The sequence below is a fragment of the Monodelphis domestica genome, chromosome 1 (genome assembly GCF_027887165.1).
Source record: "Monodelphis domestica isolate mMonDom1 chromosome 1, mMonDom1.pri, whole genome shotgun sequence".
NCBI lineage: Eukaryota > Metazoa > Chordata > Mammalia > Didelphimorphia > Didelphidae > Monodelphis > Monodelphis domestica.
Genome location: NC_077227.1, coordinates 581,532,040 through 581,604,128, shown reverse-complemented (window position 1 = coordinate 581,604,128; position 72,089 = coordinate 581,532,040). Strand labels below are relative to the sequence as shown.

The 72,089-nt window shown below is 40.5% G+C and overlaps 2 protein-coding genes across 5 annotated transcripts in view; both read right to left on the bottom strand.

The window, feature by feature from the left end:
- PLPBP (pyridoxal phosphate binding protein) overlaps window positions 1–10,460 on the bottom strand; it is a 13,687-nt gene extending 3,227 nt beyond the window's left edge. The window contains exons 1-5 of the mRNA XM_001381808.4: window positions 10,278–10,460; window positions 4,810–4,917; window positions 4,660–4,695; window positions 4,007–4,082; window positions 708–842 (exon numbers count right to left, since the gene is read on the bottom strand). Coding sequence (XP_001381845.2) covers window positions 708–842; window positions 4,007–4,082; window positions 4,660–4,695; window positions 4,810–4,917; window positions 10,278–10,376 — 454 coding nt within the window. The 5' untranslated portion in view covers window positions 10,377–10,460. The remainder of the gene's footprint in view (window positions 1–707; window positions 843–4,006; window positions 4,083–4,659; window positions 4,696–4,809; window positions 4,918–10,277) is intronic.
- Window positions 10,461–28,632: 18,172 nt separating this feature from the next.
- Window positions 28,633–64,435, bottom strand: ERLIN2 (ER lipid raft associated 2). Of its 4 annotated transcripts, none has more exons than XM_007476337.2 (12): window positions 64,354–64,435; window positions 55,164–55,285; window positions 52,853–52,934; window positions 51,547–51,593; window positions 48,771–48,832; window positions 48,474–48,599; window positions 40,208–40,281; window positions 40,036–40,094; window positions 39,377–39,468; window positions 36,831–36,920; window positions 33,746–33,825; window positions 28,633–32,584 (listed from the first exon to the last, which is right to left on the bottom strand). In XM_007476337.2, exons 1-12 carry the CDS (start codon window positions 64,414–64,416, stop codon window positions 32,387–32,389), a joined length of 1,095 nt encoding a protein of 364 aa, XP_007476399.2. In that variant the 5' UTR covers window positions 64,417–64,435; the 3' UTR covers window positions 28,633–32,386. The 4 variants fall into 4 exon arrangements, with proteins under 4 accessions (XP_007476399.2, XP_001381844.1, XP_056669486.1 ...); XM_001381807.3 differs by lacking the exon at window positions 64,354–64,435 and adding an exon at window positions 58,797–58,937; XM_056813508.1 differs by lacking the exons at window positions 55,164–55,285; window positions 64,354–64,435 and adding an exon at window positions 58,797–58,903.
- Between the last annotated feature and the right edge of the window lie 7,654 nt (window positions 64,436–72,089).

Sequence of the window (72,089 nt, the reverse complement as noted above, 5' to 3'; positions counted from 1 at the left end):
CCACAAGGAGGATACAGCAGAATTGTGGTTTGTGGATATGACTAAAGTAGGGAAAGAAATATCCCAACTGCACCACTCCTGTAAATTAAGGAAACATAATTATTGATGAGCACTGGCTTTAGGAAGGCTGTGAACAAAGAGCTACTTTATAAGGCTGACATGTAAAATAATAATAATCATGTATACTTTCAACCCCAGCATGCCAAAGAAACTTACTGACAAAAACCTACACTGATTTTTTTAGTGTTCCAGATACTAAGCAGTACTGAAGATGAGAATTTATTTAAAAAGAAAAAAAAATCTAAGAAATATTATCCAGATTCTAAATTTCCATTCCCTTTCTGGGCAGCTGGCTGCCTAGTTTGGCATTTTCAAAAAACCAAAATCATGCCCCTGCTCCAGCTACTCTTTACTTTGAAGGTAGGAATATGGGAGCCTCCTGTGGGTGTGAAGCTGTTCCACATGCACTGCTGGGCACTCTGGGTCAGCAGTGGCTTTTATAGAGTTTGGGAAGATGAGATGTGAACTGGCCACTTGCTCTCCAAGAAGATGCTTGTGTACAATAAGAACTCATTTACAAAGCATCTTCCTCATGGCGGCCCTGTGAGGTAGGTAGCGTAAGTACATATTTCCACCCACTTTATAGGCTGAGGGTCTCCCCATCCCACGGGAGGTAAAAGCCATTAAGTTAGGTCTTAGTCACTTACTTTCTTCCCCACTGGTGTTAATCTGCACCATGACTTTTAATCTCTCTGAAGAGCCTCTCTTCTGCCAAGAATTGTTTACTTTGTCTGCCAACTTCACAGAGTCCACAGTTTCCAGCATGTACAGGTTGGGGACAGCTATAAGGAAGAAGAAGCAATGGAGCTGACTTGGCTTTCTACTCAACCTAGTCTTATAGGTTGCATGCCTGCCCTTCTTGAATTCTTAACCATAATAATAATAATAATACTTTAAAATTAAAATTTATATTTATACAAATATATATTTAGGAAATAAATATATTTTATTAAATTTATTAATAGTAATAATAAAATGCTTTATGGTTTGCAAAGTACTTTACAAATGTTATCCCTTTGGCCCTTACAACAACCTTATGAGGTAAGTGCTATTATATTCACTTTATAGATGAGGAAATGAGGCTGAGAGATTAAGTTACTTACTGGCCTAGAGTCAATTATTTGATAAGAACTTATTGATCAGTCACTATATGCCAGGCATTGTGCTAGTCATTGAGGATGCAAAGAAAGACAGTCTCTGCCCTCAAGGAGCTCTCAATCTAGCTTGCATAGCTAGTAAGTGCCTGAGACACAACTTGAACTTGGGTCTTTCCGATTCCTCACACAGCATTCTATCCGCTGTTCAGCCAGAAACCCAAGAGATATTATGACTAAGTATGAGCTAGAATGGAAGTTGGCACTGTTCTAGTGCAAGAATCAATAAGGAAAGGGAAATACTTAATGTACCAAATTAGATATCAATATGCATCAGTGTATTAAATTTTCTTTAGTTCAATTTAAAACTAATTTATTCCACACTTTTATGTACTAGATCTTTGTTTCAGGGAGAATCTTGGAGTCATTAAAAGTCCTCAAGATTTTTCCAAAAAGAATCTGGCTCATTCTCTTCTACCCAGTTCTAGGTTACCCACAATGCATATCTAAGATACATGTCCATGTATGTTAGATCACCTTTAAAGGTTGTCCATTTAGCAGCACTTCATAATCAAGGAAACAGGTATTCTTGATCTACTTGGTTTTTTCCTAAATGATCTTTTAGAATATCAATATTCCCTTTCTATGAGAACTGGAACGACCTCCAGGAATTGATGTAGAGTGAAAGGAGCAGAACCAGGAGAACATTGTACACAGAGACTGATATACTGTGGTACAATTGAATGTAATGGACTTCTCTACTCGCAGCAGTGCAATGATCCAGGACAATTCTGAGGGACTTCTGAGAAAGAACATATTCACATTCAGAGGAAAAACTGTGGATGTAGAAATGCAGAAGAAAAACATATGATCGATCATGTGGTTCCATGGGGATATGACTGGGGTTTTGGAATTAAGATTTTTTTTTTTTTGGAATTTAAGATGTATTACCCAATAGAATTGCTTCGTGGCTCTGGGAGGGGGGAAAGAAGAGGGGAGGAAAAGAACATGAATCATGTAACCATGGAAAAATATTCTAAATAAATAAATTAGTTAAAAAAATAAATATTGATATCCTTGATGTTAAAATAAGACTCCTTCATGGCTTGAAGACCTAGAATACCGCATTAAAGCTGCAACTAGAAATGGAGAAGTACATTTTAGGAATGAGTAAGCTCCAATATCTTTTTTTTAATTTAAGTTAATTTTTTACAAGTATGTATTATTTCTCCTTCCAACTATTCTCCACTCTCTCCCTCTCAATGAACAATTAAAAAATAAAACCCTTCATATCAACATGTATAGCACAGTAAAAAAGATGACTATATTAGCTCTGTCCAAAAACCTATGTCTCATTCTATATTATAACATAGACACCTCTAGCAGGATATGGGTGGCACATTTCCTCTTCAAGTGTCTGGATTTGTGTTTAATTATTGCATTGATTAGAATTCTAAAGTCTTTCAAGTCTAAAGTCTTGCTTTTCTTTATGATTGTATAGATTATTCTCCTAGATATGCTCACTTCACTTTGCATCAGTTTATATAGTTGAACAAAGTTTGGTTCTATATTCATTATTTTCTCCTGAAACTGTCCGTTTTGCATTTCTTATGGCATGATAATATTATAATACATTCATATGCCATAATATGTCTAGTTATGCCATATGCCAACAGGTGGGCATTCCTTTAGTTTCCAGCTTCTGGCAACTACAAAAAGGGCTCCTATAAATACTTTTGTACAAATAGGCTCTTTCCTCTTTCTTTGATTTTTTTTTGGGGGGGTGGGGAAAGGCCTAGGGCTGATGGGTCAACTAGTATGCATAATTTAGTTACCTTTTAGGCATGGCTTCAAATTGCTTTAGACTGCAACATCTAACCAACAAATAACTGCAGGAGTAGTGGCATAAAAGTTACCAGAAAAAAAGAATGACCAGAGGATAGTCTATGTTTTTGCTGGAAGCCATGCAATGACAAGAGAACGAGAAGAAACACAGAATATTGGGTAAACTCCCTGTGGAGGATCTGTGGGAGGACACCCACAGGAGTGGTGTGGATGGCCAAGAATTTGCACCACTGGAGAGTAGCCACACTGATGAGATAATAAATCCAGTAAGTACTTGATTATGTGCCAGGCACTCTCCTAGGGACTAGTGACACGATAAAAAGTCAAACAGTTCTTACTCTCAAGGAATGTATTTGCATTCTACTAAAGGAAATATGACACGTACACAAATTCACATAAGGTGGCCCATTATGTGGGCAAAGCAGTGGTCTGGACAAAGCATTCTTGAAAAATAATGAGGAGGGCACCACCATTTTCAGATGGCAGATCAGAGCTAGGATGATGTGTCACATTTCGTGAAGAGCTAATAGTCCAGATGGCTGGAATGTGCTATGCATGAAGGGAGGCAATATGAAATAAGGCTGGATCCAGGAGTTTGTATTTTATCCTAGAGGCAATAGAGAATTCCTGAAGAGTAGGAAGTTCAGAGGAGGGGAAGAGCCTTGGGTTGGTAGATGGAGCATCTTATTTGAAGAATAACAAGGAGGTCAGTGTAGTCGGACGGTCACAGAGGTATAAGGAGCCTGGAAAGGTAGGAAGTGGCCAGCTTGTGAGGGTGATGGATCATTAATGTGCAGCTGGTAAAAATGAATAAGTACATGGACTAAAATGTTTAAAATTCATTTCCACAGGCATCAACTACTCTGTTTTACCCTGTTAATATTAACAACTTGAATTTCTTACCTGAAAGAAACCTATCATCACCAATGGGTAAATTAGGGGAGTCTTTACTTCAGACTATTTTCCCCTCTTACCTTTAACAGAAAAGCTTTAGCTTATTTCCTTACCGATCAATTTGTTGACATTTTGTTTCTGCAGGTGGCCAATGAAATGCCATTTGATCTCAGGACATGAAGATAGAATCTGGAGAAAAAGCAGGGGGAGGGAGAGATGTATTTTGGCTCCGACTTTAAGGGTACAGATCAGGACCACTAGCAGACACTTCTTGGCCAAGGATCCCTACAATTCTTGGGTCAGTCCCCTACACCTCCAACATAAGAGCTCCAGGTGGACTTGGTAAATCACTACTCCTACCCTTTCTTAGCTCCCTAACAGCTTTCCCAACAAGAGAGAGATTCAGGTACGATGGTTCTAGGGCTCCTGCCCTGCCTTTTCTCCATCCCAAGGTGAGTGGCTCTATGTCCATATTTATCACGGCTTATAAGTTTCAAATAGATACCAAGATTGCAGCAGGCTACAACCAACCGTTTTTAGGGATCTAAAAGGGAGAAAAATCCATCTAAGATCTAGTTACATTGTACCATTGGATTTAGGGGTGGAAGGGACTTCATATGAGACTTTCCATTTAGCTAGAAAAAACCTATGAACAAGCCAGAACGGACACTTTTTTGAACTCTTCTACTTTCTCCAATTAAAAACAGCCCAGGGAGGAAGATCAAGATTTAGAATGAATATAAAGAATCTATAAAAACACACTTACTTTAGTATTTGATGCTTTTTCTAACAGCTCCTGAACCTGAGAAGATTAAAATGAAAATTACATGAGTCCAAAGTCCAGCAAATGGGCCTTTTCTAAAGTCTAGTCATATCCTCTCATTGCAGACAAGGGGAACTCAGACAGGACACTTACATAGTTCTCTCCAAAGCTGCGCTGCCCATGAGCATATGCCTCAATCACCATATCAGCAGGTTTGGTTTTGCTCACAGCTACTAGCCGGGGTTGGATGGCTGGAAGATCCTGCCAAGAGGGAAAGATTCCATACTTGAGTGAAAAGTAGAAATATTCACTTTGGGTTTTTTGGTTTTTAAACCCTTAACTTCTACCTTGAAATCAATACAAAGTACACAGAAGAGGAGTAAGGCCTAGGCAATTGGGCTTAACTGACTTGCCTAGGGTTACACAGATAGGAAGTATCTGACATCACATTTGAACCCAGGTCCTCTTAACTTCAGGCATGGTGCTTTATCCTCTGTGCTACCTAGCTGCCCTGAGATATTCACTTTGAAATAACTGGCAGCAAGGAAGAATTATCCTAGTAAATCTAATGGAAAAGAATTAGAATAAGAGCCTTGACAACCCCATTTTTATCTCTTTAGTCCTATAGGAAGCAGTATTCTTTACCTTTAAATGTATGATACTTCAAGTTTAACAATCTACTACCTAAAAAAGGACTGTTCTTACTCAGCAGAAGTAAGAAATAGTAAAGTCACAATCCTTCAAACAGAAGGAAACCTATTTACTGGGGCCTGATGCCTCAGAGATTACAAGGGATATTCTACATTGAACTAATTTTTTGTTCTTTTTGTGTTCCTTGTAAGCCTGAGTAACTCAGTTTCAGAAGAGGGAAAAAGGATGGGAAGGGAATTATCTGGAATTTGTGACTCTGAACTGTTCAGGAGAAGAACAAATTCAAGTTCAGTCAAGAGAGATTTATTCTTTCTTAGAGGGGGGTCATGGACTGTTCTAAGGCAAAATTCCTGAAATTAAAAACAAATAAATTTAACATCTGTATGCAACCTGTTTCTACCTCAAAGACAGCAGGTGAGAAAAGGCCTAGATTTTGGAAATTTATAGGCCACAGCAGTGATGAGAAACAGCCCTATTTTTACTAAAGAAAAGCCATCTGTTTTTTTGCAGTAAAGCCTTGACTGGTCTCTTGCAGATTCCTTAATACAAAGTACCCAGCATGAATCAATGGACCATTTATCACTGTGGGGCCCAATAAAAGAAGCAGGTACAGCCCAGATCTTGAGTTTTTTGGCAGTTCAGTTGTGAGATATATTAATTTCTCTTGAAGTACTCTCTTCCTCAATATATGCAGTTTTGGGTGGCTGAGAAAGGACACGAGAGATTAGCTAGTAATAGAAGAAAAATCTAGTGCTTCAGACATTCCAGCTGATGGGTTCTTTTGAAGGTTCTGCTCAATGATGTCATAGGCTAAGACATGAAATAGGCTAAGATAGACCCCAAATTTTAGAGATAGAAGAAATCTCAGAGATCAATTAGCATAATCCCTTCATTTTAAAGATGAGGAAACCTTAGAACTTAAGGGAACAAGTAACTTAAGTGAATTGCCCATCATATGAAGGGTGCTAATGTAAGAGATGGCACTTGACTTCTACTATAGTATCTTTCCACTAGATTTTTGTTGTTGTTTTTGGATCATTTCAGTCCTGTCCAACTCTTCAGGTCCCTATTTGGGGTTTTCTTGGCAAAGACACTGTAGCAGTTTGCCATTTCTTTCTCCATTTATTTTACAGATGAGGAACTGAGGCAAACGGAGTTAAGTGACTTGTTTAGGGTCACACATTCCAAGTCCAATGCTCTATCTCCTGTGCCATCTAGCTGCCTACAAGATTAATCCACTAAATTAACCCAAGGACCCTCCTATCTCCAGTTCTGCAAACTCTAACACAAGTTCACGATACTTTCCCACCCCGTTCCCAACTTTAGTTTTCTCATTCACAATAGCAAAGTTCCAAGGAAAGGAGAGATTAACTAGTAACAGAATGTCAGATGGGACCCAAGAGTCCTGATTCATTGCTTAATGTACAGTCTAACTCTTTTCCATAATCACTATTTAAAGAGCAGAATCTCCTTCTTTTCAATAATGACATCCATTGACCTGGGTAGCTATGAATAGCTATCATTAATAATGCCATTCACCATCAGGTATTTTAAAGTATCAGAGAATTTTTGAGCTGGGAGAAACCCTTGAAATTTCTTGAGGGAATCAATAAGTAAGCTTTGGGAGAGGTAAGACAATTAGAAAATATATATCTCCTTCTTTACTGACTATAACTACCCTACCCAGCCCCAAAATTTGCTCTACTAGCCTCTCCTATTGTTCTCAATTTACCTTATCCTTAAAACAAAGTCCTATAGAGAGGTATGACTGATACTAGAGCTGCTCTAGGAGGCTCAGTGAAGACCACTGGTTCTAGATTCGGAAGACTCGAGTTCAAATTTAGCCTCAGATGCCTGCTAACTATGAGACACAGGGCATCACTTAACCTGTTTGCCTCAGTTTCCTCATTTTAAAATGGGAATAATAGCACCTACTTCCTAAGGTTCTTGTGAGCATCAAATAAGATAATTGTAAAGCCAGTGCCTGGCATGTAGTAAATGCTATATGTTAGTTATAATTATTATCATCATCATCATCATCATCATCATCGGCACTGGGAATTGCTGCCAGGAAATATTTCACTCAGCGGGTGTATGATTTCTATGGGGAGGATCATTTAGAATGACAGAATGCTAGAGCTAAGGATCTTAAGTCCAATCCCACTCTTTTCCCCTCTATTTTACAGACTGCAATACAGTCAAGGGTCAGACTTGGGGCTCTGGTCTTCTGAATCCCAGCCCAGAATTTCCTGTTTTCTAAGTTTGTCAATATAATAAAGGGGGCACCTTTAAAGCGCTCCCTATCTATTTTCCTTTAGATGACTACCTACTACCAAAAGGGGCTGTAACCTCTGGTCTGGGGTCATTTCAAGAGGAGGAAAACCAACTGCAAAAGAACCCTTACACAGCACTTTGTTGATACTTCTCTTATGCATATGTATGAAAGACACCAAAACTCTTCTTCCAAAACCTCATTGAGGTATGAAGGTGGTCCTAGCTTCTCAAAAGCAATGCTAGCAGGGTACAAGGTCTGATAGATCTTATAAAGTAGAAAGGATTTTGGCATGGGCAAACTTTTTCCCAGTCACCACAAAAGACCAAGCTATCTAGTTCTGACCAAACTGATTGCAGGGTAATAAATTCTCCCAGCCAGAGCAATTCTTGAAGTTGCTGTCGTTGTTGAGTTATTTTTTGTTATGTCTGACTCTTCTTGGCAAAAATATTGCAGTGGTTTGCCATTTTATTCTCCAGATCATTTTACAGATGAGGAAATGGAGGGCAAACACAATTAATAAGTGACTTGCCCAGGGTTACACAGATAGTAAATGTCTGAGGCCAGATTTGAACTCAGAAAGATGAGTCTTTCTAACTCCAGGCCTGGCACTCTATCCCTGGTGCCACTTAGCTGCCCAATTCTTTAAATATGTGTAATGAGTCATAGAAGATTAACAATTTGTATTAGTTAAGCAATCTTAAGAAGAAATATTAGCATTTGAACACATGACAAAGTGGATGGAGAGCCAAATCTGAAGTAATCTGAGTTCAAGTCTAACACATGCTGGCTTTTTGACCCTGGAAAAGTCACTGTACTTCTAAGTATTTTAGGAAATTCTTAAGGATATAAATTGAAAAGCAGGTGCTGATATGCACTGAAAAGGGAGTTTTCTATACCAATTAAATCAGAAGTCTAGTCTATACCACAGCCTGATGAATCTCCTAAGTACCCCAGGAAAGTAACATATCATTCTCTCCCGTGGTAGGTTCTATTCACATAAGCTTCTGCCCTTAGTACAGTCCTTGACTTTCAAATAATTCAGAACTGCAGTTCTAGGGGTTTTAGAAATCTTTTGATCTGATGTTCTCATTATAAAATCTAAGACCTGAAGCATTCAATTCTTCTTTTGGGTGCCCACCCTGGCCTGTTTTATCCCCATGACACAAGGTAACTAAGAGTGTCTTTTCTACAATCTCCTCTTGGAGAGAGCTAAATGGTAAATTCCTATTATGCCAAGGGGTTGTTAGACATTTCCCGAAAAAACCTCATGAATTGGAAGAGCCCTTGAGTGCATATAGAATCTCTTCTTTTAAGAGTAATGGTGATTGGGGGGGGGGGGGGCGGGGTGGAACAGCTGAGTAGCTCAGTGGATTGAGAGCCAGGCATAGCAATGGGAGGTCCTAGGTTCAAATCTGGCTTCAGACACTTCCCAGCTGTGTGACCCTAGGCAAGTTACTTAACACCCCTTCCTCCCCCCCCCCCCCCCCAATTGCCTAGCCCTTACGTCTCTTCTGCCTTGGAATCAATACACAGTACACAGTATTGATTCCAAGACAGAAGGTAAGGGTAACAGTGATGGAAGAACTCCAGTACGGAAGAATCTACTATCTTCTAAGCAGCACATTCCACTTTTAGGAGTGAAATAGTTTAGGGTTCACTTACAGGATAGTTCTAACAAGTAGGATGTTTTTCCTTATCTGTATCTAAATCTGCCTCTTCTCAGATAAAATAAGTTGGATAATATTAGTAACATTTAAACAGCACTTACTCCGAGAGAGCTACTATGCTAAGTGCTTTACAATTATCTCATTTGCACCATAACCTTGGGAATTAGGTGCTATTTTTACCTCGAATTTTCAGATAAGGAAACCGAGACAAATAGAAACTGTCTGACACCAGATTTGAACAAGTGTTCCCGACTCCCAAATCAGTGCTCTATGTACAAAGCCAGCTCTGCCAATACCTGAAGACTGCTGCTGTGAGGCCTCTCTCCCCTGACACTCTAAGTTTTCTTTTCTCCAGTCTAAAAGTCCATGTTCCTCCAACCTGATTTTCCAAAATGACAACATCTTGGCTGCCCTCTTCTGGACACTCTACAACTCATTTATCAAGGTCCTTCCCAAATTGTCCCTCCGAAGTGACTATAACCCTCCAGGTGCGGTCCGACTCGTCGGAGGGGGGAGGAGGGGCTGTCACCTCCCTAGTCACAGCTTTGAAAGGCCCTCCTCATTTTACAGGACGGGAAACAGCGACCCAGGGAAGTTGGATGACTTGCCCAAGGTCACACACGGGATACAGCAGGCCAGCTAAGGGTCAAAATCAGGCACTCTAGCCCTAGTTTCCCTCAGTATGGCCTGGGATGTTTATTTGCTTTTTTGGAGGGGGATTGGGGGGAGGGTTTGCTGTCACGTCACACGATTCTCTCAAATAGAGCTTGCAGGCCGCTAGATCCCGCTGCTGTAGCAGCAGCGCGTCCTTCCCTCCTGAGGGTCACCCCACAATCCCATGGTGTGAGACATCTCCAGATAAAAGGTTTGGGACAGGGAGGCCCTGAGGGACCTCTTCAGGGATCGGACCCTGCATCTTACAGACACCGGGCCTTAGCCCTCAGCCATGCCACCCCCGCGTCCATCCCCCACCTCTACCGGTCACCGGGACGCCCCCGAGTCGCAGGACCCCCAATCCTCGCCCTCACCCGGGATCGCCGCGCTGCAGACTGCTGCACCCGCTCCTTCACGGCCAGTAGCGCTAGCCCAACACCCAGCTCTGCAGACATGCCGGCAGCTTTCCTCATAACACTAAGGCGCTCCAACGCGGTACCCTGTTCCCACCCTCGGCGGCGGCACCCGCGCGCCGACACGGACCTTTTTCCGGTTCCGCCCACTCCCCTGACAGTTAGACCAATCACTGACAGCCGCTGAACTCTCTCGGCCAATGGATACGCGGCCTCGACGATAAGGACGTCCTCACCTCTCAAGAGAAGCCATATTTAGGAGGTCGGGAATACGCCTATGGCACCATCAAATAGCAAGGTGAGGCGTAGGGGTGGGAGACAGAAAGAGGGGCTGTTCTGAGTAGGAGACCTGAGACGGAAGAGCGTCGAAGCTGCCAGCTCCCATGATCTGTGCAATCCCATGAGACTCCTCCCTGTCCCACAGTGATTAGGAGGCCGAGCGACGCCCTACAGGATCCCTTCAGTTCCCTTACTTCTCCTCCCTACCCTCGCTCAGTAATGTGGATCAGTCCCCCTCTGCCTTCCAAACTCGGGTGCTTCTCATCTCTATCTAGACCCTTGGTTGTAGTCCATTCCATTCTCTGAATGCTCAGACCCTTTTATATACTTTAACTTACTAATTTACTAATAATATAATTCACTATATAGTAGCAAATCACTTTTTATCACAGCAACCTCGGTAGCGCAACTGTCATTACCTTCATTTTACAGGTGAGGAAACAGGCTCATATAAGTAAAATGTGTGGCTTACAAGAATTCAACCAAGAGGGGTTGAGAGCATGTCTTCTGATTCCCGGGGCTAGCCCTTCGTTACCACTATACCGCAGTGTTCCACTAGTTAGCACATACCGTTTCATTTTATAATCTTTCGTTTTTACAGCACAGTCATTTTCAGAGAATCTATCCCTCTTTACTTCCCTACACGAATTTATGTATGTTATTACGCCCTCCTCCTCTCCCCACCCCCAACTAGTGCAGTTTCGCTTCTCATTCAGAGCAGTTCTTAAAGAGAAACAATGAAATTTCAGTTTTAGCGGCTACCCAGTGCCCCAATACAAACGTTTAAAACCAAGTCCCTCTACTAGAGAAAAGGTAACACCAGAGGGTTTTCGAAATAAAAACTAAAACTAAACTGTCAAACAAACAAAATTCAGCCCCCTTTTTCTGTAGTCCTGTGCTGGGTGAGTGGTACCCTTTATCTCTGTACTGGACATTTAAGTCAACAATCATTTATGAAGGAAGGGCCTTCTCTATAGTAGAGGAAAGGGACTGATGCGAACCATTTGTTCCAAGGGCCATGAAGGTGAGGTTGGCAGGCACTGGAGAGCCCCTGAATCTTGGTTAGACAACTAAGAAGCCAAGGACCTCCACTGTGTCCCTGAGCCCTCTCCAGTCATCGTGACTTCTATCTTGCCACAGGGTGAGAGGAGGGGTAGTTGCAGCACAGTGCATAGAGTGCCAGGTCTGAAGTCAGGAAGGCCTGGATTAAAATAGGATCTTAGACCCTTCTTAGTGATGTGGCCCTGAGTAAGTTGCTTAGCCCCTGCCATCTTTGTGTCTTAGAATTGATAATAGTTGCTATTATGATAGAAGGTAAGAGTTTAAAAGGGGAGAGACCACTGACTTTGTGCAACTATCTCACTTAAATACAATTTATTTTCAAGTCAAAAGACTCACTGTGGAATACTATTGTGCTATCAGGAATGGTGAACTGCTTGATTTCTATGTGAACTGGAAAGACCTCCATGAACTGACCTGGAATGAAATGAACAGAACTAGGAGAACATTGTACACAGAAACTGTAACACCGTGGGAGGATCAACTGTAATCAACTTTGCTACTAGCAGTAATGCAATGATCCAGGACAAATCTGAGGGCTTTATAAGATAGAATGCTATCCACATTGAGAGAAAGAACTGTGGAAATAGTAATGGAGAAAATAAATGATTTCTCACTTATATGGACATAGGATGTGAGGTTTTGGTTTTACAAGATTATTACAAAAATGAATAATATGGAGATAGATTTTAAGTGATTGTACTTGTATAACCCAGTGGAATTGCTTGTCAACTCCAGGATGGGGGAGGGAAGAGGGGAGGGAGACAACAAGAATCATGTAATCATGGGGGAAAAAAAAGATCACTGGTGATGCCATTTTGGTCCTCTTCTAGTACAAAGGACAACCAACTATGGCAGGCACTGTACTAAGTTGGGTGATACAAAGAAAGTTGAAAACAGTCTGCCCTCAATATGTTCATAAGCTAATGGAAGAGACAATATAAAAAAATACACATAGGGGATAAAGTATAGATAATATCAGAGAGAACATACCAGCATTGAGAATTGTAGAAACTCTTTGCAGAAAGTGGGCTTTTTAGGGGAGACTTAAGGAAATTAGGAAAGCTAAGAGCCAGAAAGGAAGAGGTGGAGAACTATAGACATGAGAGGACAGCCAGTGAAAACGCTCAGAGTTGGGGGGTGAAACTGAAGGATGATCTTGAGAAAAGGTATTTGTTTCAGGTCATTATTCTCAAGAAGTTAACATTCAACTTTTCAGATTGTAGGGTGAGAAGGAAAAGAGGAAAATTGAATATAAAAGGATAAGAAGATTAGGGAGAAATCAATGTTGCTCAAGGGGATCAATGTTGGCTAGAGTTGCCATGGAATGACATCAACTATTTTTAATTGAAACATTTTCTTTAAAAATAATAGAGGTGACAATCTCATTGTACTCCAATTTAATCAGATCATTATCAGTCCTGTTCAGTTGTGGGCCCTTACTTTATTTTTTTTAATTCCCATATTATTCATTCTTATAATATTTAAAGGAATTGTAGGGATTGAAGATAATACAGGGGATAAGGAAGGTTTTGTAACAGGGAATGGAGGAGTTGAAGGGAGAGAGGGAATATGACTGCTGGTGAGGTAAAAGGAAGAAGATACCCCTTGCTGAGAGGCTCTTTGAAAAATGGGATTTCCCGGGGGCAGCTGGGTGGCTCAGTGGATGGAGAGCCAGTCCTAGAGACGGGAGGTCCTAGGTTCAAATCTGGCCTCAGACACTTCCCAGCTGTGTGACCCTGGGCAAGTCACTTGACCCCCATTGCTTAGCCCTTACCACTCTTCTGCCTTGGAGCCAATACACAGTATTTATTCCAAGACAGAAGGTAAGGGTTTAAAAAAAAAGGGATTTCCCAAGAAATGGGCCCACTAAGATAGCCTGAGGGGATGTCTTCTCTATTGATTGATATGGAACATACCCCAGAGCAGGTAAGCACGGACCCCCCTGAGGGACAAGCCTCCCCCAGACCAAGGTTGCCCAGCAGGGGTCTAATAAGGACCTTTTATGGTTGAATGGCTGTCCTTGGGTTCTGCTCCCTCTAAGTTCCCCTGAAATGATAGTCCTCTTATCTGACAGCAGTTATTTAAATAAAGATGAATTTTAATAACAAGTTTGGATTGGGGAGGTATCAGGGAAGAGGGAATTGGGTTTGAGTCTCTCTCAGCTTTTGAGCTGAGGCCAGACTTCAGGCTGGTGGAGGATTTCTTTTATTCCTGTCTATGCTATATCTATGCTAGCTTTCTTTAGTTCAACGTCCTAGTAGTCGACAGCAAGAGGAAGAAAAGGTTCTGATCTTCAGAGCTGGTTGGGCCCGTCTCTTCAGGCTGATGTCTCTAAAGACTGATCTTACAGTTCAAACTGCTCCCCTTCAATCCTTTTGTTTGATGACACATTCACATTAATCCAGGTAGAACACACAGTTGGGAAAGATCCAGGAATAGAGGTACTTCTATCCTGAGACAGGGAGAGAGGCTCCTTCCAGTCCCAGGGCCAGGAAAGAGAGTGAGTCTGTCATGAGACCAACTGTCACTCCAAGTTCCCCTCCCCCCACCAACTATCATTCTTGTCAATATCTTCTTGCTAACATTCCAACTGCTATTTGTTCCACCTGAGTGGCAGAAAGTCCAAAACTTGCTTCAGTTTTCCTTTCCACAATTGTCCCCCCCCCCTTTTTTTGTTGTGACCTTCCCAAGGTCACTTATTTTTATTATACTTACCAATCTACTAAATCTACTTTCTGACTATTCCCCCCAAAACAACAAACTTCCCTCAATTACTCTATCACTAGTCTATGCTAACTTTATCTACTCTAAGGAATTCTATGCAGGAAAGTTTGGGTAAGGATAGTTTTAGGGTTTTACAATAAATTCAGTACAATAAATGTTTGAACAAAACCATTACAAAGAAATTTGAATCTTAGTGCTAATACTACTTACTTTTGCTAAGTTAAACTAATACAAACATTTTTCCTATTTTATATATCTATAATTATTTGCAAACTATTTTATCTATATATATTTCCATTAAACACAATTTCAGCATCAGCTTTACAATAAACAATTAAAAGTTTACTATCTGCAAATGCAGCTAAAGTTTATTTCTAAGTATAATTAACTGTCTATGCTATGCTTAACCTAACTTACTCCTAATCTATTCCCTACTTATTGCAACTATTCTCTAAATCCCAAGTCTAATCTATAACCTAATTTTATGTACAATATATATACATGCTATGCTAAATATTTACAGACTCTATCACTGTTACTAACTTAATTATAGTATATACATTATTTATAGAGATTATTTACATATTATACAATAATATATATTGTTCCGCATCCTGATGTCAGTCAAATAGAAAAATCTATTGATCTTTCTATTTGCCTAAGACCTTATGGAACTAACTATATACATATTTACATTTTGCATAAATATAATTTCAGACACTTGTTTATTTAAACAAGGTCTCCCAATATATGTCAGTTTGTGATTTTGTGTTTTGTGTCTGACAGTGTTGTGTTGAATTAATACGTATCAAGTTTCTTTAGATTTCCACTTCTCATGTTGACTGATGGATCTCTTCTTTCTTCCAAGTTATGTAGTGTTGTATGCTATTTCCCTAATATGTGAAATTAATTTTGTTTTATGATTTTGCCGTACTTAGTCTTACATGTGAGTCCTATTTTCCGTCTGTCCTCTTCTTATATAAACAAATTTACAAATTTCAGAGTCTTAGCTGTCCATGTCAGCTTTTTTCTCTTTGTTTCTTCTTTCTAGTAGCTATTAAACAAATTTTAAAAGTTCAAAGTCTTAGCTGTCCATTTCAGCGTTTTCTCTTTGTTTCTTCTCTCTAGCAGCTTCTCTTGATGCTTTTCCTCTGGGCTGGTTTAAAATCTTTTCTTTTGGGCTAGAAAGTTGTCTTCTTGCTGTAGCATGCTTGACTCTGGGATCTTGTTGTCTCAAACATTATGTGTCACTATTGTTTCTTTGTGGTATATTTTTTTATGTTAATCAGTTTTTGTTTTCATTTCTCAGTACTATCTTTTGTCTAATTATCTTCTATGTCTGTTACAGTGATGTTGACTTTTTCTGGTTTTATGTGGGAACAGAGGAACCATGAGTCTTTCCCTGCAATTTTTATAGCTGTCGGGGTAGTAAGCAATACTTCATGTGGTCCAGTCCATTTTATGTCTGTAGCCAATTTTCTATTGAATTTTTAAAGTGTACTTTGTCTCCTGGTTTGATGTTGTGCAAATTGTAATCCAGGGGTACTGTTTGTTGTATCAAGCCCATTTCATGCAATTCTGCTATTCTTCTTTGCAAAGCTTGTATATATTTTGTTAATTGACCATCTCCACCTATCATTGCAATGTAAGCTGGTTTACAAGTCCTTCCTTGCCAAATGCGTGTCCATATAGATGTAGGTCTTGTTCTAAGATGGAATAGAACTAATGGTAGAATGTCTATCCATTTTTGGTGTGTTTCTGCACAAAATTTTCCTATCAATGTTTTGATGTCTTTATTTAATCTCTCCACTTGCCCTAAACTTTGGGGATGATATGGTGTGTGGTATGTTGCTTTATTCCTAGATTTTTATAAATTTCATTTAATATTGATTGAGTAAAATGACTCCCATGGTCTGAGTTCAATTTTGTGGGAATCCCAAATCTAGGTATGATTTCTTTTAATAGGATTTTAGCCACAAACTCTGAATTATTCTTTTTGGTAGGAAAAACGTCTGGCCATCTAGTCAGTCTGTCTATGATGACAAGGCAATACTTAAGCCCTTTGTCTTTCAGCATATTGATAAAATCTATCTGAATGCATTCAAATGGAGTATATGCTGTAAAATGGAGATTTGAACCCTAGACTTCAATCCCCAGAAGTGGTATTTCCCAGAATTCCCTATAATCTCACCTGAGTCTCCACCTGGGCAAGATCACAATTAGTAATTAACTGGCTCTCTGCCACCCACTCGATCTGCTTGGCCATTTGCAAGATGTAGTAAGTAAGCTTTGAATGGGTGTAAACCTTAAAATTTCACAGACTTATGAATGTTAAAAATTTTACTCCACATTGAGGAATCCTTCAATTCCCTACTTGAAATAATTCCTTACCAGAGAACTCTACTTGAATGTGAAAACTCCTTGCTATGGGAGTATCCCTACTCCACCCCTACTTAAGACTGCTTTAGGGGAGAAAACTACTTGCTATGGGAGGACCTCTATTCCACCCGTACTTAAGAATGCTTTAGGGCAGAAAACTCCTTGCTAAACAATGAAAGTACTTGAAAACCATACTTATAAAGGAAAGGAGTTCTTTGAGCCATGCCTATTTTTGGAATTGATACAATGGGATGCTAAGTGCCTATAAAGGTGGGGCAACTTGTAAACTACTTAGACCTAAAAGGTGAAAACTCACTCAGAGGTTTTCTCTTAATGAAATTAGTCGCCACAGCAGCATTTTTTTCTGACTTACTAAAGAGATTAATCTACTCAGCTGTGAATTCAAAATGGGCTGTCTTTTGGAAAACATCTACAGTGATTGGTAGATGGAAGAACTTAGGGGAGGTGACATAGGAGATTTTGCCCTTAAAAATAACAGCTCAGAGAAGAGCTGGAGGTCATTCTGAAACATTCAGATTGAGGAGGACTCATTCTGAAACATTCAGATTGAGGAAGGACTGATTCTGAAACATTCAGATGGAGGAGGGAGCTGGTGAAAGCAGCTGAGATGATGCTGGCCTGGTGTCACTAGAATCTTTGCTTAGGCAAACCTTGTGGTGAGTGTTAAAAGACTGACTGACTGATCTCTCTCTTAAGACTCAGGTCTAGGCCATGTTGGTTTAAGGCCCTTCATACTTATTTCCTTTTTCTCTCTTTCTCTCTTTTCTTTAATTCCACATTTGTATTAATTAAAATCTCTATAAAACCCAGTTGACTTGGGTATTTGAATAATTGGGAATATTTCCCTGGCGACCACCTTATATTTGATTTAAAAACCAAGACACTGTAGTGAAACATATTTTCTGCGGTCAAATTTACTCACCCTCTCTTATATCTATCACAAATTATATCTTCCACCATTTTAACTCACTACAGTTTAAGACATCAACCATTTTAATTATAACATGGGCTAATTAGCCCTAGGCACGTGGTTTTCTTATTTTGTGTTTTCTTTATTCCTTGATTTCTAATGATCCTTAATATACCTCATAAAATATACTTTTATTACTTGAAACTAATTTAATTTTTACAATGCTAAGGGATGACCTTGTAACCCTTTGGTCTTATAAACTCCCTGATTGAATTGCATACAGATTTTATATTTTTGACAGACTCTTATGGCAAACGAGGATATTCCTGGTGCAGTCCAAAATTGTCTCACTGAATCGATCACGGCTTGGGTTCCATAGTGTCCTTGTGCATGTATTGCATTGCACAAGTGATAGAATAACGTTCTAGGCAGGTTGGACTGGCCTAGTTGTGAAAACTGCTGTTTATTCCACGTGAGAGGCAAAAAGTCCAAAACTTGTTTCAGTTTCCCTTTCCACATAAGTGAACAATCCCATAAAACCAAAACCCCCATACATTTACTCAAATAAACAAGTAATAAATCATATGTTTTCATCTGCATTCCTACTCCAACAGTTCTTTCTTTGGAAGTGGATAGCATTCTTTTTCATAAATTCCTTAGAATTATCCTGGATTGCTGTTAGTTGCAGAGCCTATTATATTTCATCATCCACAATATTACAGTTAATGTGTATAATGTTCTCCTGTTTCTGCTTATTTCACTCTGCATCAATTCACATAGCTTTTTCTGAAATTATCCTATTCATCATTCCGTATAGCACCCATTGTATTCCATCACCATCATATACCACAATTTGTTCAGCCATTTTCCAATTGAGGGACATCCCTTTAGTTTCCAATTCTTTAACTCCACAAAAAAGAGCAGCTGTAAATGTTTCTGTAGAAGTACATGCTTTTCTACCTTTTCCACTTAAAAAAAATCTCTTTGGGATGCATTTAGTAGTGGTATTACTTTTTCTTTTTTAGCCCTTTGAGGCCCACACTTCAGGCTGGATATTGATAACCTGGAGGCCATCCAAAAGTGAATGATTGGGATGGTGAAGGTCATTTGGATACCATGATAGTACTTCAAAGAGCTTCTCACCTACAGTATTTCCATTTTATTTTATGCATGTCCTCATCCCATGTGATGAGCAGATCATAACTTCTTTTGTCTTCAGGAAATTACCTAAGTTGGACTGTAAGTTGGACTTGCTTGGGAGGAGGGATATCCCACACTTGGATTTTCCACAACTTGACATGAAGGTTGTGTTTCCTTTTAAAAGCCTGTACCATGCCTCTTCTTTTTGAATCTTAGGCCATCTGGTTTGGCAAACAAAATTCTAGATATACTTGAAATAAGGATGCCATTTTCCCAAGGAAAAGTTGAGGGCTCATTGCACTGTTCATTCATGTATTACTCTAAAAGTGAAATCTAATTTTTTTTTTTTAGATTTAGGAAAGGGTTGGTGACTAAGGCTTTGGCCAACAAAAGGTAACTTTTTGCTCTAATAACATTTTGAAGGTCAAGGTAGGATAACTGCTTCAATGACTCTTTGAAGGTCAATCTAGGATCTGATCTATTTTATAAATATTCAAGAGTCCAAGTAAGACTGCTGGATATCCTGGCAGATGCTGGTGAGTATATGTCTGAAGTAAACTGGAGGGCAGGAGTTGTTTTGGAGATGTTATAAGAGAATGTTAAAGGGCACGAGGGTGAAAGCTTTGGAGTAGAAAGGTTTGGGAGAATGATAGATATTCAAAGTATGATATGCTAGTTAGAAAAAAGTATTTTAAAAACTGGAAATATTTCATTCCATGATCATTAATAAACAATATTGTCATCAAAATGGAAATTTAAAAAATTAAATAAAAATTTAGTATATTGAATACTATGTTAGAACTTGAGAGAGATATGAAGTTTGAGATATGTCATTGGCAGTGATCAGTGATGAGGCTGATCAGAATTCACATTATTTTATTTGCTAATTGATGAAATGCTATTTATTTTGAATTAATGCATCTTCTTGTGAGCTAATAAAAATCAACTACATTTGTGAGGGCTTGTGAACTGTAACTTTTAGTGGGTGCTGACTCAGAGATTGCCTCAAACCTGGAATATCTTTTTGGGAACATCACTATTTAGGTGGAAAAGAAGTACCTAGGAGATACAACCATATTGCGCAGAAAGGTGGCTGAAATTTTTTTTCTCCACCTCTTCACCATCCATCTGCTCATCAAAGGTTTTCAATTTGTCTCTCAACTCATTATTCCTCTACGAACCTTAAATCTCTGCAGCAATATGTAGTCTTGTTATGCAGTGATTTGATAGATGCATGATTTCATGCATGTAATTACAGCCTTCACTAGTACAGATTGGCTTCTCATCATCCTGTGTGGTTTTTACTTAAAGGGAACCAATGACATCTTCATTTTAAAATCTATTGGCTTTTTTCCATTCCTTATCCTTCAAGACCTCTCTATACATTCAAAGTTATTGTCTTCCCTTTCCTGGATACTATCTCTTTAGCTTCTAGAATTTGGTTCTTTCCTGGTTCACCCCCCTTTCTGATTGCTTCTTTGAGTTACCTATGATGATTCATATTCATTCTTCTGTCTGCCCCTAACTATAGGTGCTCTCCACAAATATTTGTTCTCTTTCCATTATGATTTTGTCAGTATGTGTGCATTTTTTCTTTTTTTTTTGTTTTAGATTGAATATATCTTGTTCAGGCTAGAAGTGCCATTTATGGAATGGACCCCCATTATAGATCAGCACCAAAATTTTGACCTGACCTGGGCTGGTTTGCTGTCCTTAGGCAGACTGATGGCTTTTGGAGGCTCATCATTTCATAGTTTGGGCAGCTAGGTGTGCTTGGCATGGAGTCAGGAACAGTGGAGTGCTTGGCCTGGAGTCAGAAAGATTCATCTTCCTAAGTTCAAATCTGGCCTCAGACACTTACTAGCTGTGTGACCCTGGGCAAGGCCCTATTTGCCTCAGTTTCCTCATCTGTAAAATGAGCTGGAGAAGGAAATGGCAAAACAGTCTAGTATCTTTGCCAAGAAAACCCCTAACAGAGTCATGAAGAGTTGTACATGACTGTACAATAGTTCACAGACTCTGCTTTCTTCCTTTTGTTAAACATCAGGGTAAAATTTACCCCTTTTTCAGTCCTACAATACCTTTTTCATTCACCACAATATTTTGGTCTAGCATCACCTTAGTCATTTGCTTCAGAATGCAATATAGTTTGTCTGGGCTTGGTGACATAAAACTCATCAAAAGCAGCTAAGTGTTCTCTTTACTCTTCTTGACTTTAAACCCTTTATTGGTCATTTTGTTTTTTCGTTGTCAGAGAAGAGATGCAAAATAAAACTTTAGTTGTTTTCTTTCCCCTGCCTATTAGAATCTTTTTCATCAGAGAAGCAGTTCTATTGCTTCTTTGATTCACCATCCTTCAATATGGCTTACAAATACCCCCTTTTGTTTTGCTTGATGTCATTCCATGTGTGTGTATATACATATACATATATTCATTTATATACATATATATTCATTTTCAAACATACCTTTAAAAGCCCAAATTGGAATGAGCATATTGTATATCTACATCATTAAACAAGCCTCCCTTTCTTCCCTCAACAGAATTGTCTTCCCCCTTTTTTTGAGAGGGGTGTCTTCTTTTAAGAATTTTATTTGAGAGAATGCTTCCCATCCCTTCTGGGCTGACTTATCCTATGATTAGGCCATGGGTTCCTACCTATCATTTAAAATGTTTCTCTCAGCAATTTGGAATGATGGCCAAAGTTACTAAACTATGCATACTCTTTGACCCAGGAATGCCATTATTAGGCCTAAACCTGAAGGAGATTAAAAAGGAAAAGGTCCCAGGCACACAAAAATGTTTCCTTTTTTTGTGTGTGGAGGTAAAGAATTGGTAATTAAGGAGACCCCATCAATGGGGTAATGGCTGAACAAATTAAGCAAAGGAATACTGTTGTGTTGTAGAAAATAGAGACTGTTGTTTCAAAGATACCTAGGAAGACTAAGGCAGAGCAAAGTGAGTAGAACCCAAAGAATAATTAATACTATAATAAAGACAACAAATTAGAAAGACTTAAGAACTCTTATTAGTGTAGTGATCAATCATGATCCCAGAAGATGGATGAGAAAGACTGCTACCAGATGATGGACAAATATGAAGACTGAAACACATACTTGGACATGGATAATAGGGCTATTATTTTTATTTTTTAAATTAAAGACAGGAGGTGGGAAAGAAAAAATGCTTGATAATTGAAAAAAATTTTCAAAAATCTATTTTACTAAACTCTAACATGTTTGTCCATTCTTTCCTCTACCTCTGTTCTTTATTTTTTCTCACCAATTTTACTTTTTAGTCCTTTAATCATCTCAGCATCTCATCTCTTTACTATGTTATAGTACTCTACAAAATATTTTTAATCTGTTCTCATCTGTCTTCTAAGGTTTGAGGGCACCTGAACGTAAGACAAACATTCTTTTTCGATCAGAGCTGAGACAAAGGAGACCTTTAAAAAGGAGACCTCTGAAACACCTTATTTTCTTTTTCCCAACTGATAATCTATTGGTTATCATTATTTGGATATGATTTCCTATACAAGCTGCATATGCACCTAATACTTATGTGGTTTCCATATCTTATTTTCCCAGTTTGCGGTTGACTATATTATATTGGACAATAGTCAAAGCTTAGCTAAAATTGAGGCTGGTGACAATTATTTCCTCCTTAATCATGAAGGTCTATTAGCGTGTCCTAAAAGATTAGATTAGCATACTGGATTTATACTTTACAAAGCCCAACTTGTCATACCATATATACCTTATACTCTCAAGAGTGCTTATAAAAACTCATTTTATGTTTTTTTCCCCCTCTAGGATTATTTTTATTATTTTTTTTTGTGACATGTAAGGACTGAATACAAAACCGTGCCTTATCAGTTTAGAATTTCATACCATTGGGTTATTTACACAGCTGGCTCCCAACTGAGTCAGGGCCATGATGTCCTTTTCTGCATCACAGCAAATGGCTTGGGAAATGACTGACTCCCATTGGGGGTGGATTTAATAGAAAAGTTTCCAGAGTAAATGCTGGCAACTTTCTGCTGCCCTGTTGTTGAAATGATTTATCTACTTATCCCTGAATATATCTAGGGCATTTAGAGTATGAGCGAGAGGGCAGAAGCCTGTCTTCTCTCTACTCTGAAACTTGCTCACAGAGGGGACAGTCATTCTGTGGTGTTTGGGTCATCCATAAGGTGGCAGTGGATAGAGCACTGGGCCTGTAGTCATTAAGATGAGTTAAAATTCAGCTCTGGATACTTCCTAACTGTGACACTTGGTAAGTCATTTAATCTCTGCCTCAGTTTCCTCAGGACCTCTTTCCCAGGGTTGTTGTGAGGATCAACAGAAAATAATTCTGAAGCATCTAGCACATTGCCTGGAAGATAATAAGCATTATATTAATGTTAGCTATGATGATATTTTATTGTTATCAGATATTTATTATTATCATGCCATTATACCTTTTTAATGAGGAAATCTGAGCTTGAACAGGAGTGATCTCTCCCTGATTAACTCAACAGAAAATGATCAATCTCCTCCACTTCTCCTTTTAAAACAATCACCTTTGTCTAGTTTAGGCCATGCCCAGTGAATGATGATATTTTAAAAAAGTTATCCTAGACAGCTGGGTCATAGTGGAGAGTTCTGACAAAAGGTGATCCCGCAGAGAAGGAAATGGCAAGCACTCCAGTATCTTTGCCAAGAAAACTCCATGGACAGTAATAAAGAATATGAGCTTGGACAGAGTTTAGGAGACAGTAGACAGAAGGGCCTGGCTAGCTATGGCTGATGGGATCACGAAGAGACAGACTCGACAATAACAACAAAAATAAGGTGGGTTGATGAGACATTGCATACCATTATCAATTTATGCCTGTGAATAGAATGTCCCCTTTGTGTTTGCTCTCAACTAGAAGGCTACAGGACAGAGTGACAAATCAGTACCAATCAGGGTGATGGGAACTTTTAGTTATGATGGTACGCAGGATCATTTCACAAGATAAAGCTTACAGTGGAAGCCAAGCAGACATAAGATGAGACTGAAGTACTAGAGACAGAGAATCCTATATCTCCTGGGCTTATTCTGTGGGGAGAAAGAAGCTCTTCAGAACTTAAAAAATGACACAAGAAGAACCAAATTACATTAAAATTGCGATGAAAAATCTTGAAAAGTATTATTGTATGCATTGGAAATAGAGCAGGCTTCAAACACAAATGCTGAATTTATGAGAAAATAATATTTCTTTTGGGATAGAGAGGTAGAAAAAGATGATCATTTTGTGTTCTCACCCCTTTACTCCTCAATTCTTTATGGATTTTTAAAATACTTAGACAATTTAATTTAAAAATTAACTAATTTAATATAGTGTTTGTTGATATACATGTAGCAAGCTATTAATACTTTATGATGAACAATAAGTTCCCAGTTATTAATACTGTTTTCAAAAGCCTTTTCATATAAAATAGATTTTATTGATTTTGTAGTTGTAGGATATGGTACAGATTTGAGAAATACTGAAAAACAAAACTTTATTAATTCTCAGGTGCTAAAATAGATCATTCTTCCAAAGCCAAACTTATAGATGATATAGATAACCAGGTTATTTAGTTTTCAGAGAACTGGCTATTTTGTGGACAGACACTATGTTAATCATGAGAATTTTTAGCAGGAAGGATTAAAAAAACAAAACAAAACCCTATGCCAAATCCTAACTCTCTGGTTGCTATGAAACTCCATTTCATCCCATATCATCCCTTTTACTAGGAACCAGTTCAGCCAAGGAGGCTTTCCCCCTCTCCATTATTGTTGGTGGTTTTTTCAAGAAGAGCGGACTGTACTGAATGTACTGAAGAATTCTAGGATTAAGAAAAATTATATTCCAGAGGGGATCCTGGAATTTTAACCAGTTTAAATGTGAACACTGTTGATATTTAGCAAAGTTGCTATGGAGAACTTCAGAAGGAACGATACTTTTTAAACCTTCTGTCTACTGTTAATTTTACAACTTTTACTCTTTTAAAAAATCGACATAGTATAGGGCATAAAGGATACAGGTAGGTAGCAAAATTAAGAGAAAGTTAGGTCTGTAGTCAGGAACTCATCTTTCTAAGTTTAAATCTGGCCAGAGACACTTATTAGCACTGTTACCCTGGGCAAGTCTCTTAACCTTGTTTGCCTGTTTCCTCATATGCAAAATGAGCTAGAGAAGGAAATAGTAAACCACTCCAATATCTCAGCCAAGAAAACCCTAGATGGGGACATGAAGAGTTGGACTATTGAAATTACTGAACAACAAAAACAGGATATAAAAGAAACTTCCTAAAATATCAAACTGGTTCAATTTCATCTAAAAAAATTTTTTAAGCACCAAAAAGAAAGAATGAAAATCCATTTCCTTGAGTCTTTAAATTAGAAAAAGAACATGCTGCCTTTTTTTAATGTGTCATTCTGTCTGCAGATTATTTAATCTGAATTTGGGAGGTGGGGGGTGGGAGAAAAGAGTTCTTTAAAATAGCATAATCAGAGAAGATGGAATCTGCTCCTATACTAATGTTTTGAAATGGGAGATAATTTTGGGTAACTCCTAAAATAACTTTGCCCTGTATGTTTCACCAAATTAAGGCTAGAGTAGAATTTTAAAATATACTCTTGCCTATCAAACTAGCAGAACATTTTTGGCTTTGAAAATATGGTTAGTTGAAACAGATCGTGCCAAGGGAAAATAGCTCACATGATGAGCTATATTTTTTTAGAGGAATAATGAAGCCAAAATTAGTTCTTCTTTTGGTATTATTTGTGCTGAGATTAAGTTATGTACAGTGCTGTACTTTGTACTCTAACCTTTAGGACAGGTTACTCTAGAATTTTGGGCAGTTCTTAAAGAAAAAACAAGTCAATCTGCTGTTCACAGGCTCCATAGTTTGGCATTAGAACTTCTCTTTCTGTATTTTGACCAGTCAAATTATAGACATTTCTTTCTATTTTCCCTCTACCTCTCATCAGTGTGGGAGAAGAAGAAATGTTATGGCCTAATGTAGATAGAGAAGACAATTCTCAAATTCTACCCAGCAAGTGTAATTTGTTTTAAAATAAGAAAGATTTAATATCTAATAATCATAGCATGTGTTGTATACCTTTAGCCACATTATTTCTTGAAACTCAATACTCTAAAAAACAAAATATTTCAAAATAGTTTTCTAGGAATGAACTATTGCTACTAATTCCCATTTTTGAATTTCTAGGTCCATAGTATTAACTATTACTATAGTAGTTCTTAAACCCCCAAAATTATATAGACTTTAATGTTTTTTAAGATGCAAAAGCATTTTCTTATTCAACTCTACAAAACCCCATTTGAATCAGGTTTCTCCTTTTGGTTTTATGGCAAATCAGGAAAAACAGTGAAGAATGGACTGGGATAATGCCAGGAATCAATAGAAAATAGTTGACCATGAACATGGTATTAACTACATTAAGATATGTATGATGGATGCAGCTTCCTATATAAAATAAATGCATCTAATGGGAGAAAAGAATCAATAAAACTTTTAAGAATGTATAGAAGGAGATATAAAAGTAAATTTGTTTCTACCTTATTAAACTTTAAACATTTCTTTAAAAAAACTGTCCTTTAGATCAACACCTCACACCCTACACCAAGATAAATTCAAAATGGGTGAAAGACTTAAACATAAAGAAGGAAACCATAAGTAAATTGGGTAAACACAGAATAGTATACATGTCAGACCTTTGGGAAGGGAAAGACTTTAAAACCAAGCAAGACATAGAGAGAATCACAAAATGTAAAATAAATAATTTCGACTACATCAAATTAAAAGGCTTTTGTACAAACAAAAGCAATGTAACTAAAATCAGAAGGAAAACAACAAGTTGGGAAAAAATCTTCATAAAAACCTCTGACAAAGGTTTAATTACTCAAATTTATAAAGAGCTAAATCAATTGTACAAAAAATCAAGCCATTCCCCAATTGATAAATGGGCAAGGGACATGGATAGACAGTTTTCAGATAAAGAAATCAAAACTATTAATAAGCACATGAAGAAGTGCTCCACATCTCTTATAATCAGAGAGATGCAAATCAAAACAACTCTGAGGTATCACCTCACACCTAGCAGATTGGCTAACATGACAGTTATGGAAAGTAATGAATGCTGGAGGGGATGTGGCAAAGTAGGGACATTAATTCATTGCTGGTGGAGTTGTGAACTGATCCAGCCATTCTGGAGGGCAATTTGGAACTATGCACAAAGGGCGATAAAAGAATGTCTACCCTTTGATCCAGCCATAGCACTGCTGGGTTTGTACCCCAAAGAGATAATGGACAAAAAGACTTGTACAAAAATATTCATAGCTGCGCTCTTTGTGGTGGCCAAAAATTGGAAAATGAGGGGATGCCCATCAATTGGGGAATGGCTGAACAAACTGTGGTATATGTTGGTGATGGAATACTATTGTGCTCAAAGGAATAATAAAGTGGAGGAATTCCATGTGAACTGGAACGACCTCCAAGAACTGATGCAGAGCGAGAGGAGCAGAACCAGGAGAACATTGTACACAGAGACAAACACACTGTGGTATAATCGAATATAATGGACTTCTCCATTAGTGGTGGTGTAATGTCCCTGCACAATCTGCAGGGATCAAGGAGAAAAAATCACTATCCAAAAGCAGAGGACAAACTGAGGGAATAGAAACACCGAGGAAAAGCAACTGCCTGACTACAATGGCTGAGGGGACATGACAGAGGAAAGACTCGGAGCGAACACTCTGATGCAAATACTAACAACATGGCAATGGGTTCAAGTCAAGAACACATATGATACCAGTGGAATCACGCGTCAGCCACGGGGGGTGGGAGGGAGGAAAAGAAAATGATCTTTGTCTTTAATGAAAAATGCATGGAAATGAACAAATAAAATACTATAAAATTAAAAAAGAAAAAAAAAAGAAAAAAACTGTCCTTATACAAACTTCCCCCCACACTCATTCTTTGAAACTAGAAGTGTTTATGATAGTTACGGATTAAGTTCGTGATCAAAAAAAGGAGGAAAATTCATTTTCAGATTTTTTTTTATCACCCATCTTTGTCTTTCACAAAATATTAAAAGATTACAAAGAAGTTGGCAAGTGTATTCATTAGATACTTTAAGAAGATTTTTCAGAAGGGCATTAAGTAATGCATAGAATGGGGGCAATTAGATAGGTGGCTCCGTGGATTGAGAATCAAGTCCAGAGAGGGGAAGTCCTGGGTTCAAATTTGATCTCAGATACTTCCTAGCTCTATAACTCTGGGCAAGTCACTTAACCTCTACTGCCTAACTTTTACCAATCTTCTGCCTTAGAACCAATATGCTGCATGATTCTAAGATGGAAGGTAAGGATTAAAAAAAATAAATGCATAGAATGAGAAGCCAACCTGCACAGGTGAAGGTTATACCCCCATGCATGGAATCTTGCATCCATTAAATCACCACATAACATGACAGTTCATATTCAGAAGAGTGCTTTAAGCTTCACACAGCATGTTCTTTACAATCATCCTGTTTAATAGATAGTAAAAAATTATCAGTCCTGTTTTACAAATTAGGAAACTTGAGATTCAGAGGTTAAATGACTTGCCCAGGGTCACATAAAGGGTAAATATTAGACATAGATATTAGTCCAGTTTTGATCCAATCCCACTGTTATCACATTACTCAGGTGAAGCACCTTTGCACCAGTTATTTTAAAATTCCCATTATGATTCCCCCAGCTCCTCCCAAAAAGACCAACCAAAACCAAAGACCCATTTTTATTGAAAGAATGAATAACAACAAAATCCAAGGACTTTTTACATTCACATAGGACTCCATGTGGTCCAAAACAATCCCTCTTCCAAATAGCAATGTAATACAATCAACTTCAGCTGCATCATCTATAGAATCAGTAATACCACATAGTAATTTCTCCAGCATAAAGGGTCACCTATTCGTCTGGGCCCTCTGTCAAAAAGAATCATTTAAAACATTCAACACCTGCTCATAGAAAAGGAGAAGGAAAAGGAACAGACTATTGGTCGGCTGTCTGTCACTTCATTTATAAGGAAATGATAGGAGAGGTAGAAGAGAGAAACGGAAGGAGTTGTGATATTGATGGAATCCTAGAAGTCAAGAAGAGGTGAGTTGGGCACATCAATGTGAAATAGCCACTGACCTGAATATGGGCACACACTAAGAAATCTTGTGGTTTACACTAGATGGCAATCAAAGGGCTGAGTCAGTAACTGTGACTAGAAAACATTCACCATTTTAAAATTTACCAATGGCAGAAAATTCTGAAGAAGAGTTTTGGTGTCGAGACCCTGAGGAAGAATGCCAGATTTGTTAAAAAATATTGTTTACTATTTTTGAAATGGCATTGTTGCTAAGGGATTCTTTTGGTCAATATTTTCAACTGAACACACACAAAATGATGCATTTAGGAACTCTGATTCCCCTTCAGTCCTTTACCCCACCCAGCCACCCCCCATTTCAACCTCACTGGTTTGATGTGAGGTCCAAGTAGGATAATATGCATGAAAATGCTTCATAAAACTATAAGGTGCTAGATAATCATAAAGTAGCCAAAATTAACTACAAAACTTTCCTTTCTTTTAAAACAAAGTTATTAGAATCACTGGTGACACTGACCCCTTACTATGTGATTGCCCTCCTATATTACAACAGCAGACACCTCACATTAAAAACCAATAATTATAATGATGATAATAATAATGAAGAACTTTGGCTTCCTTGCAAGTCTCATTTGTTAACTTTTGAAAAAAAAAGAATAAATGGTAATGTATGAATTAGCTGTTGCAAATCTTAATGAGCAAGTAACATTTATCAAGGATGATTTTACTTTGGAAAATCCTACAAAAACTTTGAAATCTAAAAATATTGTTACTTATTTTGCTATCCAAGAAGTCTGTAAATAGCAGCTATGACTTTACTGCCTGTTCAAATGCAAGCTACTATTGTATATTTCCCATGTTTAGATTTGAAACATGGTTTGAAGAACAGGTTTTCCAGGAAGAGCTAAAAAACAAAGATGGATAAACACATCTCCAAAATAGACCGACAGGCCAGCTCTCCTATGTTCATCCCGGTACGGAACACACATTGGATCTGTGAAGTCAGAAATCCACAGATTTGCATTATTTAAAGTGGATGTGAGATTAACACTGACAGGGCTGAGATATATAGCAGGTTTCAGCTTGAGCACAGTTTTCCTGACATCAAAGTGTTGCTGGTGCAAGGAACAAGATGGCACAGGAGGCTAGAACTAGAGGCTCCCAGGATAAAAAAAGTGAGCATGATGGTTTAGGACACTGCCCCATACTCACCCTTTCCACCTTGGCCATGGTATTAACCACAGCTTGGAGGGTGAGTCCCAAAGCAAAGGGTCAAATAACTTCAAAAGGGTTTGAGACCCAAGAAATAAGAGTTAGGAATAAAGAGAGCAAATATCTGCTCCAACAGGGAACAATGAAACTTCTAGAGAGGCAAATCACTGAAGATCAATTTGCCAAGGAATTGTTATCAACTGACTGCATCCCACAAGAAAGAGTCAGAAGATGGATGGGCTGTGATCTGCCCTGTTGAAGGGAATAACCATACTGAGATCACAGATCCAGTGGAGACTCTGAATATTCTAAAGGAAGAGGGTTTAGTGTTCTGTAAAGGAAGGAGGTACTATGATAGGGCAGGGGAATGATTCTGAGGAAACTATGTGGCCAATTTCAATCTGGAGTTTCGAGGAGCCACATATACAATGCATTCCTTATAGCTACATGTGGATTTTGCTTCTTGGACAATACATGAGGTGGGGCAGCTCAGAGAGGCAGCAATTTAGTCTCAGGATTTAGAATGGAGATAAGATTTAAGATAGTAGGAGCCGATTACCTCCACAAGGCCCAGACCTTTCCCTTCTTCTCCCCAAACTCGTGAAAAGTCTGAAGTTCTGTGGGGCAAGGCATGTCCTGTTTTGGGAATTGTCTCCAGTAAATCTCCCCCTGCCCTTCCATGTTAGTTGTTTGGCATGGGCCTAGGTATGAGCCCTAGACCCAGTCAGAGTAATTCATGTTCTTATTTCTTGGGAAGTAGGATAACCAAGGAATTTTAGGGTTGATACCAGGAGAATGGCTGAATGTATTCAATCAGTTCCTCACTCCACCAAGTTAAAGCAGGGTGGACTTAACCCACTGGCTATGGGCTTTAACCCCGTCATTTCATAGAGAGATTAAGGAAGTTTCTCTAAAAATAAGTCATTAGAATTTCCCAAGATAGTTCAAAACTTTCTAAAGCAGTGCTCTATTTTAAAGTAGTATTCTACATTTTAAATTCTTGGTGTAGGAGTTCTCTTCCAGAGATGTTGGGCAGGTACTTTGCATTCTACTTCCCAAGCCACTCCTGGAAGTTTAAAAACAGCTTGCCTGCCTATTCAGTGACTTCAGTAGGTTCTGCATTTTAAAAACTTAAGGAATGGGTTTTCTTTGTCTCTGGTAAGCCAGAGGATACTTAATTCCTCATGAAAACAAATTAAAAATGGGCCTAGAAAAAGATCCTTGGAAACATTGTACCAGGGCCATTATGTTTCCCCATAATATGGGGCTTCTCCTGTTCCTCTGGGCGACATTTCAAGGAAAAGACGTTACTTCCTGGGGGAGTGAGGTGGAGGGGGGGCAGGTGAGTGTTTTTGTTTTCTTGATGCTAAGTAAGACCAGAAAGTGGTGCTTGATTAATTTTGTGGCTAGTTTTTATGTTTAGGAAAAATCTACAGAACATTAAGAGGGAGAAAAAATGTTTCAGCAACCTGCATAGCGACCACGTATTGGTCCTGGAAATGTGTAATCAGATTCTGCCCAGCCTTCATACCCTGGGGCAGGGCAAGAAGCATGTAGAAAACCTTGCAAAGCCTAGCACCGTTATTATATTTGTTTAAAACAAGGGCTCAAAGAAAGCATATCCCTAAAATAATACATATAGGTGGTAAAATAAGTGCCAGTAAAAAAAAAAATTGACTTTCTGCAGATGTTTTTCCATAAATCCACTGGCAAGACTTGGAAACATGTGTTTTGCTCAGTTGCTGAGTTTCATCCCCAAATCCTCTACATTGCAAGCAGGGGTTAGAGAACTAGACCATACTTCTCCATAAAACAGAAGAGTCAAATCACCTAGCAGAAATACCCTGAATTTTCCCTGCTCCTTAACGACATCATCCCCAATTAAGTCAAGCTTCAAAGGGACTAAACCTGGAACCTGAAGTCAAAGGGTCTAGAATAAACCAATGCTTTTCAGATTTTGTCAGGTCTAACTCACCTGTATGAAGCTCCTAATCACAAGCCCCCCCCAAAAGCATGTGAGGGTTTAAGTCCTTTTCTGCCACTTTATCACAGTATTAGAAGAGAGTCCAAGAAGGTAGTTCTGGGGAAAGGACATTGTTTCATCTTTGAAAAATAAATAGAAAGATTTCTTTTTTAGTGTCCTTCAAGGCTGTATAAAACGTTGTGCTCACTGCTCCTCTGTGGCTACCCCCCAGTTGTCCTCGATGTTAGAGCCCAGATCCTCAGCTTGCCCCTCAAACTGCTTGGCCAGATTGCCTGCGGTGTCCATGAACATGTTGGGGATGTCTTTGCCAAAGTAAATCTTGCTGTTGGAGGCAATTGCCTTGTATTTCATCAGCTGCAGGTATTCCGGGGTTAGCTTTAGCTGTGCAGAAAGAAGATGGTACCCTGAGGGGAGGAACTGATCAGAGAAAGCCTGGGGCAGAAACAGGACTTGTGTATCTGGAGCCACAAGGGCCACATGGTGGTAACTCTTCTTCTGGGGGAGATTACAAACCATTAACCTATGCTTTTTATGTTGAGATGGCAGACCTTATTTGTGTGCCTCTGTACTGTTTTCTGTTTAAATTGCTGCATTTAAAAAACAAGCCCAAAATCCCAAACCCACCACTCTTGCTTACTTGTTACTGTTGGTTCTGGAATGTTTGGGAGGTAGACAGGACTCTGAGCCACATGAGACAAGGGAGATGCATATGGAAAGCTAAGTCCCTAGGCCCACACTGCCAGGCTTGAGGGGCTTTGCTTATTTGAAATTAAATTTCCATTGAAGCAACCATGTCTAAGGTTATGAATCCCAAGCCCAGCGTGATGATTCTTCTGGCTGGCAGTGCTTTAGGAAGGCAAATCTAGCCCAGGCAATTGAGAAAGAGGCAGTAAAATAGTGGCAATGAACTTGTACTTGTTGTTAAGGGAAACCCCTTCTGATAAGACTGAACTAGAGACCATCTCCTGAACTTTTCTTCCCAAACTACAGAAGCTAACTGAGTCTGGACGGCTCTGAAACCTTAATGTGACTTTTTTCAATTTATAAATAGATGACAGGGGGGCAGCTGGGTGGCTCAGTGGATGGAGAGCCAGGCCTAGAGACAGGAGGTCCTGGGTTCATATCTAGTATCAGATATTTCCTAGCTGTGTGACCCTGGACAAGTCACTTAACCCCCATTGCCTAGCCCATATCACTCTTCTGCCTTGGAACCAATACACAGTATTGATTCTAAGATGGAAGGTAAGTGTTTTTTAAATAAGTAAATAGAGGACAGACTGACATAAGTCATCAAAGTTCTTTCCCCCAAATCTCCCATCTGTATAGACTTTAACACTGAAATTTTTCAAGAGAAGGGAACTTCAAATTTCTAGTGCTAGGGATATAAGACTTCTGAAAGGCCCTGATTCCCCAAAATCAATTCCTATCAAGGCCCTGATGAGGGAAGAGAGGTCACACCAACTTATTATGAAAGGTTTCCAGGTGATGCACAAACAAGAAAACACCCTAACTTTCCTTATCCAGTTGCAGTAAATCTATTACCTTATTTGCTTCAGCTATTTTCAGGGCTGTATAGCACTCGGCATCAGCTTTTGCCTTCTCTCGAGCTAGGAATGCAGCATCTGCCAGGAAAGAATATTGTGAATTAAAGGCAAGGCAGTGTGCTCTGATGGAGAGTTTGAGCTACAAACCACAAAAAGAAGCCTCAGTTCTAGGCCCAGTTCTGGCACTAATGAAGTTTGTAATCTCATGTAAGTCATTTTAACCCTTTGTGCCTCAATAATACTCCTCTGTGAAATTAGGATACATGAACTTTTTCTACGTATCTTGCTAGTTTGGTATGAGGCTCAAGAGAGCTATGAAAAATGTCAAAAATTTCAATGGAGATGGGGACTTGACTCATGATTTTGTTGGGTTTGCAAGTTCCCAGGTAAGGAAATTTCCTCTACCAATGTAGGCCAGTCCCTTCTCGGACTCTTGAGAAGTGCCTAAAGTACTAAGAGGTTACATGATTTGCCTGTTATCAATAAGAACCACCTAGGTGTGTGGCTAAGTAGACAGAGTGCTGGTCTGGAGTCAGGTACACCGAAGTTGAAAATTGGCCCCAGATACTTTCTAACTATGTGGCCTTGGGCAAGTCACTCAACTTCTGATTGTCTTACAAAAGGACCCACTAGGTCCACTGGAGAAGGAAATGGCAAACCACTCCAGGATCCTTGTCAAGAAAACCCTAGGGATCGTGGTCCATGGAGTCATGAAGAGTCAGACATGACTGAACAGGAGCAACAATTGTGAATATAACCAGGATGTGTCACAAAGACCTGAACTCAGGTCTACCTGGTTTTGAGGCCAACTCTACCTACTACATCACACCACTTCTCATCTTATTTAAAATATACACATGCTATATGAACTGGAAGAACATCAATGAACTGATGCAGAGTGAAATGAGGAGAACCAAAAGAACATTGTGGAACAATCCAATGTAATGGACTTTGCTACTAGTAGCAAAGCACTAAGCCAGGATACTCCTGAAGGACTTATGTAAAAGAAAGCTTTTCACCTTGAGAGAAAGAACTACGGGAGTAAATGCAAAAGCAAAATATATGACATCACTTATTACAGGTATATATGGGTAAGTGATTTGGGGCTTAGGCTTTTAAAAAATCACTCTATAGCAAAAATGAATAATATGGAAATAGGTATCAAGTGGTAACATTTGTACAACCCAATGGAATTGCTTGTTGGCTCTGGAAAGGGGGTGGGAAAGAAAATAAATCATGTAAACATGGAAAAATATTTAAAAATTTAAAAAATAAGAAAAATAAAAATAACATTTTACATGGAAAAACCCACACATACGTATGCATGTATACGTATAATCAAATGACAAATATCTATCTCGTTACATCTACTCTAAAGTAGACTAAAGCGGTGTTACTGGGGAATCAAGCCTGGCTCCCTCACATTTTCACTGCCTTATAAATCCCTAGTGGAGAAAGTAGGGCAGCACTCAGTTCCAGTTCAGAAAGGGAATTCATCTTCCTTTCTACCAAAAGCCTGGGGCAGGCTAGGTATAAAGCCAGACACAGATCCATGACCCCTAAAGTGTGTCAGAGACAAACAAAAAGGAAGTATGTAGTAATTTAGTGCCTCCCCATATCCCTGTTTTCCTTATTTCACTGCTCATTCCCATCAGTCTTCTAGAAAGGCTTCTCATGAATATGAAAACATTGGTATAACCAATTCTTCTTCAATACTCCAAGGTTCTTGACTTTGAAATGGGTATTCCCCTATACTGACTCCTTCACACCTCTGTAGTGTCTTCAGCTAGAAAAACTCAACCTCTCATGTCATCTTTTGGTGATCAGTCCTCCCAAGCCTAGCTAGGCTGATCCTCAGAATGATGACATACATAGGATCACTGGGCACAAACCTGAGGCCCTTCTAACTTGGCAAACCTTTCCATTGCTTGTACTCTGTTGGCACTGCCTTTAAAAACCCAGGGTTACCTCCAAGCCATGATGAAACAGCAGAGGACTTATAGTGGAAGGTACAGCCTTTAAGGGAGGATAAGATGCCCTTGTTCAGACTGTTTCTGCCTAAATTAAGTAAGAGTGGTTTAGCTTCCCATCTGTAAGCAGTGTATCTCACTAACCTAACTGTGAGCATCAAGCAAATTCTGAAATCCTGGTGAGCTTTACTTCTCTGCCCTGGGAATCAGGCCAGGACCATGGGGAATATCTGTAGCCAAAAGCCTGGGAAGAAAGGTCATTTTGTGGATGGATGGATTCTCACTGCATATACCCAGCATACCATGGGGGTGGAAGGCAGCAGTGTGGGGGGAGGCTGCAGAATGGCCAGGCTTCTGGCTGCCATATAGCCGACTCAGCTGGCCTTGGCACCTGGTGACATGTATTTATAAGAAATAAAAACTTATTGTCGTTCTGCTGGGAACTCCTTAATGAGGAGCCGCTGATCTGTAAAATCCTAATTGGCTCCTCAATGGGCCCCTGCAAAGCCTGACAGGCCCCATAATGAGTGTAATTGGACACAGCGCCTTGGAGCTTGAAGCCTGGGACTCAAAGTCCTGTTTTTGTCCTGGAATTTGCCTGACACAACGCACTACATGGGGGCCAGGGGCAGGGGTGGTGGTGGGAACGAGGTAGAGACTTTAGGGGCAGGGAGATGATGGTGAATAATGATTTAAGAAGGAAAAAAACCCAGCTAAGTAAACACTTGTACCTAATCATTCTTGGTGATGGTTGTTGAGTAGGTCTGGTTAAATGAGAAAAAGAGGAAAAAAGCATCAGGACACTCATTGAGAGTAGTCCTTGTTAGTTCCCGGTCTGCCAACAGAAAAAGCTATTGGCTTTTGGTGTTTCAGGCACAGTTACTTATATAGAAATGGGAAAATGAGACAAACATGGTCAAAATGATTTCCTTTAAAACTTTTGAGTATGCCCAAAGGAGGAAAGGTGACATTTCTGGAAAGCACAGAGAGACTTACTTGAGCAGAGGGCAAATAGGCAGTGAGAATGAACAATTTAACCCTTGTCTGGCTTGCACTCACCACTTCCTCCCCCTCAAATATGAAGAGTTGTATTTATTGCTTGTTTATGCTCACCTTCAATTTCTGAAATCTTCTTCTCTGTTTCCTTCTCCATCACTTTCTGCCCATAGGTGATTTCTGCCACCTGAGCCACTTTTTCTGCCTCTGAATTAATAAAGTTGAGAAAAGCCTCAGTGGGTGGGAGGCTAGGTGTGTGGAATGTTGCCTGGGATACATTAGTTGGTTTTAACTGTTTTCCCCCCCTTTATTAAAAGAAAAATCTCCAACCCAGAAAGAGTTGTGATATGAAACCAAAAGGCATCAATAAAATTTAATGAAAACAAAAAAACCCCAACAAAATGACTAAGAGGTTTCAAATCTCAGAGGTTGGTATGAGCAGGTCTGGTGGGTACCTTGGTTTTCTTCTCACTTTTAATACTGCCCTGACTACCTACGGTGTGCAAACATTGAGGAAACCTGCACAAAAATCCTTGGGTCACCTAAAGCTGGAGTAGGGGTACAGGCAGAAGAAGATGGAAAGCTCTGGGGGTTGCACATCTTAGTCCCAGAGGACTAGATGATCACAGTAACTGAAGGGCTCCTGCCACAAGGCAGGTGGGCCAGAGATTTGGTCAGCTCAGAGGGAGATAGAACGGACCCCAACTTTGTCTAGTCTATGACAAATGGCCTCTAGGTCACCCCCCTTTACCAAGATAGTGATGGCGAACCTATGGCACCAGTGCCAAAGATGGCACACAGAGCACTCTCTGTGGACACCCCCCCATTACTAGAAAAGGCAGAGGGCCTCAGGCAGAGCTGCTCCCCTCCCCACTCCCACCTCATCTGATGACATTTTTTCACATCCCCTGTCCCTCTGCCCAGCAGTCCAATGGGAGCACACAGGGGATAAGGTGGGCAGTTCACAAGTGGCAGAGCTAGAAGGGAGCCAAGCACTCCAGCCACTCCCCTCCCTCTCTTTACACTCCCTGAGGACATTCCTCACTTCACTTGCCCCTCCCCTCAGCAGCCCAATGGGAGTGTTTGCTTCCTCCCTGCTTTGTGTGGGGTAAGGGGGGTAGGGGAAAGGCATGGCAGGTGGTAGTGGTGGGGAGGCACAACACTCTGTTTGGGGGTGAGGGCGGGGCCTAATACTCCACCTCTAAAAGTTTCGTCATTATGTCATTACTGCCCTAAGACATATGGTTTTAAAGGAGTGTTTTCTCCTGTAAGCTTCAATTTTCTGCCCCCAACATATCAGAATTCATTAACTTATAGGGTGTGACAGAAACAGGGGATGGAGGCACACATTCAAAGTCTCTAGAGGAGGCTCTGCTGGCCTGGTGCAGAGAAGACATATCTTGAAACAAACAGCTCAGAAGCATAAATTGTTAGAAATGAAGAACTGGAGGGAGTCAGTCCAATCTTTCATGAATACAATTATCCTCTCATTAGCATCCCTAACTAGTGGGGTAGAAGCTCACCATGTGCTGACCCTCCCCTTGCCTCCTCACACCCAACTGCCTGATGCAGACCATTCCACTGCTGTTAGGTTTCGCCTTCCCCATGGCTAGGTAATGCAGTGGATTAAGCCTTGGGCCTAGAGCCAGCAAGACCTGAGTTCAAATCCAGCCACAGACACTCACTAGCTGCGTAACTCTGGGCAAGTCATTTAATCATCTGTCTACCTGTTTCCTCAAAAAAAAAAACACCTATTTCCCAGGGTTATTGTACAGATAAAATGAGATAATATTTGTAAAGAATTTTGCAAACCTTGAAATGCTATATATAAATGTGAGCTATCTTTATGATGATGATGATGATGCTAAGGTATAGCCTGCCTGTCTGCAACTTCTACCCTTGTTCTTAGTTTCTCCCTTTGAAACCAAGTAAAACAAGTCTGATTCCTCTTTCACATGGAGGAGGCAGTGGGTGTGGGAGAACAAGCTCCAGACTGAGATGTGGCTTTACTTAGTACCTGTGTGCCCTGAGTTTCTGTGAGACTGTTTCCTTATCTACCACAGGGCTGAACCAGGCTGCTTCCAAGTCCTGTGAGTCCTTTAGATACTTAGATCATGTCCACTCTCTCTCCCTCCCACCCCCAAAGTCTTCTCCTCCCCAGATTGATCAGCTCAGATCCTTCCACATCCTTTTTTTGGTGCCAAGGTCTCTAGTCATTCTCGATCCTGCTCACTCTCCTTTGGGTAACCTCCAGGGTGTCAATTTCCTGCCTCAAAATGTGCTGTCAGTCACATGGAACTCCAGATCTGCTCTGAGCAGGGAACTGTAATATTTCTGGTTTTAGACATGGTGTTTCTATTACTTTGGCCCAAAAGCACATTAGCCTTTTGGGTGGCAGAATCACCCAGGTGCCTAGCCAAAGCTCTCCAAAACTTGGCACTCCCATGGTTGATTTTTTAAAAGCATAGGCCTTTATGCTTATGGCTGACCTACTTGGCCTGAGGTAACTGAGCTCTGGGTTTACTCATGCTCTGAGAGAAGGCATGAGCTGAGGCAGCTTTCCCTAACAGTATGTGAGCATCTTATATACATCCTGCCTCTTATGGACCTTCCCACCCCTACTCTCCCCAACCAGTTTTTCTGCCCAAGAACCGTATCCAGACCGATGAGAGCCTTCTTCCGCTCTGTTTCTGCTTCCTTTTCCACCACCTTCTGTTTCTGTGCTGCAATAAGGAGTTTTGTCTTCTCACTTTCCCTAAAGAGGAAAAACCATCCAGCTGTTATGAGAGGCAGTTGTGGCAAAAGCTGCAGAAGGGGATCTGCCATCCCTCAGAGACAACAAACTCACTGAACGGGCAGAAGCAAACTGCCCGTGTCACATTTTCTCTTAGTGGCTTCTGCTCAATGTCCCAGCTAAGAGCTGACCTGGTTCAGATATTAAAGTGGCTCTCCTTTCACTCACAATAACTCATTTGTGGGAAATAAAACATAATTTACTTTTAGGAAAATAAACTCACCTGCCCCCTCGATGCTCCTTCCCTCCTACCTGTGGCATGAACCATTAAACACAAACAAGGCCCCCAGGACCCCTTTGAGAGCACCATTGCTTTCCAAAGACTGCTCCTGTGGCTTTCAATCGCAGTCCAACAGCCCAGGTGACAGCCCCAATGGGCCTACTTCTCTACCATGGTGAAAAGAGGCTGCTCTGATTTTTTTCTTAGAGACTAGGAACAAAGGTGCTGGGAAGAACTGAATGCTCATCTCAGGCATGAGGTGTTAGATGCTATGGGGCAGGGGGCAGATCAAGCCTAAGGATACTCACATTAGTTCATAATTTCTCCGGATTGCTTCAGGAATGTTGGGCTTTGTGACTCGCACAGCCTGGAGAAAGAGGGCAAAAATGGATGGGGTGGTGAGGGTCCCAGTGGCCATTATACTGACTGTGGCAAAGAACTCGGTCATCAAAAAAATCCCATGCCAAGGCCCTGCCTTACCTGAATGACAAGTCCAGGTGCCATGGAGGTCAGGTCCTGTTGCAAAGCCAGTTTAAGATTTTCATCAATCTGATCTGATATATAGTATGAAAAGAAAAAAGGATAATTAAAACATTTAGATGGAGGTAGTTTCTCTCTCTTTTTAAACCCTTACCTTCTGTTTTAGAAGTAATACTAAATATCAGTTCCAAGGTAGAAAAGCAGTAAGGGCTAGGCAATTGTGGTTAAGTGACTTGCCCAGCTCTAGCCTTTCTTAGCTTTTTCCCTGGGTTTCAAGTTCCTCGTCATCTGTAAGATGAGGATAATAATGTTTGCCCAATTGACCTCACTCATTCTTCTTGAGAGCGAGTACTTTAAAAAACTAGAAAATCAAAGCAAGTTATTTCAGAAACATTCACAAACGGCAGAAACTGGAAGGGCCTGTCCAACCAATCTATCCTTTGAGGTAGATGCATTTTTTGGGGTGGGGTGGGGTTTTTTCGAACTACAAGATAAATTGCCTTCTATGGTTTGGGTATCTTAATCCCATATGCATGGGCAGCTAGGAAGCACTGTGGATGGATCCCAAAGCCTAGAGTTAGGATGACCTGAGTTTAGTAAACTGTGTGATCCTGGGTAAGTCACTTAATCCTGTTTGCCTCAGTTTCCTCATATATAAAATGAGCTAGAGAAGGAAATGGCAAACCACTCCAGTATCTCTGCCAAGAAATCCCTAAATTGGGTTACCAAGAATCAGATATGATTGAAGTGACTGAACAACAAATTTCAATTGCACTTTAGATGGAAGTCTTGCTTGAAATAAATAAAAATAAGAATTATGGTAATTTATCAGGATTTAAGAAGCAATCTTCAGAGAAGTGACAGCATGCCCATCATCAGTGGGTAATACATGAAACAGTAAAGTGAACCAAAAGCTTAAAGAGGAGGAAACAGCAGGAGAATGGACGTGGTAGGCATTTTGAAAAAAGCAAGAAACCTTTCAGCAGAACATACGAAACTCAACACGGCTGTGAAATGTCTAAAAGGAAAACAAAGGCTCTGGCTTCCAGGAAAGCCCTAAGGAAGGCTCTGTTTCCACTGGAATCGTCATCAAGCAGCACAGGGGAAAAATTAAAATTTATAGCTCTGAAAATGATTCCAACTCATTTGGTTGGTTATTTGCTTTGGTCCCTGCTCCCTCGTCTGGAATTCACATGTGAGCTGTGGTTCAGAGAGGAGTGTAGGAAACAGCTGTAATCAGTTTCCTGCACCTGCTTCCAGATGTGGTCATGGAGAACCGGCACCAAGGGTTGTGTTCTATAGCCTGGACCCTTTCCATATGATTTTATAGTCCCCCTCAATCTTCCACTCGAATGACCCTCACCCAGACTGTGGGAGGAAGCAGAGAAAGAGGTTTTTCAACAAAACCAAGTCTTTCAAATTGAATCAAAAGACCCCACTTTCAATTTTGGACTATGTTATATCTGAAGCAGAAAGGCCCTGGACAACATCTCAGACAAGTGAGTATCCAGTCTGCTTTTAGACTTCTGGTGACAATACTGCATCCCAAGGAAGCCCATTTCATTTAAGCCCAAATTATTACCATGTATGCAGTCTATAGCCCATGGCACACACAAATCCTTCCTTGTATTGAGCTTATATCTGCCTGTCTTCAACTTTTGCTCACTGATCTTAGCTCTTTCCTCTGGGGCTCAAAATGAACAAATCTAATCCTTCTACAACAGACTTTCACATATCTGAAGATAGCAATCACCTGTTTCCCTCACCTTCTCACCAATCTCTTCTCCAGGCCAAAATCATGCAGTTCTTTCTAGAGATCTTATAATCATGGGGTTTTCAGTTCTCTCATCATCCTGATCAGTCTCTGGATAAGTTCACCTTGTCTCCACTAAAATGTGGGATTCACAGCTGAAAAATCTATATTCTAAATGTGGTCTGACTAGAGAAGGGTACAATATGAATATCACTTCCCTTGCTTACGATATCATATTTCTATTAAAGTGGGGTAGAACAGCAAACTAGAGAGATGTTTGCTCTGAGTCAGGGAACTCTGGGCTCAAGTCTAGTCACTGAAACAATGGATATGACTCATGGATAAATCCCTTAAATTCTTAGTATTCCCAGGGAAATCATTAACATGAATGATAAACTGCCAAAATGATCTTCCTAACATGTAGATTTGACTGTTTACTGACCCTACACAATAAACTTCACTGAATCCCTATTGCCTTAGGAGACAATTAAAAAATGTTGTGTTTCTTTTAAAGTTTTTTACAACCTAGTCCCTTCTGTACCTTTCTACACTTCTTACACTATATTCTCCTCTAGGTACTTTACAATCATATGATGACTGTCTCTCTTGCTGTTCCCATCTCTCATCCTCCATTCACTTTTACAGGTTGTCCCTCATGTGTGGGATGGTGCTCTTCTTCACCTCTATCTCCAGGATCCTCTAAGGCTCAGTTCAAATATTTACTTCTGCAGAAGGCCTTTGCTAGTTCCTTCCACTGCTAGGGTCTCCTTCTTAGATTACCCTCCATTTCTTTCTCTTCTATCTACCTCTAGCTTATATCTCTCATTCTTATCTCTATATCTTATCTCTCTCCCTACCTCTATATATCTTATGTCTCTCATACTTCTCTATTTTATAGCTCTTTCTATCTCTGTCTTGTATGTATAAGTTTTTGCATGTTGTCTTCTCCATTTGAATGTGAACTCCTTGAGGGCAAGGACTATTAATTTTGCCTTTCTTTTTATCCCCAGTGCTTGGCACAGTGCCTGGCACATAGTAAGCTAATAAACAAGCGTTTCTTAATAAATACTTGTTAGATAACCGACTAAATTTGAGATAAGTTTCTGATCTGTGTTAGTGGAGGGCATCTCCATACCAATAATCCCCTACATTGATGGAAGTTATAGGTTTGAACAAAAAAATACATAGACATGAAGCCAAAAATTACATTAGCTTTGTTGGTTCCCCCATCAATAGTATAGTAACTCATACTGAATTTACAGACCTTCAGATCCTTTTCACATGAACCTCTGTCTATTACTTCCTCTCATTCCATCTATGCTTTTGTAATTAATTATTAAGACAGCATGGGGGCAACTAGGTAGCATAGTGGATAGAGTGTTAGGTCTGGAGTCAGGGAGGACCTGAGATCAAATCTGGCTTCCAACATTTCATAGCTGTGTGACCCTAGGCAAATCATTTATCTCAATTTGTCTAGTCCTTGCACAGTTGTCATTAAGACAGAAAGTAAGAAAAAAAAAAGAAGGTGGCTGCGGTTAATAGAAAGGCATTGACTTTGGAGTAAGAAGGTCTAAGCTGAAATTCTATCTCTGATGTTTGGTTAGATCACTGCATCCTTTGGTTTCATTTCCACATGCGTAACTTTAGAAGTATGGGCTAAATTCCTATAATTATTTTAATCTAAATACAAGATTTTGCATTTATTCTTATAATATTTCATCTTATTAAATTTGGTCAATCATTTCAGTCCATCAAGAACTTTTTGGATCTTGAAGTCTACCACTTTGGGAGTGTGTACTATTTAACAATTGGCTCTCTGGGTGGGAAAACATATCTATGACACACTTTAAGTTCAATTGGCATTATTAACATTTTTCTCCATCACTTTCTTATATCTAAGCAATCAACAAAACAATAGAGCAAGGGCTGATTTAGAGCCTTACTGCTTCCTGAAGTATAAATGCTCACACTGAAAATTTAAGAGTCAGCTCTTTTCCAAGCTAATATAAGTTTGTCTTTAAATTTCTTAGCATTAAGTCATGATTCATCCAAGTTATGATTTTAGAACACAAAATATGAGGTTAGAATATTAAAGGAATGGCACATAATAGTTAAGAGGAAGTAAAAATAATTTTTAAAAAGGAATAAAAAGAGGGAGGAATAAAAAATATGGAAATGTGTTTTGCATGATTTCATATGTGTAACTAATATACTGCTTGTCTTCTCAATGAATGGGAGAGGGGCAGGAGGTAAGGAGAGAGTATAGAACTCAAAATTTGGAAAAAATGAATGTTAAAAATAAGAGGAAGTGGTGATTGTTACCAATCAGTCCAATTTCAAATATGAGAAAGAATTCAAGCGAGATTTTCCTTTTCTAACAAGAATAAATCATACACATTGCACATCAGGATTTCAAAATATCTAACAAAATCTTTTATGATATCTTTGTATATAAGATGGAGATCTGTGGCCTGGAGTATAACCAAGATGGGTGCGTTTAGAACTAGTTGAATGGACACAGTCAAAGACTTAATGGATAAACTGTTAACAGGCAGGGAGAAATCATGTATTACAATAGGATTTTGCCCTTGGTCCCACACTGTTCAACATTTTTATCAATTGATAATATGGCATGCTTATAAAATCCACTGACAACACTAGGTGGGTAGGGACAGTTAGCACATTGGATATTAGATGATAGATCTCAAAAGATCTCACCAGGCTAAAATGATGGGATGAATCTAATTAAATGGCATTTAATAGTTATAGGTAAAATTCTTTTTTTTTTTAATAACCCTTACCTTCCATCTTAGAATCAATACTGTATATTGGTTCTAAGGCAGAAGAGCATTAAGGGCTAGACAATGGGGGTTAAGTGACTTGCCCAGGGTCATATAGCTGGGAAGTTGTCTGAGGCCAGATTTGAACCTAGGACCTCCTGTCCTTAGTTCTGGCTCTCAATCCACTTAGCCACCCAGCTGCTCCTTCATGGTAAAATTCTACACTTGATTTAAGATAATCATTGAACAAGTAAAGAGGACAGGTGGCTAGACAATAGTTCTTGTGGGATAAGATTTAGAGGGTTTTAGTGGACTGAAAATACTACATAAAACAACAGTGAGAAAAGGGAGCCAACTAAAATCCCCTTGTTGCTCCCACTCCACTTCCCCCCTTCGCCCCCCCCCATCTTGAGTTTGAGTTGTATAAACTGAATTTAAGAGTTCATAATGAGTGGGATGAGAGACCTCATGCCATCTTCCCTGGCCAGGGCACTACTCAAGTATTGACTTCAATTCTTGCCACTGTATTTTATACAAAGCATTAAGAAACTGAGGGTACATCCAGAGCTGACACTCACTGGAAGGTGAAGAGACTTGAAATCATTGACAGAAGATGTGCTGGAGGAACTGTAGGTACTTAGCTTAGTGAGAGGAGACTCAGGGGTCTCTACCGTTAAGGAACTGAAGGAATATCTCATAGAAAAAGGGTCTGACTTGCTTTGCTTGATCCCAAAAAGCAGGGCTAAGAGAAAAACTATATGAGTCATGTTTGGGTTCAATGAAAGGATGAAATTCCAAACAATTAAAATTGTTTAAAAGAATAGGCGATCTCAGGAGTCAATCATTTTTCTGTTACTGGGGGTGGGAAGGGAGGAAACCAGGGGTATAACCTTTGTTTAAGGACTGTGGAGGGAATTTGTTGAACTAGAGCAAGGTATCAAAATAAAATAGAAATGGATCCCTGGAAATGTCACATTTCAATTAGAGGTTAATGAAAACAAATGTAATCTCTCTCTCCCCTCATTTAAGTTTTTTTTTTCTTTAAACTCTTACCTTCTGCCTTAGAACTGATATTCAGTATCAGTTCCAAGGCAGGAAGAGTGGTAAGGCCTAGGTAACTGGGGTTAAGTAACTTGCCTAGGGTCACATAGGTAGGAAGTGTCTGAGACCACATCTGAACCCAGGACTTCCTGTCTCTAGGCCTGACTCTCTATCTACTGAATCACCTAGATTCCTCCCTCCCCTCCCCAATTCAAGTTTATAAACCCCCTGAAATCAATCTACACACCCCTTAGGGATCCATAAACCCAAGGTTAAGAATCTCTGTTTTAAATCCCAAGATACTATGAAATATTTCAAATATTTATTCTTAGTATCACTATGTATATGTCTATGTATCTCTCTCTCTCTCTCTCTCTCTCTCTCTCTCTCTCTCTCTGTCTCTCTCTCTCTCTCTCTGTCTCTCTCTCTCTCTCTCTCTGTCTCTCTCTCTCTCTCTCTCTGTCTCTTTCCCCCCTCACCCCCCTTTTCCCTCTCTCTTTTAGAATTTACCCTGATGAGCACCAAGCCTCATAACTATATATCTGGGATACATGAGTATCACAAGTCTGCTTGCCCCCTATGAATTTATTTTAAGATAATGTTTATTCCCATCAAAAGATAATAAGCCATTCTTAATGGTGCACTGAGTACTATCTAGGAGCAGGTGCAAAGGACCAGGTGACCAGGTATCATTATTTGTGGGCAGTTAGACTTCATCTGTCTTATTATGTATGAGTCTAAATAGCAAAATCTCCACTAAAATTCTCCTCTGATGCATCCCCCTAGTCCAGGGGTCCTGAGGTTCTCAAAGATTGTGCTAAGGATCTGTGTGCCCTGACAGGCTCTGTCAAAACAGAAAAGCTATGAAGTAAGGACCACCCTAGCTGAATGTGAAAAGCCTTCTTCCTTAACATAAGGCTAGCTACTCAAAGACAAAAAGGTCCCACTGGCCACCAAAATATTCACAGCAGCACTGTTGTAGTTACAAAAAATTAGAAACAAAGTAAATGCTTGACAGTTGGAAATGGCTAAACATATTATGGCAAATGAATGTATGGAATACTACTGCATTGTAAGAAACAACGATTATGATAAATACAGTTTACCAAACAAGTTCATTATATGAACTGATAGTAAAATAAGTAGAATCAAGAAAGTATACACAATGATTACAATCTTGCAAATGGAAAGAACAACCAAAAGACAACACAGGATGCCCTGAAATGATAAAGATAAGTTTGAAGCCAAAGAAGAAAGGGTGTAGAAACAGACCTAGCTGATATTCTGGTTACCTTTGTCAAACTTTTCTCTGTTATTTATTGTCCTAAAAGATAGCTCTCTATGGAGGAGCTAGAGAGTAAGATGGATAGAGAGCCACATCTGGAGTTGAAAGGACCATGGTTCAAACATGACTTCAGACACTTCCTAGTTGTGTGACCCTGGGAAAATCATTTGACCCCATTGCCTTGCTCTTGTCATTCAACTGTCTTAGAATTGATACTGACAGAAAGTAAGAGTTTTTCTTTCTTTTTTTTTTAAAGATGGCTTTCTGAAAGAGCAGGGGATAGGATATATGGTGAATGTAGGTGATATAAAAAGTAAAAGATAGCAATAAAAATGGGAAGAAAGAAAAAAGAAAAGCCCCCAGGTGAAGACAATTTTTTAGCCACAGAAATGCATGAAAACCACCTATGGGTATGGGGAGGATGGGCTCTGTCTCAGAGGACACAATAATAAAAGCATAGGCCTTTGAAGTATCAGCAAAAAGAGAATGAGAGCAAGTTCTTAGAGCAAGGGGAAAAAAACCCCAACAACATTTCAGCCTAAGAACTAATCACTCAAGCTTGGGAAAAGATGGAACCATTGCATCTCCTTTAGTTCTGCCCCACTAAAGCTTGAAGAGACTTCCTCCCTGTAAAATTATCTGGCAATACTCTTGCAATCCTGGTTCTAAATGACTCTGGTTGTGAGGCTTCTACCACTGACTGGGAGGTTTCATCACTTTTCTCAAGGGCATCACTATCTTGCACCAGTGGCCTATTTGCAGGCTGTACAACACCCATGTGAATTATTTTTACCGACATCAACCCTAAACACAATATGCAGAAACCTATCAGCAGTAAGGGAAGAAGATTAAGAGGACCCCAAATCCCCAAAAGAGTAATGCTGTGGGTCAACTATTTCCTTCCACTGCAGCTGAAGTCAGGGTATGTTCCCTGGAGTCAGCTAAAAAGCCAAGTCATTCCTGATTAGAGAAAGCTCTCACAATCCCTGCTCTCCCCCCAGCCCCCACACTCCTCCAAATTTATTAAGTTTTCTGGGCAGGGCACTATGCTAAGTGTTGGGGAGGCACTGAGTCTGGAGAAAAGATAATTCCTGGTCTCACAGAATTTATAAGCCAAGAAAAGAAGGAACAGATTGACATTCTGTTCTGTTCTGTTCTATCCTGGCCACTGGTAGGAAATCTCTTTCCCATTCTTATCTCTAAGGGCATTTCTTCTATCCCAGACTCTTTAACAGTCCCTAGGAACCCACTTTGTGACCAGGATCCAAGCAATGGATGCTTTAAATTTTCCCACCCCATGTATATACTCCCAAGCCCAGGGCATATATATGCTCAAAACTCTGAATTAGGAAGTGAACTGAGAAGCAAAGTAGGATAGTAAAAAGAACTCTTTTCCAGGAGACTTACCAAAGAGTTCAATGTAAACCTCTTGGAGCGTATGTACACTGCAGAACTGGTTCAATTCATGATGGATCTTGTTGAAGATGAGGGCCTTGTCATAGTCGGCGGTATAGTTCTTCACTATATCATAAACTGAAGGAAGGAAGGAAAGATGGATGAGTTGGACAGGGCAGGGATGTAGGAGACACATCTGCAGAGATCAGGAATGGTTCTTGCAGGCGAGGGTTGTGAGAATCACAAGAATCCCACACTCAGGAGAATCAGTTAGGTTTTCTGGAGATGACGAATATGGGGAGAACTCACCAGCATTTGATATCAGGAAGTTCACCACCTCAATTCTGTCGAAGTAAATCATCACGCCACCACTGTTGGAAGAAGAAGGGACAAAAGTGTCAGAGAGGAAGCTTGAGGATCTAGTAAATTTCTTGAGATTATGAACTAAGTGACTTGGCAGCAAAAGAGTAGGAAAAAAATCCAAAGAGTGGGAAGAATGCAAAGTTGACTTGTGACTTGCATGCACTAAAATGGTCATCTCTGGGCTCCCAAATAAAGTGTTCTTCCAAGTTAATAAGAAAAAAAATCTTAAATGGAAAACATACTGACACTGCCTAATAACAGCTCCCACAGATGGTATTCATATCTATAAGTGCTTGAAAGTTTGCAAAGTATATTCTCTTTGACCTTTCCATGAGGCAGTTAGTGCATTAACAACTGCATTTTACAGATCAGGAAACTGAGGCTCATGAGAAATGAATCAACATACTTGAGTTGGAGACAAGATTTAACCCTTATTTAGTCTTGTCTTTTAAGTCCAGTGTCTTTCACCCTACAAGATGCTGCCTCAACTTGTCTGAGACACCCTAGAGTAGTAGGAAAAAGGTGGTTGGTCAGTAAGGGAGACAACTGGAGGTCTGGTTCTGGATGAACAGCACCTTTTTCCTTAAACAACTAGCCTCCAACCCTCTCCAGAAAAAAGAAGAGAGCCCTAGAGGCCAAACAACTCCTGGGAAAGGGAGGGGTGATCATATCAGCAACTTCAGATATACACCCTGGGCCTATGGCACATAGGGGCATTTTAAAAAAGGATTCATTGTAAGACTTGCCATTGAGCTCAGTGGAAGAAGGCATGAGTGAGGCTGGGGGTATGGTGGGAGAAGCTGTACTATTCTAAATACTAAACAGAGTTAGAGGACAAATTTGTGGAGGAGTTAGCAAAGTATAAATAGGTATTTCTCTTTCCTGTGTTTTAGTCTTACATATAAAAATTGGAAGTCCCACAGGCACCTCACACTCAACATATCTAAAACAGATTAACTTTCTCTCCAAATTCACCCCTTCTTCCTATCCCCTAAACGTCCCTATTTTTATCAAGGGCACATTCCATTTATCCAAGTTTCCAACCTCAGTCTAATCTTCAATTCCTTACTCTCCCTTATTCTATATAGCTAATATATCATATTCCATCAACTGAAAATCATTATTTGTCTCTTTTAATATCTCAGCTAGACTGCTGAATGAGCCACTTCATTGGTCTTCTACTTTTCTCTACTCTTCCATACAGCTGTCAAAGTAATACTCTTTAAGCACTGATCTGGATACGTTAGGCCTTTACTCAATAAACTCCAATGGCTCCTTACTGCCTCTAAGAAAAAATATAAACTCCTGCTCAGCTTTTAAAGCCCTTTGTGAGTTGGCTCCCAACTTACCTTTCTAACCTTGTTATACTGAACTCTGAAGTCCAGCCAGACTGGCCTTCCAACTGTTCCTTCCATATGCCACTCTATCTGCCATCACTGTACCCTTTGTACTAGCTTCATCTCTTCTTCTTAGAATTCTCTATTTCTTTCAAAACTCAAATCAAATACCATACTCTAAGGGGCAGCTAAGTGGCTCAGTGGATTGAGAGCCAGGCCTAGAGGGGGAAGTTAAATCTGGCCTCAGACACTTCCTAGCTATGTGACTTATGGGCAAGTCACTTAACCTCCATTGCTTAGCCCTTACCATTCTTCTGCCTTGGAACTAAAATACAGTATTGATTCTAAGATGGAAAGGAAGGGCTTAAAAAAAAAAGGCTATAGTCTACATGAAGCATGTCTTGATCTTCTCCAGTCACTAGTGCCCTCACCTCAATATTATCTTGGATATCTATTTTGATATACATAAATATGTATCTATTTTGAATATCTATATGTATATTTCTCTCCCATTAGAAAGTAAGTTGCTTAGGGGTCAGGATTGTTTTCATTTCTGTCTTTGTACTGTTGGTGTCTAGTATAGGACCTGGCATATAATAAATATATTATATTTTATTTAATAAATGATTCAGACTGACTGACATAATTTCAAGGCTCATCAAAACAGCTTTTTCACATTGTGCTTGAGATGTATGTAGTTTAAGTATAATTATATCCATTTTCTAGATGAGGAAACTGAGGCTCAGAGACAGAGAGCAATAAACCCCAGACTACAAAAAATTAATAAACTGCCAAGCCCCAATTCAAGAGGATGGCTCTTACATTTCATCTATGTGCACTCCACAATTAGAATATAAGAATCTTGAGAGCAAGGAGGAATATACCTCTAGGCACTGTGGCAAAAGAGAAACTCTATATGGAGTCATGAATCCTGGAGATTGAGTCTCACTTCAGAAACATATTAGTTCTATGGCCCTGGGACAGTCTCTTTACCTTTTTGAAACTCAGTTTCCTCAACTATATAAAATGGGTCTCACAACATGGCTGACCTGAGAGGGTTGTTGTGAGGCTCAAATGTGATCATTCGTGTAAAAGTGCTTTAAAGCCTGAAAGATTGGTATAAATGTGAGCAATTATTATGTTTTTGTAGTTTTGCAGTGGCAGACACAGAGCTGGACATGCAACCAGCATTCTAAAAAAGGATTTGTTGACTTATCTATTGTTTATTGTGACAAGGAAATGAAGAGGTAGACGAACAGGCCAAAGTGCAGGGAGATAAGAGGAGGAAAGGAATCATGAAGGAACTAAAAAAAGACAAACCACTACCACTAAAAACCTGTTCTTTCACTTCTTGGGGCCCAAGGGTTTCACTCTTGGCTCCTCACCTCGTTCCACAAGGAACATTCTTCACTTCATCTGTCTGGAGTGTGGTCTGTAAAGAGAGAAAACAGAAAAGGTTTGAAAGGGGTGGGGAAGCAAGAACGCTGTCTTCTTTTTTGTCACCTCTAATGACTTGTTCTGGGACAATTCTTTGCACTCAAGTTCACCATCTGTAAATTAGCAGGGAGACTGGAGGGCCTGTCCCTATTTGACTGAGTACTTTCTGGGTCAATGATTGATATAAAGGAAGTTTGACCTCATAGGAAGAAAGCTACCCAATGAAAGAGTTGTCCTAAGGGACACATCCCTTTGCAATCAGAGGGGAAACTCTGAGAAGATCAGCATACCCCATAAACCCACTGATACCTGAGAAGAGGGTTTCTCCCTCTCAGTCGTCAGTAGTAAAGTAGGCACTAAAAACCCACCATTCTCTTAAGATTTTCATTCTCTTTATCTGAAGAATATTAAACTGGCAGTGAAGAGACCTAGGTCAAAGGCCAAACTCTGCTACTAATTCAGTGTGACTTTGGGCAAAATGCTCCCTCCCTCTAAGTTCCTCCTACAAAATGAGGCGGTTGAACTAATTTTGAAGGTCTTTTGTAGCTCAAACATTCTGTGACTTTGGGAGATACCCATGGAATGGGGAGTGTTCCTTCAAGGGAAGGCCATTCTGATTTAGTCCAGCCTCCTCATATAAGAGTGAGCAATCTAGTTCTCCTTTAGGACATGCTTCCCAGAGCTCCCCAATGCCTTCTTTTTCTTATCTGACCTTATCTCTAACTCCATTTTGTATCACATTAACTGCACTGTTCTAAGAGAAAAAACATACAGGGTATGCCTGGGAAAGCTGGTCTAGTCACTCAGTCCATGGAGCCTGGGGTACCTTGTGAGTTCAGGAGCATCTCTCTGAGGCTGAATTTTAATTAAGCCAAACTCATCTCATACTTTTTCCCACTGAGGTTTGGCTGGAGGTGAAGAGCAAATCCCTTTTTTACTTTCACTTCTCACTTTTTGTGTGGGTTTACTCTGTTGTGAAATAAATAAGAGCCTTCAGCTTGGGACATGCCATGGAAATGGTGGCCATGGAGATGTCTGCTAGTTTAAATAGAACAGGAAGAACATGTGAGCCAGGACAAGGAGCCCCAAGGAACAACTGTTGGTATCAGAGAAGACTGAGTGTATTTCTTGAATATCAAAGGCTTTGACTTAGTTTCACAAAGAGGTACTTTTCACACCCAATGAGAAAAAAAAAATAGTCCCCAATCCAGTCATTCAAATGTAAGCATCTTTACAGCATACAAGCCAAAGTACCTGCACGGACTTATACGATGTGATGAAAGGAAGCATGAGATGGAAACCAGGGCCACTGGTGGAGGTCAACAGAGCACCACCTCTGCAGGAAAAGAAGAGAGTTACAGCTCCTGTTGGGAGTCTGAGAGCTCAGAACAATCATAGACACTGAACATACAAACTCTCTTGAGTATCAAAAGCCTTTTGGGTAACTTTGCTTTCTCTGATCCTTCTCTTTCCCTACTCTCCCTTCAACTCAGTCCTTATGTATTAGGCAGCAGTGATATTCCTAATGACCAGCCTCCAGCTGATGAGTGAGTCAGGACTTTGTTAGGAATGAAGTGGGCACACAGGTTGCCTATAATGAGACAAAAATCTCTGGCTGGAGTTGAGGTAAGAGTAGAAGCTGGTTTTGCTTTGCCACAAGTGGTACTCAGTGGCTGGTGAGGAGATGACAATCCATTAAGAAGGCTGAAAGCAGAAATTCAGGTCAACATTTAATAATGTTAGGGCAGAGGGATGTGGCCAATCAAAAGCTTTGTAATATAACTGGGCTATTTCTTGGATAATAGATTTACTTTCTCCATTTTTGTGGTACATAAATGGATATTAAACTTAGTTTCTTTCCCCTAGTCTGATGCTAAGGGGAAGTGGCACAGGAGTATTTTGGGTAAAGGGAAGTCAGTCTAAACACTAAAAATCAGGTGTGGACCATTAATGAGGATGCCCATAAGTACTGCTCAATAAGTCCTTACTTGCTGATTGATGTCTCCTCCAATTCAGTTCAGAAAAGGAAGGCCACAGAAGGCTCAGCAACACAATCACATTTTACTCTTAAATCAAAATTTTATTCCAAGGATCTGGGCTTTTGTCAGAGGGGAATTCCCCTTCTCTGACACAACTTCCTCTGTGCCTTAGTGTAGAAGTTCTTTGCCTGGGATTTATGAACTTTGAAAAAAATTTTTTTTAACTATTTCAATATAATTGGTTTCTTATGTATTTTATTTTGTGCATTTAAAAATATGATTCTGAGAAAGGGTTCATAGGTGTTACAAGACTGGCAAAGGAGATTATGTCACAAAGAAGATTAAAAGCTGCCTTAGAAGACAATTCTTGTAAGTGGTTATTGTTAGAAACAAAAAAATGTCATTTGGCAGCAATCCTTTTGAGCCTCTGGGAAAATAGTGAAGCTGGTCCATAGACAACAAACATAGCATATCCTCAGGTCATACCTGAAGCCTCTTCAGCTTTGTAGGACCTTCCAGGTTTTGCAGTCAATGGGATAATCTTTGAGAACTCCTCACCATGATGAGGTAAATTTTTTGGATAACAGTACTAAAAGCACAGATAATTAGATGGCTTAATTATTCCAATAAGAACCTCCCAGAGAGTCTCCTCAATATGTATAAACAGAGGATATGACTTAAAAAACAACAACAACAACAACAACAAAAACCCTTGAGACTGGTATTAAATATCAGTTCCAAGGCAGAAGAGTGGTGAGGGTTAGGCAACTGTCAAGGGTCATACAGCTAGAAAGCATCTGAGGCCAAATTTGAACACAGAACTTCTGGGCCTAGCTCTCTATGTACTGAGCCCCAGAGGACCTAATTTTTTAGAAGGGCCTAAAAAGTCACTTTTGTTTTGATCAGACATGGTGGGAACACTGTCTTCTCTTGGAACTATTAAGGGAGGTAGTTGGCTTTTTCAGGGGCAACCTAGGAACCTATAAGGAAACCTTTTAGGCATAAGTGAATGGAAAACTGACATCTAGAACCCTTCTCAAACCCAGCATTCTCTTTACATTTTGATTCTGAACCAGCATAGATGGACAGAAAAGGGCTGGGTTCAAATAATCCTATGACACTGAGCAAATTTCTCTTGACCCTTAGCTATCGCATCTGCAAAATAGGGATGCCACTCCTTGATCTATCCACTCCACAGGGCAGTCATGAGGAAAGTACTCTGAACAATTATTGTGATTAACATTGTCATCAATAGTGTCACCTGAATGCAGCTCCATACAGTATCCCAAAAGTCTCAGCATAGTTTTAAGCTATTAAAGCTTAAATTCTTAAAGTTCAAAATTGCACAAAAGTTCTGGGATGCCATATATATATATATATATTTATATATATATATATATATATATAAATATAAATAGATCTAGCAGTACCTGTTACTATAGATCAGCAACCCTAACAGAATGTTCCTTCCCCCAGGAAAACAAACCCAACAAAACTAGAATTCAGCCCTGGTAGCAGGATAGCAAAGAACCATCAACAATCTCAAAAAGCTGGAAACTCTCTGCAGCCCTGCCCCATCTTCTTACCTGTAATACACCCCAATGTGCCCTTCTTCAATCTTATGCACGGCTGAGAAGAGGGCTGCACAGAAGAAACTAGTCGCCACAGCCACCACTGCCCCTACTTGCGCCATTGGGAAGTTCTTACTCTAGGGAAGGGGTGCAGGTAAACACGTGATGGTTAGGACCCAGGAGAAAAGCTACAACAGTATTTCACCAACGCACATACCTTGCATCATGCATGACTGCTTACACAGGTTTGTTCTTGTACCAATGTAAGTGGAACACAAAACTAAATTTGCAACTACTTTGACCTGATCGGAGGAAGGGTTGGGGGGAGAGCAGTATTGCAAATTCTAATAGAAAATAGCAAGGAAATACATACCATCAAAAATAAGGAGAAATATCAAGATTTAGAATTTGATAAATGCAAGGTATTTGGGAGAGATGCAATTTTGTATAATAAAGACAAACATCCCTTTAAGCAGATTCAAGGAGAAAGCATGCTCTTTGCAAGGGCTTGCTCTATTCTATATATGTCTTTTGGAGTCACCAGGGCAAATCCAGATTCTCTGAGCATGAGAAATCAAACAATTGCAGGACTGAAGTTTCTATTCTAGCCAAAACAGTAAGACCCCTAAGCTGTTCCACTGAGCTTTCAGCCTTACTGATTGGTTCTGGTGGGATCCAAACTTTCATTTCATCTATAGGTGTCATCTTGACTATAAAACCTCTCCAGAGTCTTTATGTATAGTAGATTGCCCCAATTCTGTAGTTCTTTACCCCGAGCCTTGGCTTGGATGGCCTCAAGTTATTTAAGGATCAGCAGATGAAAAACTCTTAAACATTTATATCTTCAAAAGCCCAGAAACTATTCCCTGATTCCCTAAAGCAGAGCAGGTTTCAGAGTCAGTCATAATCCAAGGAAGAGCCTAAAGTAGAATTCAGATTCATATTTCTCTGCTTGTGAACACTGGAGACACAGTAACACAGAATCTCAGGAGCTAAAAAGAGGCTATTAGTCCAATCCCTACCTGAGCAGGAATGTATCCTACCACAATAAGAAGTCATCATCCAGCCCCAGTCTGAAGGTTTATAGTGATTGAGAATTCTCCTTCCTGAAATTGCCAATCCCACTTTTGGCCAGATATAACTGTTAGGAAGTTGTTTTTGTTTTTAATTGAGCTGAAATCTGCTTTTTTTTAAAACTTCTACTCATGGGTCCTCATTCTGCCCTCTGGGATCAAGCAAAATATGTATAATCCCAATTCCTATTGATAGTCTTTTAAATACTAGAAAACAGTTGTCACATCTTTCCTAAATCTCTTCTCTGGCTAAACATCCTCAAGCTCTTCAACTAACTGATCTTCCTATGGCACAGTTTGAAGTGACATATATTTGTCAAGGGGGAGCAGGCCAGCTGCAAGTGCTGACTGACCAAATTATACAGGATGTCAAATGAACAGGAGACTGTGGCTATGTAATTCCAGCCAGAGCCACCCAATGCTAATTGCAGGCTATTTCAAAGGAAACTGTTATTTACTCTTTTCACATGCTAGGGTGATAGACAGTATATGCACAGCAGGGTTCCAGGGCAGGATTTTCTAGAGAGTTCCTCCTCCTCTCTCCTTTCCCCCATTATTCATTTGGCCCTTAATAGGGGAGGGCCCTGTCACTTGGGAAAATGACTAAATGCAAAGCACTGCTTTATACATGCTACTTGAATAATACTTTATAGCTGATTATATTCCCCCAGGGATATCTGTCCAGACAGGAAAGAAGGACTTGAAATTCTAGAGATTCTGGCCATGAACATCCAGCTGGGTTCAAACATGAGAAAACTTTAGAGCAGCGATTTATACATTTATTTTTTTGAAATAGCCTTTGAATAATAAGGGGCACCTTAAGCTCCTATGAGTTCTTAGCACCCAAAGAGATATACTGCAAAGACCATTTTCCACATGGATAGTGCTGTTTAAAAAAAAAGTTCTTTGTGTGAGGGTACACATACTATTGTGATGGCAGCCCCAGTTTGGATTTTCCAGGATAGTATAATTTGAAAGAGGCCCTGAAGAAGAAATATCTTTTGCCCAACTATAAGTAATGATTTTTAATTTGTAAAATATGGCCACTGTAATTATATTGGCAGGTGCTGAAGGAATATAGTTTGGAAATATTAAGTCAGGAGTTGGTTTGCTTCCTGCATTGGGCCCATATCAGCAAATTTTACTTTCTCATCCTTATACCAGAAAGTGTATAGGAGAGCAGACAAGAAATAGGGAGCAGGTATCTTCAAGAGCATTTGCTTAAACTTGCAAAAAAAGCCAAGACTGGGGTCTTTGAATTCATCAGCCCCTATAGGCAACTAAACTGGATCAGAAGTTGATGAAAGTGAAGTCAGAGTATCCCCATGGCTAAAGGTGGGGCTTCATCAAGTTCCACTCCAGGGACCAAGAGGCAGCTTGCCGAAGTGGAAAACATTTTGGATTTGGAGTCAGAAGATCCAGGTTTGAATGCTAACTCTTCAACTTAATATTAGATAGTATTTAAATAGTGCTTTATACCAGCTAGCATTTTTTGTTCCGTTTGTTGTTGTTTAGTCTTTTCAGTCATGTCCAACTCTTCTGTGACCTAATTTGGGGTTTTCTTGACAAAGATACTTGGAATAGTTTGCAATTTCCTTCTCCTGCTCATCTTACAGATGAGGAAACAGAGGCAAACGGGGTAAATTACTTGCTCAGAGTCACACAGCTAATATCTGGGGCTCCATTTGAACTTGGACCTTCCTGACACCAGGCGCTGGACTCTACAGTGCAACTTGGCTGCCCTCCAGCTATCATAAACATAGTGCTTTAAGGTTTGCAAAAAACTTTACATTACCTAGCATTTATATAGTGCTTTAACGTTTGAAAAACATTTTTACAGCTCATTTTATCCTTACAACAGCCCTGGGAAGTAAGTGCCATTATCCTCATTTTACAAGTGCGGCAACCAAGGCACACAGAAGTGTCCGAGTCACACAACTAGTGTCTGAAGTAGGGTCTGAACTCCGGTATTCCTGACTCCAAGAGCATGCCTCCACCTGATTTAATCCCTAAGTGACTGCCTCCGCCTCCAAGTCGTACTTCTCTTCCCTGGCCCTCGACTTCGTCATCTATAAAATGGGGAGAGGAAGGCGGTGACTTTGTACGATGTTACGACTAATCCCTTTATTTTCGCCGTTAGAACAGAGGCTCCGTTCCCCAGGTCGTTCAAGGCGACAGCCTGGACTCCGGCGAGGTACTTTTGCACTACGTCCCGGCAGAGAATGGCCCAAAGAATGTCTGGGGGCAGAAGGCGCCTTGGAGACCCGAGAGTCGGGAGACAGAGACCAGAAAGGGGCCCTGGGACACTGAGGGGAGTCAAGCGTGGAAAGGGCTTTAGGGGTCCTCAAGCCAATCCCTCCCCCTCCTTTTACAGTTGAGGAAACTGAGGCCCAGAGACTTGCAGGAGGCGACAGAGGAGTCGGAAGGGGGCGGTGGGCTTGCAGACCCCTGTCCCAGAGGATAGGAATCCGAGTTGGGGGAGTCAGGAGAGGCCCTGGGAGAGGAGTAAGAGGGGAGAGAGTTAGGGGCAGTGGGATAGGGTGGCATCTAAAGCTGTCCCTTTAGCGCTCAGTACCTGTCCGAGCTCCCTCCCCGGGCAGCCGCTGCCACTCCGCTCAGCACAGCACGTTTCCTCCTTCCGGGTCCGTCGCCGACCGGAGACGTCATCAGGAGGCGCGGGGGGCAGAATTCCTGTGTCTCCCTCTCTCCCAGAGCCTTCCCTGCCCCGCCCCCACCCGGCTTCTGCAACTGGCAGCAGTCACCCGCCCCGATTAGCCACGAGGGGGCGCGATCCCCTCGGTCCCATCCGTCCCCCTCGAGGAGCGGAGCTGGGGCTGGAGGGGAGGGAGGAGACAGAGAGCCTTGGGGAATGAATGAATGAAAGGACGGAATTTTATTGGGGAGGGTGGACAGGGAAAAAAATTATCCTGGGAAGTTGTTGAAGATGGGAGAGAAGAAGGAGGGTATTACCCTTGACCTGTTGCCCTAGCCCAACTCTCCCCATTTCACAGACGTGGAAACTGAGGTCCAGGCTATTTCTCAAATAGAAATCATCAGGTCCTTACATTTCACAGATAGAAAAGCAGAGGACCTTGGACAGGAAATAGGAAAGAATGGGAAATATTATGTGAATTGGATTGGAGAGGCAGCCTTACCCCAACATGCTGGGTTCACAGGACCATAGGATTTAGAACGGGGAGGGATATTAGAAATCATCTAATGTGCAGTGGATAGAGTGCCAGGCCCCTTGTTCTGAGTTCAAATCCAGCCTGAGAAACTTACCAGCTGTGTGACCCTGGGAGAGTCACTTTACCCTGTTTGCCTCCGTTTCCTCATCTGTAAGATGAGCTGGAGAAGAAAATGACAGACCCCTCCAGTATCTTTGCCAAGAAAACCCTAAATGGGGTAATGAAAAGTTGAACAGGTCTGAAATGACAACAAGCTTATGCCAAGCACTGCATTCAAATTTCACAACAACTTTCAGAGATAGATGCTACTATTATCCCCATTTACAGCTGAAGAAACCATGGCAGAAAGAGTCTAAGTAACTTGCCCAGGGTCATATCTGAGGCAGAATTGGAATTCAGGTCTGACTCCAGTCTTAGGCCTCTATCCACAGTACCACCTAAGTGCCTCTGCTTACCACCAGTACAACTTTGTAAATCATTTCACTTCCCTGGGCCTCAGATTCCTAATCAATTTTTTAAAAAGAGTTTGGGCTAGATGATCTCTGAGGACCTTTTTCCAACTCAAACTGGCCAGGGGGCTCAGGCCAAATCATCTTAACCTCTCAGGACCCTAGTCAGTTTTTGAAACCCATCAATTCCAGAGTAATTGCTCATCTGCATGGGAAGGAGTTATCACCCTGGGAGGTCCCTTCATTGATGAAAACACTTGTCCAAGAGACAAAGAGGATAATAATTCTTGTTCTATCAGCCTTACCAAAATGATTTGAGGAAAGAACTTGGTAAACTTTCAAGTGCTGTAGAAATGGGTGTTATTTCCCTGAGAACACCAAATATGGTGAGGGGAAGGGACTTTTTTTTTTTAAGGAGATGGAGAAATGGAACCTAACAGAGAGTGCACATGGTCTTGGGATCAGTAGACATGGGTTTGATTCCTGACTTAGCCACTTAACAACTTTGTGTTGAAGTGGAAACCACTTGACTTTTCTGAGACTATTTTCTCATTTGTACAATGAGGGTTCCTCCCCAAGACCCCTACCTCCACCTGCAACATTCTTCCATCTAAAGAGGAAGAGAAAGAAGCACTGCCAAAGGAGAAGAGACTGGAGTTTGCTCCTTGAAAATCTTCTGGGGTTTTAGACTGTGGGCAAGTTTGCCAGTAGGACAATGGAAGAAACGTTCTACTATTATTATCATCTCCATTTAATCATGAAGAAACTGAGGCAAAATGAGGTTATGTGACTTGCCCAGGGTCACACAGCTAGTGTCAGAGATGGATTTCAAGTATAGGTTTTTCCTTCCTGTCCTGCTATTCTTAACTAGTGGTTATCTAGCCTCCATTTGAAGATCTCTTATGATGGTCTTCAAGGTACCTTATTGTACTGCTGGGCAGCTCTGTTTATTAAGAAGGGCTGTTTTGTATGTAGAGCTGAAATCTATATCACTGCAATCATCTCCAGCCATCTGTTATCTTCAATCTGGTCATCACCTCCACCCTCTCCCTTCCTGCTGGAAAACTGGGCTCTACCCCTGAAGCCTCCCTTGACCTTTGGCTTTATTTTGCTCAATTCTAAGTTTCTATAGCACTCCCAGACCCCTCTAGCCATGCCATCACAAGCATATTCCTCTCTCTGTACTCTTTCCTTTTCAGGATCTCCTTTCATTCCCCATCAGAATATAAGACTCCAGAGGGCAAAGACAGTTTAGCATGCTTTTTATTTGTACCTCCATTGTTTAGCATTGTTCCTGATACAAAGAAAGCACTTTATAAATGTTCCATTTATTTTTTAAGTCCTTACCTTCCATCTTAAAATCAATATTGTGTTTTGGTTCCAAGGCAAAAGAGCAGTAAGGGTCATGCATTTAGTGTTTATAAATGTAGCTATGCCTAGGTATCGCTATCCATCTATCTACCCATTATTCCTAGTTCTTTCCCCTGCAGCCTAGCAAAACAAATTTAATCTTTCTTCCACATGATGGCTCTATAGATATGTTTCCCCTAAACCTTCTCTAGGTTTGGTATCCCCAGTTTCTTGAACATACATACAATACATCTTCTATTCCCTTCTCTATTCAGCTCTGCCTCCCATGCCTCTCAGTGTCCTTCCTACAACAGGGCATCCAAAGCTCAAGCACAAGTACTCCTGATGTGGTCTGATGAGGGCAGGGTACTATCACTTCTCCCATCCTCAGTTACAGTCAATGGCTGTAAGTGGGAAGATGGATCTAATTAAAGTCTTATTTAAGTCTCTGGCTTCATAAATATTTTGTTATGGTCAAGATTCAGAATTGGAGAGGAGAAGAAAAATGGAAATAAATTACCATGTCTGTGGATGCTAAAGAGAGATTACCTAGGAAGATGAGGAGTAAGCCTAGGTCAGAGCCATATGGGAAACACCCCTTATCCTGGTGGAAGAAATCAAGGCAGATGACCCAGAAGAAGAGACTGAGAGGTGGCTCAGTGGATAGAGCACCAGACTTGGAGTCTGGAGGACCTGGGTTCAAATTTGACATTTCCCAGCTATGGGCTTAACCCTTTTTGCCTGGCTCTTACCCTTCTGTCTTAGAATTGTTACTGAGACAGAAAGTGTTTAAAAAAACATGCACACACACAGAGAACTAGCAGTTCTACAAAAGCCAAGAGAAAAGGGAACATTCAGAAAGAGTAGAGTGTCCCACAGAGTCCAAGAAGTGAAGAGAGGTAAGATGGATGGAGGCTGATAAAAGGGCACTGGCATTAGCAATGAGGAGATCATTGATAACCTTGGAGAGAACAGTTTTAGAGAAAGCATTTTCAGGATCATTTGTTTAGGAAATTGAGAATGGTGGCTGTGGTATCCCTTCTTACTCCACTCCAGGGAGATGAGTGACCTCTCCATTTAGCAAGGTTCAGAGTCTCCGGACCTGAGCTCCAATTTTAACTTTATGCTTCCTGACTGGATATAAGGATATCCAGGTATGCAGGCCACTTGATGGAGGGAGGGAGGTCAGTTTCCCATCTGTAAAAACAGGGAGTTAGATTGGGGTGACCCTGAGGTCCCTTCCCACTTTGAATCTGTGAATGAGATCCTATAATCCTTAGAGGGAATGTTACATCATAAAATGGCCAAATCAGATTCCAGAATAGGCTTTCAAAGCCACCCTAGTTAGTTCTTACTCACTGGTCGTTGGGTCTGTAGAAATAAAGTTGTCAGAAACTTCAGAAAGAGAAGACTTTTTTATTTTATTTTATTATTTCATCCCCTGCTGGGGCGAGGTGATTTCCTTTCCACTTAATGGAAAGATGTGTAGTATGGTGTAATACAAAGAACATTGGGCTGAAAGTCAGGGAAATTGGGTTCCAGAGGAAGTTCTGACATTAATTAGCTGTGTGGCCTGAGGCAAACCACTCACTCTCCCTCCACCTCAGTTTCCTTGTCTGCAAAGAGAAGGAATTGGACTAGATGACTTTTACACTTGCACTATCCTTGATAGGAAAAGTTTCGGGACCATGAACTCATCCTAATGGAATCGCTCACCAAGAAGAGAGTCACTTCTTCTGGGGAGGGACAGATTGAGGGGAGGGTTTCTGTTGTAAATCCCACCATGGAGGCCTTTCATGTCACTTAAAAAAAAAAATCAGGCCCCAAGCAGCCTTAATGTTTGTCAGGCCACATTTTACTGTTCCTAAATAAGTGTGCAGGGTGTGGGAGATGAAATATGGCAGGTATTTGATTTAAAAAGCCAGCACAGATTTAATGTCCTGATAAAATGTATTAAATCTTTTAAGGTTTTAATGAATCTAGTATGTGTTTCATAAATCAAGGAACTCTGCGAAGCTGACTCCCAGTTTAATAAGAGTAAACTAGGAAATTGCTCTGAGCAGAAGCAAAATACATTTATATCACATTGAAAAGTAATAGATTTTTAAGCAGTGGGGTCTTTCTGGGCTTTCTGAGTGCTTTGCTTATTACGCAGCCCCGGCTGCTTCAAATATTAAACCACAGGCAAACACATGCTTAACTGTATAAAGATGTGAAACGGTACAAAAGTAAATATTATTTGTAAGAGCCGGGAAAACAAAGCCAGTACTTCGCCAGTCTCCAACCTGAGCCTGGCTGCATTTCTGAACTCTTCGGGACTGAATTTAACAGCGCTGAAGGGGGAGGGATTTGATTTTTTTTTTTTTAAGAAAAAGATGATGATGATAATGAATTAATTAACCATTATTATTCCCTCTCTGCCCCAAACTCTTTCCCTTCCCCCTCATTCTGAAGGACTCCCTTCACCCCCTCTCACCCCTTCACTGTCTGATCGAAGCGGTGAGTGTATAAAAATCCTTTTCGACTTTTATTGGCCGCCTTTGGAATGGGCTCGTTAGGGCTGCGCTGCTTGCCTGTAGTCAGTCAGACTGGCCAGAAGGGGAGTCCAGGAGCCTTTCCTTGCTTCTAAATCCAAGGAGAAGGGGCTTCCCTTGGGTCTCGCTCCTCTCTTCGCAGTTTTTGAATCCGCCTCCCAAGTCACTTCTCTCTCCTACCCTGCCTGGCTTCCCTGGTCAGGCTCCCCAGCTCCCGGCGGGGGCGAGGTGGCCGGGGGCACGGAGACCTTTGCTCCTGGGCCTTTGTTCTCAGGTGCCACCGCGGCCCGCGTGGCCGAGGAGGTGGCCTTGGGTCGTCTGTGAGGGGGTGGGAGTGGGGTGAGGGGCTCCGGCATTCTTGCGCACAAAAGCTGGCAGGGCTCGTGAGCTCTGCAGGGGAGGGAGCGGGGGCCCATAAAGCTCACTGTGGAGAAGCCTGTCCAACCTCATTAGCTGTCACGGGCAACAATACTGATCTGGCAATAAAGGCGATTCCAAACCTGTTGGTCATTAATCACCCGCCTGACAGTTTCGAATGGCGCTGGAAAAACCTCATCCCTTTCCGCCACCCCCGCCCCTCCTCCTGCCCAGGCGCTAACGTTTAGAGTTACCTCCGTGTGTGCGCGGTCGTGTGGGTTTCGGAGCTGTTGTGCGGTTCCCCTGGGCCCTCCCATCCCCCATGGGCCTGAGAGGGATGGGGGCGGGGGTGGGTGGGAGTGGCGTGCCCGGCCTGGCACTCAATAGGGGGACTTTGGAAGCGCGGGAGCTGGGCTCGGCCATGGGAACAGCAGCCTCCTTGTGGTATCGATCCGGCCACTTTGAGGGTGAGAGGTCTGGTCCAGATCGGGAGCTCCTTGGGAGCCAGACGCTTGTCATTTTTATCTCCCTCCCTCCCCCCCCCCCCCCCCCCAGTAACTTGATACATAATAAACTCCGAATCCCTTTCCTGGGCCTCAGTTTCCTCCTCTGTAAAAAGAGGATCATGAACTAGAAGATCTCAAAGGGCCTTCCCAGCTTTCAGTCGTATGATTCTAATAAATATTTATTGAACTGAAGAGCTAGATAACTTAGGGTAACTTTCCCCCCTTAGGTATATTGTTTGGATCCCAGTTAGTCTGATTCCCATTCTACCCCTTCCTTTTCTCAAGATCTCTCTGCTGTAGGGCTACCTTGGGCCAGTGTCCAGAGAACTGCGTTTGAAGTCAGAAAATAACTGGGTTCATGCAGTGACTTCTATTTGCTACCTATGTGACAATAGCCAAGTGAGGAATTTATTCTCTTTTGGCCTCAATGTCCTTATCTGTAAAATGAGAAAAGTTGGATAAAATAATCTCAAAGTTCCTTTCCAAAATTATCTTCTACCCTTCTTTCCCCACCCCCATCCCCCACCCCCCAATTTGCCTCCCCCCTCACCCCCCAAGCAGAAAGGGATTCAAAGAATGACCTCAAACTTCAACTCTTGTAGATTCCTTTACTGCCCCGGCAGAACCAAGAAGCAGGCGGTTTATTTTCAGAGCTCCCTTCCTTTCCTTTCTACACTTCTTTCTTTTTCTCCTCTTTAGTCATCGATTACCTTTTCCTGCTTTTTGGAAAGAGAAACTCCTCTATTAGAACTACTCAAGAGAAAGGTTGGATTATCAATCATTTACCTGAGAGTATGAATTTAAATCAAAGAATGACATCCCCTAAGGAAACCTCAATGATAGAATTTCAGGATCTGTAAATGAGGTGAGGAGGTGATTTTGGGTGGTTGAGACGGGAAGGAGTTCTTTTCCAGATATTCCCTGAAACCATGCTATCAATCCACAGGGAAGGCAATCCAGGGTATAAAAACAATCACAATTATTGAGTTGGATCCCATTTTAGAATGAGGTGCTTCCTTCTTAGTTACCTATCATTATCACCCCTGTTTAAAGATGAAAACGTGTAGGTTCAGAGAGATTGTCGCTTAATCAGAGTTACATGACTCCATGTGTCAGGAGGGTAGACATAGGACTAATAATAGTAATTTTTATTTATATAACACACAAAGGCTAATGCAACAACCTAATAAGAGAGGGAATATACCACTCTTCTGATCTTACAGAGGAGGGAACTGGCGAGGAGGTTGTGACTTGCCCAAGATACATAACTTTTATGTATCTGAGCTAGTATTTGAACTCGTCTCCCTAGACAGTCAGTCCAGTTCCCTTTCCACAAAGGCCGTTTGGTTTTGTTTTGGGTATTCTTTTTTGCCTGGACCTGTTTTTTGGTTAAAGTATCCACAGTCTTAGCCGACATCAGCTTCAGGTCCTCTCTTTCTTAGTACCTCCTTGGGGCACTCTGATTAACTTTCTCTTCTCTATTATTGTTGATCATGTCTTGCATACAGATACGAAGGGTTTCATCACGCAGGATCATTGTAGTGATAGCCTGTGACCTGGTTAGTTGGGGTTTATCTCTCTTTTATAGTTAAGAGCCCAGGGAAGGGAGGTAGATCAAACTGGGATGAGAATTCATAGCCTCTTGCATTTTCATGGAGTTTCTTAATTTTCTAATACCTCCTAGAAATAAAGGATCTACTTTTATCCCATTTTGTAGGAGATGAAGGGAGGAAGGGCAGGGGAAACTCAGCCAGGAATTTCTGAATCAGCCTTGCAGGTGGTATTCACATGGTGCCCCCTCTGCTCAGACAGTTGTCCATATGGTGGGAGGAATTAGAGAGTGGATGGAATGCTGATGGGTTGGGAGGGAAAGAAATCTTAACACAACCTTGTAGGCAGGATCCAGAAAAGAAAAGAAAAAGTTCTCCAGCTCATGAAAAATGGTTTTGACCTTATCTACATTTACAAAAGGTGCATCTTGTTCTTCTTAGCCTTGGTGATGTTCTCTTTTTCATATTCCCTATATGATTAGGTGAAACAAACACAAGCATCAGTTTGCATCTGATCTGAGCAAACACAAATTCCTGTGAAATTCAAATTTAAAGAAAATAAAGAGGGGCAACCAGGTGGCTCAGGGGATAGAGAGGCAGGCCTAAAGATGGGAGGTCTAGGATTCAAATTTGACCCTAGACACTTCCTAGCTTTGTGACCCTGGGCAAGTCACTTAACCTCTATTGTCTAGCCCTTACTACTCTTCTGCCTTGAAACCAACACACAGTATTGATTCTAAGACCGAAGCTAAGGGCTTAAAAAAGAAAAGAAGATTTTGTCTAGGCCTCTGGCCTAGGCACATGTTTCTTACTTGTATATTCTTTAATCTTTAACCTTTAATAAACCTCTAAAAAATATAATAAAAAAAAAAGAAAAGAAGAGAAGAGGGGGAAAAAAGATAAAAGAAAAAAGAAAAGAGAGGGGAAGGGTATATTTAAATAGTTTTTTCTTCTCAATTTATTTTCCGATTCATTTAAACTTTGGTATCTCTTTAATATCCTTTAACACAATCTGTTGATTTTTAAAACCTCAGAGTTGGAAAGGGTTTTCCCATCTAGGCTACCCATATATAAAAAGGACTCTCTCCCCTTGAATATCTCCAGCAAGTGGTTGCTGAGTCTTTACTTGAAGCCTTCCAGTGATGGAGAGCTCATTATCTCCTGAGGCAGCTTATTCTACCTTTATAGTACTTCCTTATATCAAACCTCAATCTACTGCAATTTTTACTCATTGCTCCTAGTTCAGACTTTCCCGGACAAGCAGAATCAGCCTCATCTTTCTTTCACACGATATTCCCTGAAATATATAAAGATGGCAAGCATTTTCCACCCTCTCCTTCCGTCCTTTCCTTCCTCACAGTTTTCTCTTCTCTTGGTTAAATATCCCCAGCTCCAATGATCCTCCGTTGAACTGATCTCAGTTTGTGTCAATGATTTTCCTCCCCTTAAAGACTTAGGATGCTCTCATAGGATCACTAATTGTAGAGTTAGGAGTGAGATCTTCTAGTCCACCTCTTCATTTTACTGATTGAGGACTCTCAAGTTCAGAAAGGATCTGTGATAGTTCATGTTTAAAAAGCTTATACAAGTGGCAGAACTGGGATTTGAACTCAGATCATTTGACTTTAAGTCAAAATTTTTCTTTTATCAAGTCATTTCACTACTTCATACTATGCCATGCTACCTTTCCTCTCTATTTTAAAAAACTCTTCCCTTCTCTCTTAGAATCAATACTAAGTACTCATTCTAGGGTGGAAGACTGGTAAGCTTTAGGCAATAGGGGTTAAGAGACTTGCCTGGGGTCACAAAGCTAAGAAGGGTCTAAGGCCAAAATGGAACCTAGGACTTCCTGTTTCTAGTCCTGGCTCTCTATCAACGGAGCCTCTCTATTTATTGCTAGACTGTTTTGGAGCCAATGCATTTCAGAAATGATTGTTAAATTTTCAGCCTAAGTGCTTACACCTTAAAATCAGCAAATGCTACAAATCAGGGCTTGATTTGTAATTTTGGTAATTGTTTAGACTTAAAAGAGTATGTTGGAGAAAATATTAATGATGCAGATTAAACTTAAAAATTTGTTATGCATACATTTTCTCCCCCCAGAGAGCAGGTTGTTAAATATTTATCAGCATATCCCTACTGATTAGTCTATTAACAAGTATGTATTAACTGTCTTAGTGTCATTATCTACATGGCATTGTGCTAGACTGGGCACTTTGAACATACATGAAACAATAGAGAACAATATCCCCAAATATCTAATTAAGTGCTTAATTATTTGGCACAAGCTATAAGTGCTATGAAGTTATAATTTGTGTGGAATAATTTAGCACAGGATCAGCTGCCTGAAAGAGAATGCAATATTGTAGAAAGAGGACTAGAAACCCAGATTGAAATCTTGGCTGTCACTTACTAACCGTGCACCTTGGGCAGAGTTTCTAGGTCTTATGTGTGATATGGACACAATTGCATTTGCACCCTGGACCTGTACTGTGTGCCATGAAGGGCAGGATGGAACAGTCGGACGGAGGGCCTGCCTGGCATTGGAAGACCTGGGCTTATGTCTTGAGTCTGATGTGTGCTAATGGTTGACCACAGACAAGATATTTGACTTCAATGCCATAAGCACGTCTCTGAGATTGTAGGTTGTGTTACAAAGGGATTTCCCATTCATTTCAGTGGAAGAAGTTTCCATATCACCCCCCACCCTGAAGAAAACTTGGGTCCAGATGAAAACAAAACATCCCCAGGTTGTTGTAAGGTTCCAGCAAAATAATGTACATAAAATGCTTTGTGAATCTTGAAGAACTATCTAATAATAATAAAATATTTCTATCACACTTGCTACGTGTGAGGCACTTTGCTAAGCACTTTATAATTATTATGTCATTTGATTCTCACAATAACCTTGGGAGGTAGTGCTATTATTGTTCCCATTTTACAGCTGAGGAAATTGAGGCAGAGAGTAAGTGACTTGTCCCAGGGCCACATAGCTAGTGAGTGTCTGAGACTAGATATGAACTCATGTCTAATTCTAGGTTTCACATTTCATCTATTGTGTCACCTGGTTGTCAATAAAAATGATAATTATGGTAATAGCTCATACTTATATAGCCCTCATTCCCCTCCCAATTTTTTCTTCTAGAGCTGCATTTCACTTATCATATGATTTAAAAAAAAAAACTCTTGGGGGCAGTTGGGTAGCTCAGTGGATTGAGAGCCAAGCCTAGAGATGGGAGGTCCTGGGTTCAAATCTGGCCTCAGACACCTCCTAGCTGTGTGACCCTGGGCAAGTCACTTGACCCCCATTGCCTAGCCCTTACCACTCTTCTGCCTTGGAACCAATACACAGTATTGACTCCAAGACGGAAGGTAAGGGTTTAATAAAAAAAATTTTTTTTAATTAAAAAAACAACTCTTACTTTTCATCTTAGAATTAATATCAAGTATTGGTTCCAAGGTAGAAGGGTGATAAAACCTAGGCAATTAGGGTTAAGTGACTTGCTCAGGTTCACACAATTAGTTAAGTGTCTGAGTTCAAATTTGAACCCAGGACCTTTAAAACTATGAGAGGTGGCTCAGGTCAGCTACTACAAGTTTTTCAGAGCCCTTAAGTCAGGCAGAACCACCTCTGCTTACTTTAGAGATTCTTTGCAGTTTTGTTAGCTCCTGTGCTCATGAACTGGGATATTTAACTACTGAGGGGCTAACTGGCTGGAATACTCTGAGACTATGGGAACAGAACAGCCTTGCAGTAAGTAATAAAGGCCCTCACTGTAGTTTCTCTTGTCTCTGTCTGTCTGTCTCTGTGTTTTTTTCTCTCTTTCTCTCCCCTTTCCTTCCTTCCTTCCTTCCTTCCTTCCTTCCTTCCTTCCTTCCTTCCTTCCTTCCTTCCTTCCTTCCTTCCTTCCTTCCTTCCTTCCTTCCTTCCTTCCTTCCTTCCTTCCTTCCTTCCTTCCTTCCTTCCTTCCTCCCTCCCTCCCTCCCTCCCTCCCTCCCTCCCTTCCTTCCTTCCTTCCTTCCTTCCTTCCTTCCTTCCTTCCTTCCTTCCTTCCTTCCTTCCTTCCTTCCTTCCTTCCTTCCTCCCTCCCTCCCTCCCTCCCTTCCTTCTTCTTTCTCTCTTAGTAACAACTTCAAGACAGAAGGGCAAGGGGTAGGTAATTGGGATTTTTACTTCCTTCAGGTCACACAGCTAGAAAGTGTCTGAGACTACATTTAAACCCAGGTCCTCCTAACTCCAGGCTTGGCTCTCTATGTACTATACCACCTATTTGCCTCCCTGTCTCTTTATTTCTTAACCATTATTCTCTCTTGTATTCTTTCATATTAGCTTTTCTGAAATTCATGTGTGGAAATTGGGCTGTTCAGCTTATATTCACTCAACTATCTTGACAGAAGTCTTGGGGTTTTCTTTTTAAATCTATACATTTGCAAAACTGATACCCCTTCATCCAATTATACTATTCCTCCCACCATTATCTCCTTTCCCCTTTCCTGCTCCCAATCCTCATTGTCAAATGTAACATGGACCAAACCATGAGCATGGAGAAGAATGATGACAGTGTGGTAGAACCTCTTCAGATGAAGAGGATGCAGAAAAATTTGGAAAACAGACAGGCCACATCCTGTACTTAGAGACAAACAATAGACAAATTATGATAACTTTTTGTCTCTCTCCATTCACCTATCTGTTTGGTGCCAAGCCTTGTAGCCAAAATCCTGGACCCTGTCTGTCAGAGCCCACAAAGATCTTGTCATTATTCTTGGTTTTGATCCTGTGGCTCCTTCAGACGCTGTCTCCAGCTTCTGATTTGTTCATCTCCATCCTTTATTCTTGATTTTGACTTTTTCACATCAAAATTCTGACTCCCTTCTACCCTACCAAGAATTATTTGACTGAATAAACTTCTCCCTCCCCAAATTAGGACAGAGTTCAAATAGCAATATGAACCCTGCAGTGACAGCCCTTCATAGGACCAGGGGTCTGAACAGTATGGTTACCCCCTAAGCCTTTGAGAAGCATGGTCGAGGTTCAAGTCAGAGCTCTTACTTGCTTATGATCTATGGCATGATGTTAGTGAAAATTGTACCTATCTTCATGATACTTTGAGATTAAAAGTAACTTTCCTTTTCCCCCAGTAATATTTTATTATATTTTTCTAATTACATATAGAAATAATTTTTAACATTTGCTTTCTGACATTTAAAAATCCAAATGCTTGCCTCCTTCCCTGATATGGCAAGTAATCTTATGTAGGTTAATACACGTGTTATCATGTATTTCCACATTCATCATGTTGTGAAAGAAGACACATATTACACATACAAGAAAAAACTCATGAAGGAAATAAAGTGAAAAATGTATACTTTGATCTGCAATCAGACTCCATCAGTTCCTTCTGTGGTGGTAGATAGCATTTTTCATCCCAAGTCCCTTGCAATGCTGATCAATGTATAATATTGCTATTATTGTGTTCAATGTTCTCCTAGTTCTGCTCCCCTTCACTTTACATCAGTTCATATAAGTCTTCCCAGGTTTTTCTGAAACCAACCCCTTCATCATTATGCACAATAGTATTCTGTCTTAATCATATATCACAACTTGGTAGACATTCCCCAAGTGGATGACATCCCTTTAGTTTTTAACTCTTTGCCACCACTAAGACACTTTCTTAACTACTCTGTGAGATGGGTAGTGAAAGGATCATTAACCCATTTGAAAAATGAAGAAACGAAGGTTTAGACATAGCTAGGAAGTGTTGGAGGCCAAATTTGAACCCAGGTCCTTCTGATGCTTTGCCAACTGTACTACTTACCTATCCCTAGATTTAGGGATTTTAGAAGACTACTGTCTCAGTAGGAATCATCATTATGAAAATATATCCCCAAAAGTTAACATGTTCTTAGGGTAAGGGAGAGTGTCCAAGTTGAGGG

Coding starts and splice junctions, on each gene's coding strand:
- ERLIN2 (XM_007476337.2), bottom strand. CDS start 64,416: ATGGGAGGGCCCAGGGGAACCGCACAACAGCTCCGAAACCCACACGAC. Junction 55,286..64,353: donor ACGACCGCGCACACACGGAG/GTAACTCTAAAC, acceptor CCCCTTCCCTAG/AGTAAGAACTTCCCAATGGC. Junction 40,095..40,207: donor CACCTGGACTTGTCATTCAG/GTAAGGCAGGGC, acceptor CTCTTTCTCCAG/GCTGTGCGAGTCACAAAGCC.